Below are 72,089 nucleotides of genomic sequence, written 5' to 3' on the forward strand. Positions count from 1 at the left end.
TTTCGGGAGATTGTTTTAGATCCCTGTAAGCCCCCTTGCGATAATGTGGAACCAATACCGGCTTTGAAATGCCCCCATCGAGATATCAAGCGCTGTCACGTTGAACTGGCAAGGGACAAACCAGTAGTTGCCCTTCCATATCATGACGTTAATGCTGATCGGAACCTAAACTTCGGATTTTCAGTCGAAGGTACGTAAGCCAATGTCCTACTGACGGCACCATTGTGGCCCCAAGAGTTTTGGTTTTGTTTATTTCTTCACCTTCTATTTTGTTAAACGCTGATAATGAGGGCTAATGTAAGCCCTTATCTTACCTGTGTGTTGGTCATCAACCTCATATCATTATATCGATAAGTCTGAAAGGGCAGAAGGGCCAACAGTGCGATTTTGTTAATATATCTCTACATATGAATGAAAAGATCTTAATTCTTGAATTAATCAGCGATCTAGGATTGTCTGTAATTGTAGTAGGAAAATTGTATCTTCCAATAAAGCTGTGCGTATATAATTTTACAACACTTATAGACATGTTATTTGGCGTACATCACGATCCCTTTATCCTCGCATTCACGAAATGAAATTACTAATCAATGAGGTTGTATCATTTCTACATCAATTATAACGTCATCAAAAGAGGTCTACCTGATGCTAGCATCGCCGAAGCAAATATATCTCGCTGTTGGTAATTAAAAGTTCTATAATAATTTCGGGCAATGACCAGAGTTATAAAAAAAGAAAAGATTTCTTCGAGAGATAAGGAGTGGTGATTACAGAAACTATGTCGGAGTAAATTTAATCATCAATACGGCATTTTACACGCACTATCTACTTATTTTACCTATTGTACCACGCATCAGTATTGTGCTAAAACAGCAGCTAAATATCGACAATGCACGACAATACAACGAAGGCAAAATGTGAACAAAAGAAATATTAATACGGAAAATCTTGAAAACACAAAAGGAAAATATGATCAGAAAGTCCGGAGTGACAATCGTCTTTCTGGGCGACAACCTCGATTGCCATTAAACGCATTAAATTTCATAACCTAGAATTCCTCATGAAATAACGTTTGCGACTCCAAAGCTCCCCCATAAATTCTTCATTAATCTTAATCACCCACATACCCTGTCCTTTAAGTATATCAACCGTAATCATCAATGCTTGAAATTATATGATTGAGGACAAGTCCTAAGGTACTGTTTTGGTTTCATATTGCGTAAAGTTCTACCAATAGGGGTAATAAGTTAAGGATAACTTACAGGTGTATGCAGGATGCTAGGAAAAGTGTTTTTTCGGAGGCAGCGATATTTATATATAACTTTCATTGCAATATTGCAGAACGGAGTCGGACTTTATAGTATTACCTATCTAGAGCATACTGCCGAAGACCCAAAGCAGGACACTCCATCCTACCATAATCTTGAACATTAAGCATGGAATAGTAACTACTATTTTTAAAGGTTCTGGTATGTCTCTAGCAGGTGAAAAAGTCTTCGACACCAAGGGGTAAGGATGAGGATAACAGAATAAATTTTCATACCATCACACTGCTATCTGATGGCAATAATTCCAACTTAGACATAAAGAAATTAGGGCAAAATGTGAATAAAAGAAAGATATACACGGAGACTCATGAAAAGCAAAAGGAGAATAGAACCAGGTATTTCGGAAGAGTAAGCGTCTTCTGTTTTATCGACGACACCCGCAATGTAAATATTCGGTCAACCCAAGTAAGTAATGTCACGTTCTCAAATGAGAACAAGGTATGCAGCAAATGAACCTAAATGGTGATATTGGGATCAGGCCCTTGAATATCGAACCAACTGCGACATGGAAATACCATAGGTATTCAAAAATGGAAAAGTTACAATAGTTAAAATCGCAATCGTTCCGCTTATCATACAGGTTGGTGGAAGGCTGTACACACTGGTTCGTTGACAGAACAGATCGAAATAAGCAGCTGATGTAGAAGAGTATGTCCTGTCGTGTATTTACGATAGATGTGATTGGTTAATATCGTACTGCATTACGTCATCAAATATCTGAACGTGAAATAGAAGGACATGTCGTTGTGACACTTAACATAGCAAAAAGGTATTCAATGACATATAAACTCATTACAAATTTTGATAAAACGCAACCTTTCTGTCCATCTAGTGGTTTTTTAATCGGCAGTGTAAAAATTGCGAGAAGATTTTTTAAAATCTTAACTAAATTCTCCTTTTAGCCCAGCTCATCAGACCACAGGGGTTTGTTCCGCAATGTGATTTCCTATATAAACTACGGCAAATTTTGCTCCTTCCATAGAAGAAAACGAGGGTTATGATATTCAGAATTTCGATAAAGCCTCACGAGAACTGCCCTTTCACTGTAAATTAATTATTCTACAGTGTCTTGCTCTGCAGAATGTATCCGAAATATAACTGAATCCTCCGTTGGGACTACTTTAAATATTCACATTTTAGTTTGTCATTGTTCTAGGAACTTTTTTTCTTCACTGTAAATGAAACCATTTCAGAAGTTAGAAATTAAGAACGAGTGACGGAAGACGAAAACGGACCTGGAAAAAAGGTCAAATAAAAGTCAACTGCAATGCAGTGGTCATGTTACCCATGTTTTCATATGACCGGGGTTGTTGCGAGAGTCAAGTTTTACAGTTACCAAGAAGTGATAATGTTTTTCAGCTGTCTCTTCACACAAAGCAGTTACTGCACAATGTTAAGGCGAGACTTTCGTCATAAATATATTACGATATTAAATTTCGTATCCTTTGTGCTAATACATTCGTTACATTTTAACCAATAGCTGATACGGATAAGAATAAAACTACTTCCAATCAAAATGTCACTGGTGAACGATCTTCGACAAAGAAATAATGGCATATAACATTTAAATTTCATGGAAATAGTGACGATGTTTAACGTATTCGCGCCAGCCAGAGTAATACAAGAACGGTTGACGAGAGAGATACCAAAGTTCAGGAGAGATCACAGAAAACAAAAGCAAGAAAGGAAATTGAAAGTATAACATTTAGATCCCAGGTATTGAACAGGAGAAAGCAGATCTGTTTTGGTTCCTACAATTTTCTCCTCGTTACCATTTCCTCTTGGGCGGAATAACCAGTTTTTTTTTGGCTCAATATAAGTTGTCTCATACGATTATGCAGTGAAATGAAGCAGGTAATATTCTTTGTCTTCTTCCCCTGTAACGAAAACAGTGACAAAGCCATCCTTGATGTGCAAAGCATGCTTCAAAGCTTATTTACTACACGAAGCAAGCTGCGAGATAAAGGAGGTATAATCACGTACATGCATGGTGCACGGGTGTGGACAGGAAAGTAAAGAAGGAGAAGGGTGGTTTTGCTGTTAACTTGGACAGACTAAGATGTCAATGGCGGCTGTCGTCGATGAAGACTCTTACCCTTCCTGAACACCTGATCTTATTCCAATTTCTTTATCTATCAAAGTATGTAATGTCGCGTTCCCAAAAAGCAGTAAATAGAGCAATTGTAGTTTGGTCTCGGCAGTACAGGTTATCTTGTATAAAATGAAAAGGAAACCAGCATTATCGAAGAAATAAACACATGGCAACAATACTTAAAGGAACTTATACAAACACACATTTTTTTTCTAGCATCACCCCCCCCCCCCCACACACACACACATGCATCGACCCCCCCATACATGGAAGACCATCCTGAAATGATCGGACCTCTTGATGTTAGGCAATATATAAGACCAAATACTATGCTTTCAGAAATATCTAACGATTGTCACACAACTTTGACATCAACATAATTATTGTAAAAGTGGAGAAGAAAATTGCAAAGCACCGCAGCAACACGTTCAATTATTTCGCTGTTAAGTTAGGGACATTTCCAAGCATTTTACAAGCCTTCAGTTGTGCACTTTGGCGATTAATACTTACTTGTTGATAAATTATAAAAAACAAAAACTGTGTGTTTACGATCAAATAAGGTAAGTATATAGTTTTTTTTTTAATTGTAATTTGGTACCCATCAGGTGATGATTTGTTATCACAAGATAACATTATGTTCTTGTACGGTATTCGTAAATGGCCATATTCTGAAAAAGAGTTATGATATATATAATGTATCCAGCAACAAACACATACTCAGCTCACTCATAAGCTTTTTCCAAATCTTAAAATTATTTTTTCTCTCCTTGAAACCTATACCATAGCAATACACTCACCCCTATTTTATACACTTAAACCCTACATACATATTGTGATACTCCACGCCTACGTTAAGCTTTCACTTCAAGTAGGGATGTAACCCCTCTCTTCAAATCGCCAGAATACTGAAGTCCATCGGCGAGACGATACCCGGAAAACCTGCCAACCAACCAACAGTCGACAGAACACTGACGTTCGTCGGTGAGACGATACCCGGACACGGGAGGAGTCACGGAGACGAAAAACCCGTTAACCTACCAAATTCCTATTCAAATGGTAATAACCCCTTTTATGCGGTGTGTTGGCTTGTTTGAAACGTTAAAAACTCTGCACCGCCTTGACGGTATGCGGTGTATATGGAGGTTATCCTAAAACACAATTTTAGTCAGGAGAAGGCTTTAAGGGTTTGCTAAACCTACATTAAAGTAATTTAGATTAATACTCATGAATGTTAATTTTTTTTACTTGATAACGTACGAAAAAGATAAATGTTGAAAATGAAGTTTATATAGAATATTTCTGATACCGTGTTGCTGTTATCATTGCTTAAGCAACATACACCAGGTCCAAAGCAGCTATTGAGAGGTGTGGAGCAGCGTATCTGTATCAAGTCTGTCACATGAGACTAAATTAAGACTAGATCGCTATATACTGAAAACTTACCCCATCATCAATATTTTTCGACATTAAAATTGATGAAAAGTTAATGCACTTATGTCAAGATTTCAGTGTGATTATGACGCAGTAAAACCCATTACGGCGATGTTTCGACTATACTGGAGCAGTTTTTGGGTGAAAAATTTCTCTGTTTGTCTGTCAATATTGGAAGTCTTCGGAGTTTTCAACATCACAACGCCGTTGGAAACATCAAACAAATATAATATAGATATTGATGCACTGTACTTTTCTTTTATTTATTTACCCAGATTTCTTATGCAGACGTGTAATAAAGTGTTAATACTTTCCTCAATGTTGTCATCAAAGCGACCACATGCGGCTTCGATCAACAGGAAGCTGCCGACTGTGAGTTTTCCGAGGTCGTCGGTACATTTATCAAATAAAAAATATAAGTTTTGATATGAGGTACAGAAGCTCTAGTATTACAAAATTGGTAATTTTGATAAAAAGCAACCTTTCCATCCACTTAGCGGCTTTTACATCTGCAGTGTTAAAGTCGCGAGAAAATTTCTGAAATATTAACCAATTTCTCCTATTAGACCCGCTCATCAGACCACAAGGGTAGGGTCCACTAAGTGATTTTTCTATATAGACTACGGCAAAATTTGCTCCTCCCATAGAAGAAAACTGGGGTAATGATATTCAGAATTTCAATAAAGCCTCTTTGGAACTGCCCTTTCACTGGGAATTAATTATTCTACAGTGTCTTGCTCTGCGGAATGTATCTTTTTAAGTCTACTTTAAACATTTATGTTTTTGTCTGTCAATGTTCTAGGAACTTTTCTTCACTGTTAATGAAATCATTTCAGAAGTTAGAAATTTATAAAGGACGACGGAAGACGAAAACGGACCAGGAAAATGGCCACTGATCCGATAAAACCCAACTGCAATGCAGTGGTCTTATCATCCATGGTATTCTTATGACCGGGGTTATTGCGATAATAATATGATATTCTTTTATGATAGCGTAACAACTGGTTAGCCATTCGTTTAGTCGGGTGGTGTGATCTTCCAACAGACGGTTGGCTTACCTGTGGAAAGTAACTGTGCCGTTCTGTTGGCTGACTCGTTTTTATTCATACGCAGTTTAAATTCTCGAGGAGCTTGTTAAAACAGGTCTTTGAAACACCTCCATCGTACATTGGAAAGAAAATGCATCAGCTGTTTCACTCGATTTACCTATAACGAACCTAACATCGACAGCTTTCAATTACCTTATTGTGAATTTACCATTTCTAAAAAGCAACACCTCTACATCCCAAACATATTGTGATTACATGCCAGAGTTACCAGCCTGTCATCATTATCATGATTTTCGAGCATGAAGTCGTTAACTGACAAACAAACGCATAACACAGGGTTTCAAAAGATGCAGGTTGATAATAGTTATAGTATCTTAAGACTTTGTTATACTTTGATGAAAGATTCTCATATAAAATTGAGCCGATACTCTTTAACTGTAAGGTGGTCGCTCAAAGCAGAAACAAAGGAGGGATTAATGGGTGACATCCATACAAATTATAAGAAAGATATATCAAGTACTTCTTAGGACATACCGAGAGCAAACTTGATTCGGCAAAATCCAAGATGGCCAGCTGTCAGCCATTTTGTTTTTCTGATTGGTCAAAAAAAGAGGAACATTTGGAATATATAAAAAAATTGATAAAGATCAGTCTTGGACTTCCTAAGAAATAATCGCTTTTGCTTTTTCTGATCAGTCCCAAGGTCTAACGGCCCATCTCAGGTCCAAGTGGAACTTTCGCAGGAGAACATTTGAAAAATCTGAGAAGTATTTCTAAACCTGCTGCTTGCGTTTTGATAATTAAAAGTCATTATCACTATCCGTGGGTAACTGCTTGACTTTCATATAACCTTCTGAAGACATTTGGCATTTAAAGACTGTAACTGTTATTCTAAGCCTACCTCATCATGTTGATTAAACTCGAGTTGTGAAAAATATATCTCTTTGGTCAATGATAAGGGTCAATATCCTGATAGGGTGAGACTGGCCAATCGACAGCTCTTTAAGTCTTTAATACATTTTATACACTGCTGGTATTTGTTCTTAACTTCGTATTATATATATATCTATATATAAACTACGTTTTTCTATCAATAATGTATCATCACTTGAAACAGTTGAAGTTTCAAGTACCGTGCCTTGAGATATGTGAACAGTGAAGGTTTATGTCAACAAAGTCGTCTCAATTGTAAATGTTGATGATTTAATTTTCGGTCAAATATATACCAAAAATCTCACAATCGCTGAAAGGTCCATGCATCTAAGCACCTTATCAAACCATTCACTAAAATATCTGCGATATTTTTTACTGTGATACAGCATCTTACTTGTTTTTGTTTTAAATTCTAATATTGATAAGCAGCAAAAATGTTTTTATAATTTGATGCGCATTCATCTATTGATGTTATAGCTTTAAGTTTTTTCAATTAAAAAATTTCTTCATTTATGGTAATCAGGCTTGCCCACATTATGTCTTTTTGACCATCTTTGATAATCTTGTCTGAAGACTTCATAAACATTTTTACTGTCTGCTGAACGCTCAGTATTGCGATAACACCTGAGTTGCCCGGTGTGATCGTTAAACGTGTCTTGAGGAGACAGTTGACAGTATCCTCTAGTACACTTAAACTACAAACTCGACTTCAGTCCCACTTTGTCAACAGGAAACTTACACACACATATATATATATATCACAGCCTCCCACGAATATGCATTCAACTCACACGCATGGGGAGGCCTATATTAAATTACTATAGCTGTTTATGGTCGTAAAACTTAGTAAAACGTTCTTGTAGCAAATGTTCCGTAGATTCAAAATCTTTGGTCCTAAGTTTCATTTTAGTTAAAACACATTTTGATTTTTTATATGCATTTTGTATCATTAACTATGCAATCAATAGGATCATTTGTGTAGGATTTCATTTATTAACACGATATTAACAATAAAATATTTTGATAGGGAAAATATCATTTCATAACTCTTAACCCCACGCAGGTGAATATGGAGTGATGACGTTATTAAATTCTCTTTACGATCCTGGAACGGGGACAACCAGGTTGGTATATCACCAGAAGAAATGCCCTTCCTTTTTCACTGCCATGGGCGCGAAAGTCGTATTTAAGTGTCTCGTGGTGACAATATGTATCGCACCAAAAACAGACAAACATCTGTATCATGATGGAAATTATGTTTCTCTAGACTACATGCAAACAGACACGTCTCATCCACTTTCAGAAAGTTAAACAAGTGTTCCATAGGACCTGTATCGCTCTCCTGATTTAGAATGCTGAAATTTATAGATTAAAGCTAAAAGAAAAGTATCTAAACCAATTGCATCTTATCCCGTCGTAGACCCCGCTCCCTCGCCCCCTAGTAGGCCCCACCCCTCCTTTCCAAGGGGGCTTGATGCCCCTTATATACAAAATCGATTCCCCTTCAATCTGGAATGTTTCAACTTAATGGAGACAACATCCAAACATTCCTATAGAAGAAGCAGAATTTAAAAGAATTTGTTCAATTTCCCCTGTTTGGCGCCGCCCTCCTGCTTACGGGGGCTTATACATACCACCTATACAAAATTGATTTCCTTTCATACAAGAATTCTTTTGACAAAAATGGAAAAACATCCAGGTATTATAACAGAAGAAAAAAATATTTCTTTAAGCATTTTGCTTTATTTCTTCTGTGTTGATCCGACCTTACCAGACCCGGAGGCAAAGACCCACCATCCATTGGTTCTACTCTACCAAAGATTACTTCAAACTAAATGTAGGAACATTCTAATAATTCTTGCAGAAACAGTAGAAATTTAAAAAAAAAACTTCCTGTTCAGAACAGGTGAGCTTAGAAAAAAGCCTATTTATGTAATATATCCTTTACTGTATATTAGGTGTCATATCGTTTGCGTCAAATCAAAGCAGTTTCTCAACATTTCTGTTTTGTTGTATATTGATTTCTTTGTAGACCATCTTTAACTAATTGAATGTAGTATTACCTCTTACAATTATATCCATTCAATGTTTTGGTTATATTCGGATTTTTTAGCATGTTGATATGTTTGGCCCCTGAAGATGCCCTCGATGCTAGTAATAATTTACTATACCAACACAAACACTAATAAGCACGATATTCACTACACTAAAATTTTTCAATGCATTATGAATATTTAATCAAGTTTAACTTATAATCCTGATCATTACTTTTGTTTGTGGAAACCTTGTTAATCGCATTACAATATTGTTGAAGCGTTCTGTATCCGTCTCTATTCACGTATACATCTCTATTCACGTATATAAAGGGAAACAACTGTGAGTCACATAGCCAAAACCGTATTACAGTTGGATTTACCTCCCTTTGATTGTGACATTCTTCAGTGTTTAGAGATAGATAACTTCAGTGAAAATTTCTGAAATATTCATAACGTTTCGATTTTTCTTTCACCCTCTGCATTTATGGACTTTCAATAAACTACTTCATTTGCTGAAATTATGACAAATGCAAGTTTCACTTTTAGCGAATAATTTAATTTATTAAATGGACAACACGATGCAAAATATGTAACATTAAAAGGTGACAGATATGTAAAAACTGAATTAAGCATATTAGTCATGAAGAGATTTGTTTACTATTTTGTTTGTTAAACATTTTCGTCAGTACTTGACGAACTTGTTGGGCTGAACTGCGTCTCCGTGGTTTACTCTCGATCATCTTCCGTCGTTTTACCTCACGATGTAGCTCACAAAAAAGTTCACAAATTTCTTCCCCACCGTCACTGGCAGAGGTTTCAAAAAATGCACATGCCATGTCCTGAGCTAGCTTCTGTCCTTCAGATGTGCTAATTTTCCGCTCGTGAAGAAGATCAGTTTTATTTCCCACAAGTATGCACTGCACGTTTGTCCGCTTGATGTCATCAAGGTACTGTTTTATGGTATAGATATCTTCAAAGCTCTGTCTGTCGTTAATTGCATACACCAAAACAAATCCATCAGCCCAGCGAACGTGGCCCTCCCTGTGGATAGTCTCGTCCTAGAATGAGATAATAAATGTTAATTAAGATACACTATCTGTAAACCAGGTGTTATCTTTTTATACAGAACTTTTATTTACAATAAAATGTTTGGACATCTCGTATGACAGGAACTCATCGTGAGGAAATTTCAAAATAAGGATGAAATGAGTATTTTATACATCGAGTTATATAATTGAGTAGTCAATCAACAGACCTGGCCTGCTGTGTCCAGAATCTCGATGACAACTGGCTCGTCGTCCACAATAGTATGGTGCTTGTATGTACATTCTGACAAAAAAATAAAAAGAAAAAATCAATTAAATAAAACTAAAAATAGAATAGAATTAAATAAAATAAGATGAATGCTTATAAAAATCGTATTTATTACAACTCAATGCTTTTTAATTTCACAAATGAAATTAACCACAGGCCTGAAATATCTAACGAAGTTTTAAGAATTCTTTTTGCTGTTCCAAGACTTTTTGTGTTTCGTTTTAAGTTGATTAATTCTGCCATGACTGGCGTCCGTTGAAGCAGCATTCCTTCGGAAATAGCTGTTTTCTTATGTTGGTGAATGAGTGTTTGACATGTAGAACTCCTGTTTGTCTTCACGTTTGCATCTTACCTAACGTCGGGTCGTATTCCCAGATAAAGCGTTTGGTTAAATACCTCACCACTAGAGCTGAAAGAAACAAAAATACTATTAACCTTTCATACAAAAACTTCAGCCGACATTAAAACACGGCAACTTCGTTTAAAGATCAAAAACATGTTATCTTCAATAAAACACATAATTAGAACTCAACTCATTTTATTTCCGGAAGATTCAAGTGAATTTATAGATAAATTAATAAAATGTAACAAAAAGATAGTAAAAATCAACAAGTAAATTATATATAAAAAAAAAACAAAACAAAACAAAAAAAAAAAAAACAAAAAAAAAAAAAAAAAAAAAAAAAACAAAAACACTACAATAAATAAATAAAAGTGCTTGATAAGAAAACTGTTTAAGCAATTTCTAATACATTTTTGTCCAACGACTCGACACAAAAACACAAAACATCGATTATTGGCATGTTTGAAAGTACAATAGTCACATTTATTGGGAATGTTGTTGGCATTCTTAACGTTGTTGATTGTCAATTAAACACAAATGTGACTTGATGTTGGTCATACTCCTTTCATAGTGATTATAGTTGATTACAGTTCATGCGTGTTAAATTTTCAATATTTGTTGGGAATTTTTTTATGTTGCAATATCACAAAATATTTGCAAGATAACAGGACTTCTGAATGAACATCTGTATGTGATGTCCATATCTTGTAGTCAGCTGCTTAAAGTGACGTTGAGCTATATTGACCATTGGATGACGCGTATGTTAAGGAATTGTACTTTTTAAGAAGGCTTCAGTTTTAATTGGCAGTTTCAATGCCTAAACTATCTACTGTTTGTCGGTAAATCATGAATGTACCGTTTGTCGGCAAAACATGAATGTACCGTTTGTCGGGTAAAAAATGAATCTACCGTTCGTCGGGTAAAACATGAATATACCGTTTGTCGGGTAAAACATGAATGTATCGTTTGTCGGTAAAACATGAGTCTACAGTTTGTCGGTAAAACATGAATGTACCGTTTGTCGGTAAAACATGAATGTACCGTTTGTCGGTAAAGTATGAATCTACCGTTTGTTGGGTAAAAAATGAATGTACCGTTTGTCGGTTAAAAAATGAATGTACCGTTTGTCGGTAAAACATGAATCTACCGTTTGTCGGGTAAAACATGAATCTGCCGTTTGTCGGTAAAACATGAAACTACCGTTTGTCGGTAAAACATAAATGTACCGTTTGTCGGTAAAACATGAATGTACCGCTTGTCAGTAAAACATGAATAACAATTTGTCATATGTAAGAAATCATATTTGGCTCTCCTCATTTCCGCCAAACTTCCAGTATGTGTATTTGAGAATTCAGAAACAATAAGTATAAATATATTTATATAAAGTAAATCCTCAGCAGAATTAAATGTTTACCATATATCTGATGTTGCTACCATGGTACGGTACTACAGAAAAACACAGAATTGCACAAGATATATAGCAAAATAATGACTTTTAAATATTGTTGCTAAGCTGTTCCGTCCATCTAGGACCGGTCAATGGTGCTAGGGCACTAAAATATGGAAACCTATAAAGCTGGTTGAGAAAATAACAGTAGCTATAACTAAATATTCAGTTAATTTATTGAATTGTAAATAAAGAATGATTTAAAAGCAATTCACACCAATTAGTTACCCTGGTAAATACTAGTTTCAGTATTCCACTCAGCTAACGAGGAGTTCTCTTTAGCTCGATCGTTTGAGCGTTAGACTAGTAAGCCAGGTGTTACGGGTTCGAATCCTGGCAGAGGCATTGTAAAGATGTGTATGTACACATGTATATTCTTGATGGTGTCCGTGTGCATATTATAAAAAAAATACAGTCCACCAGAAATGTCTACCCTTGCAATATCAAAAATATGTTTAAGAATATATTTGATTATGTGCATAATACGGACTATTCCAAGCATAATTTTGAAAGACACAAACATGATTAAAATGTTGTCAAGTTCTTTCTTGTAAAGTTATTCATTTAACGCGCACAAATATTCTGAGGTTAAACGACACACAAGAATATCTCTGCAAATTTAATCTCAACTCTTATTCAATAAGACTTGGGTAAAATATGACAAAAAGAAAGGTTTACATGGAGTCTCCTGAAAAGTACAAGGAAAATAAGACCACGTGTTTCTGGTGGGTGAGCGTCTTCTGCTTCATCCACGACACCGGCCAAGTAGGTGACGTCAGTTTTACAGATGTGAACAAAAAAAAACAGCAATGGAACCAACAGGCAAACTAACAAGCATCATACACACACAGCTTCATTTCGCACAATGAAATATAATATTTATTCATGAGATCACTATGGCAACAAGAAAACGTCTCCTTCGTTTTCTTCAAACCCATCTCCTAACTCAGTCTATCCGTATTCATCATTCTCCGAAAGGTGAAAAAAATATAAATACAAAGCTTCGTTATTTTTGTATTTCGTTTTTAACCAAATTATTTCTATATTCAATATTTCAAATATTGCTATGTTATTACGATATTAATGAACGCTGTATTTTACAACAATTCGAATTTAAACTTTATTTAACGTTTTTTTATGTTATTTTTTATGATTTTTCACAAAATTGTAATTCTAAACTGTAATTATGATTCTAATTTACAAATATTAAAAAAAAAAACTGCTGCGGATGGATAAGGTTTCTTTGAACATGAATGTAAAGCTACGACAGGAATTTTAAAGTAATTGACGGTATGTGTCTGAATGTATAATATAATATCATTGCTGTATGTATGTAATCTGTTTACAGTGTTCTTATCTCAACTTTTTTAGAATCTGCATTATTTTTGTTAAACCACAGCCTCGAAAATTGTGTTTCTGTTTAACAAAACATATACTAGTTACGCAGAATATCTTGTTTTTGTACAATAAACACAGGTGGTTGAGAATATCGTTTTCGCCCGACACTTTTATCAAAAGCAGATATTCTGGTCGTACATCGTAATGGTTTACAGCGATGGACTGCAGAATTTTATTACGGAAATAATCGTTTGAGTTAATAAAGCGTACTGGAGATGTTGTCTGAGAGATTTAACTGACAGCATGGTCGTTTTTATATCTGTCATACAACCTTCAACATAATTTATCGCTAGTTTGGCCTTGAGTGGATATCTTTATGCTAGTTATCTACAATTACTTACAGCATGTCACAGTGTACATTTGACATATGTAGTAATTGAAAAGAAACCAAAGCATGGAATGTCACCTTCACGACAAAGTAGAAACGTAACAATGTAGTGACGTCACACAAGTTCTACTACATCACTATATATACAAATCATACATTAAAAAAATGTAAAGTTTGTAAAATTATGAATTTGTCAAAAAAATGAAATCTTCTTTCTTAAATACCTTGTTATCGAGTATATTGACACATAATATGAAGCACCGAAATACATGCTTATCATAGAATATGTATTGGAATCATAACTTTGAAAACATGTTTTAAACAAGAGGCCCAAGAGGCCTTAACGGTCAAATGAGGAATATATGTCAATAATCTGGGCATTTTAAAATGTGGCAAAAATGTAGCAACACTTGTGCAGGACCATGTGTAAAACATCTGTACCAAGTTTGAACATGACCCACCCAATGGTTCTTGAGAGGAAGTCAATAATGTCTTAGCCAAACAGAGGCCAGGGTGGCCATCTTGGATTTTGAATCGCCCCAAAAAGTTAAAACACTTGCCAGGACCTTGTGTAGAACATTCGTATCAAGTTTCCCCTTTCCCCCATCCTGGGGCCCCTATTAGGGCCACGCCCTTTTTCTTCGCAAACTTGAAGCGGCTTCCCATGGGGATGCTTTGTGCCAAGTTTGGTCAAAATCCATCCAATGGTTCTTGAGAAGAAGTCATTTAAAGAAGGTTTTTAAATATGGCCCCTTTTACACCCCTAATGGGCTCCAAAGGGGACATAATCACTTTTTTCAACATGATTTCATATGTTCTTCACTAAGGGATGCTTTCTACCAAATTTGGTTGAAATCGGTCAAAGTTGAATTTTTGACACTTTTGAGTGCCCCTAGTGGGGGCAATTTTTTTTCATTCGCAAACTTTGTAGACCTTGCCATAAGGACCCTAAATATCAAATATGAATTTAATCTGACTGTTGGTTCATGAGAAGAAGATTTTTAAAGATTTACCCAATTTTACCCCCCTTTTCCTCTTCCTGGGGCCCCTTTTGGGGCCACATCCTTTTTCTTCGCAAACTTGAAGCAGCTTTGTGCCAAGTTTGGTCAAAATCCATTCAGTGGTTCTTGAGAAGAAGTCGAATATGTGAAAAGTTAACGACGCACGCACGGCTCAGGCGACCTAAAAAACATCATGCGTAGATGTCATTTCAAGAATTCCCATCAATGATCCATGAAATGATAACCCTCTCCCATTGATAACCCATGAAATGATAACCCTCTCCCATCAATAACCCATGAAATGATAACCCTCGCCCATTAATAACCCATGAAATGATAACCCTCTCCAATTAATTTCCCATGAAATGATAACCATCTCCCTTTAACAACCCATGAAATGATAACCCTCGCCCTTTAATAACCCATGAAATGATAACCCTCGCCCATTAATAATCCATAAAATGATAACCATCTCCCTTTAATAACCCATGAAATGATAACCCTCTCCCATTAATAACCCATTAAATGATAACCCTCTCCCATCAATAACCCATGAAATGATAACCCTCTCCCATTAATAACCCATAAAATGATAACCCTCTCCAATTAATATCCCATGAAATGATAACCATCTCCCATCAATAACCCATGAAACGATAACCCTCTCCCATCAATAACCCATGAAATGATAACCCTCTCCCATTAATAACCCATGAAATGACAACCATCTCCCTTTAATAACCCATGAAATGATAACCCTCGCCCATTAATAACCCATGAAATGATAACCCTCGCCCTTTAATAACCAATCAAATGATAACCCTCGCCCATTAGGAACCTATGAAATGATAACCCTATCCCATCAATAACCCATGAAATGATAACCATCTCCCTTTAATAACCCATGAAATGATAACCCTCTCCCATTAATAACCCATAAAATGATAACCCTCTCCAATTAATATCCCATGAAATGATAACCATCTCCCATTAATAACCCATGAAATGACAACCATCTCCCTTTAATAACCCATGAAATGATAACCCTCGCCCATTAATAAGCCATGAAATGATAACCCTATCCCATCAATAACCCATGAAATGATAACCATCTCCCTTTAATTACCCACGAAATGATAACCCTTGCCCATCAATAACCCATGAAATAATAACCCTCTCCCAATAATAACCCACGAAATGATAACCCTCTCCCTTTAATAACCCATGAAATGATAACCCTCTACCATTAATAACCCATGAAATGATCAGGATCATCAACAATTCAATGCCAATGAAGTATTTCACTATTTGGAAATCCATTATAAAACTTTATAAGAATGGAAGTCATTACAAAAATGCTGGTTTCCTTCGTCATCATTTGTCTATCTCTGGAGCCAACAAATGTACTTCTACTGATCTTGCAGTGGAGATTGATAGAACACAGGGGCTTTAACGTAACCCGACGAACATCTGCTCATCTACCTTGCCTGTGTCAATATCCGCAAACAAAACAAAAACTGGCCTTCCTATCACCGCCGTGTACTTCTCGGAAGGGCTATGATAGAAAATTTAAGTGTTAACGCTGTGATGTACGGAATGACTTTGGTTTATTGCGATGTTCAAAAGTACATTTTTGCTGTTTATACCCGTACATAATTTTAGAAATGTACGGATTTGAGTCTCTTAATTTCTTTTGCCAGAATAAAACGTTATACCTCTACAATTCGGTTTGTAAAATGTAATTTTACTGATATGTTATAGGGAACAGACAATCTCAATTATCCCTCTCAGACTTTGACCCCATCAGTACCATATGTACAAATAATGTGTCGATGACAAACCGTTATCTTACTTAGAAATATTCTAGTTCTTTGTGCGATATGAGATGGACGTGTTTAATGCTCGTTAGTTTGCCCGATGATTCCGTTGTTGTATATTGTGTTTCCTTTAAAGAACGTGACATTACTTACTTGGATTGACCAAGGTTTACATGGCGGGTGTCGTCGATGAAGCAGAAGACGCTTACTCTTCCGGTACACCTGTCCTAATCTTTTGTACTTTTTCAGGAGTCTTCTTAGTTCTATTGCTTTTGAGTTTGGACTATGAGTATGTGGACTAGTTAGAATATTGATGGCCTTTCTTTTAGCAAGGAATACAAGGTGTTATTTCTTGAAAAGCCATGTCTTTTTAAATCCTCATCAAATCAGGTTAGGCTTGTCTTGGGGGCCAATAATACACCTTGAAATTGAATATTCCGATCCTCCATGAAATTCATATATGCTATTAATGAATGGGTAAGATAGTTGGATATCTCGGCTAGGATCGATGTGCTGTATTTTAACATAATTGTAAACTGATGTGTCCAGCTTTGTCAACATAATGGACAGTGCTGACCACGATTTTTTAAGAGAAGGTTAGGTTGCAATATTGTTCTTATGGGAGTAAGGGGTGAAGGAGTGTTACGTTAATCAGTTTATGGCATTCATAGTATATATAAATACACATTTAAAAAAGAACGGTTTCAGATAAGTAATTTTTGTCCGAATCGTTTGAAGTTTTGGATTGCATTGATTCTAGAACACACTGGAAAGGAAATAAAATAGAAGAGTATATTTGGTTCGGAACAAAGAGTGGAGCTCAGTGAAGACTTAATATTGGACCAGCCAGCGACAGAAGTTATACTGTTTGATTCGTTACATTTCATAATGAACAAAAATGAACCAAAGAAACGGCAATACTGACCACGCAAATCATGATCTTCCCAAGTTAGTAACGTTCCCGAACATTAGCAAGGCAAACGTGACGGCCAGGCACATTCTCCTAGATGTTGATCACATCAATGTGAAATGCGTGGGGTTTTTATAATCAAGTGAAAAAGTACGATGGTCATCATTTACTTCAGTATGCGATTGTAAGGAAAAGAGAACAAAATAATACGTCATCATTGTAGAGAATATGTCGCCATCAAAAGAACAGTGAGGTATAATGATGTATTTGCAGTAAACATACCAGTGCAAATGTTGTAAACATGACTGTTTACATGTTGTATAAACGTGTGGTATCATGAATGCATTTACCTCAACAAAGGAACGGTTTTCAAATTAGTTACATCCGTAAAATACATATCCTGTGTCTGACGGCACATATATGCATTTACCTATGGACGAAAAACGAAAACTTTAGCATGAATTGTAAATTTCTTTAGATTTTTCCCTTTTTTCCATAAATGAAAAATATTTTGTTTTATAAATATAAGGGGCAAATTGTGTTTTTGTTATTTGTTGTGTTTGTTCCTGTAGAAATGTTGGGTCATCAACAATATACATGAAAATGTCGATATTATCCACCACGAATACCTCGAAGTCTCGATGTATCGAAGTTTTTTGCTAGTCCCTTGAACTTCGAGACATCAAAGTTTGACTCTATTATTAAAAGCTATCAAATCTAAATTCTTTTAATATTGTTCGGATTCTAACCAATGTTTGGAGCAAACTGCATAGGAGGGAGTGGCTTTTCGTGCTCGACAAACACTCAAAGTTCGGTTCTACAATACCACGGTCACGAAATATGGCTGCGAAGAACCACCCATGGGTACAATAAGTCGTTTATTAGGACACGTCTTTCTCCGCTTCTACAAGCGAGGAAGATTATAAATTACCTCACAGTGTCATTAGAATTGTATAATTAATTGACGTTCAGTAGTAAATAGGGGGCGACGGATAAAAACTGGATAGCTTATTGTCAGTATGTGATCAGGTGGCAGCTATACTGTTTTCTATCGGTTTCTAAATTTGCGTAAAATGACTCATGTTTTTATCGCTTCATTCGAACACATCGTTTTTGAGCTTTTTAAATTCAATCTAAAATTAAAATTTCTTAAATGCATTTTCATAAAAAGAATTTCATAGAATGAAAACCGAGACAAAGAAGAAACGGATTTTAGAGCGTGACACAGCTTAACTGTATTTGGTTATGTCGGCGCTGTGGTTCTGATCTGTACCACGTACGTGTTGTAAGACAAACAAAAACAGTAAATAAACAAATAACTATTGTAAGAGAAACACAGGTCTTTGGCCAAACAATCCCATTATTTATTTATAAAAACAACCTGCTGGCGCCAACAGAAGAATCTCTTACTCGGGACATGAACTCAGTGGATATCTATACACTTATCTCCTTTAGACAAGATGATGACCGGAAGTTACGGCACGCGACCGGTATTTATCCTATTCACCGCTCGTAACAGTAATGACGGCTGTTGTTAAAAAGTGACAGGCAACCTATTGTGGTATATATATAGCAGTGAAGCACAGTCACTGATTCAAGGTGGTGGTAAGAATATTTTCAATGTTTCATTGTTTTCTATTTTATTTTAAATAAAAAAAAAACATTTCTTTCTTCTTTATTCGACATCAGTTTTGATGGAGTGAGAATAGTTATGTCAATGACCATGAAATGCTGTCGTTATTTCTTCAAGCATATCATTGTACCACACGTGAGAAGTTGCTGTCTATAAATTTAATATTAATACCGCGGCACACCATACTGTATTAAAATGGATTTATTCGCAGAGACCAAATTTAGGGACGAATTTGGGAAGCAAACATCAGCACAATGTCCATTCACCAATCTATAATACTTCAAAACTTGCTGTACGGTTGTACGGTTGTACGGATGCAGAATATCTTGCAAATGTTGTCCTTAAAACCAAAGCTATAAATAGCTGTTACGAAGGTACCTAGATCTAACACAAGCATTCAAATTACTTACAATACCGCAGTCCGTCATCTATCTGATCTATTGTCATTTATCTGCGATATAAACCGCAACGATAGCAAGGCGGTAAGTCATTATTATTGAGTTACTAAGAGACGGCAAATTCGTAGCAAGAAACCTACAAGAACGTGTGTGAATGCTTTATTTGTATTTTTACTCCTCTTAAATCTGTTGTTTTTCCTGTCATATATAATCGAACCAATAAAACTTAAAGATAACACATGTTACATGTATTATAATGATTAATCGTAAAAAGATGGTCGACAACAAAGTCCGTACATTGTTAAAGGGTAGCTCAACGCCACCATATCGAGTTTCATTTCCATAATGGATTTTAAACATCGTAATCACCAGATCATCCATCCCATTTGTATGCAATAAACCCGATGCTAAACTATTTGTTGTACAGATGGGAAAAGTAGATTGAAGCAGGGGCTGCTATGTAACGTCACCTGAGGTTTGCTGTGTTTGGTAGCAATGAACACATTTAAGAACTTCCACCACAGAAAACAAACTTTACTTTTATAAATTGATGCAAATTATGTACAACGTGAACCTATGTCTTTTAAGTAATGTATTGTGTAGATGGTACATTTCTCATACAAATCTAAATAAGACACAATTGAGTTAAACAATGAATTAAACTGCATCATGCAGTTATTTGTCTTTCGAGGGCTCATCACTGATGGGTCTAAAGGGCCTGAAGGACCTAAATGAAAAAAAAAATTCAGGAACGATGAAAAATATCTGTAAATTCTACAATTTTAAAGTACTATTTGGAATCACGGCCTTTTTAGCGTCCGAAGGGGGAGCAGCATATCTTTGATTTAGCAACAGAGGTACCCTGTCGAGTATCGTTGCATGGCTTTCCCATTCATCCTCGAGATATTGAAACTCTACATCAAATCACATGTTTTTCTACTTGACATTTAACGCATCAGTGGTTTTATTACGCGTGGATGATCGAGATGTGGTAAAGGCGAAAGAGCAAATTGTCATATGATGAAACTATTACAGATTTAAGCCTGCTGTTGTATAGCGTTACTTGAATGATTTTGTTGTGAGAATCACATCGACATTACACACCAATATACCCGGTCAGAAAAAGGAATGCTACACGGTGAATCACTTCCAACTGAACACGGTTCAACTTTTTGAATTTCATGTCTTATTTACCACACAGCTACAACAAGATCATTTTTTCTGTGGACATAACACTTTATATTCTTAAGATGGAAACCAATTACATATCTCTATTGATTTCTTACTATAAACTTAAATTTGCATCTTACAGCTGCTATTTCAAGCTTATTGTATATTCGGACACGCTTATGGCAAATGTAGCCATCCTAACTGTAAGAATGTTCAAACTCTGTTCTAATCGGATGTGTTGGACGTCTGATCACAATTAATTTAGCCTAACGAGATACCCTTTATTAACATTTCATGTTTGTTGTTTTCGGTATAAGAGGGGTCATGGATTCGACTCTTGCGAGTCAACAGCATGTTTTAATATTTTCCACTTGAAGCTTATGTAAATGGCAGGCAAATGGTTATTTATTATTGTTATCATTATTATTATTTGCGATGAATTGAGACTCTTACTTAAGCCCGGCGTCTGCATATTTCATGTTTCAAGTACCTCTCGGAACTCCTCTTCTAGTTCGTGTGTGTTGATGTATACTGTGGTGAGTTCCGAATAAAGGTTAGAGCATCCATTGATGGTGCTTGTTGTGAGATGTTAGGCTTGATGTTCGGGCCAATGTATTACATTATTATTATTTTATTATCATTATTTTGCAAACAACTGCGAAATTGAAAGTTAAGAGACCACGATTTCTTTTCTACAATACCCGTTATGTTTGAAAATTGGAAATATTTCCTTTCAAAAAGATTTGGGAATTTGTTTTTACAAAAATGGGTGTCAGGGGAACGCCAATACAGGAAAATAAAGCACATAATGAAAGAGCAGACATGAAAGAAAAAGATAAAATTCCGACGTGCTATATTGTGACAGCAGATTGAACATTATACAAAACACCTACAAAGGAATAGAACATTTCAATATTTCAGTAATGGAAAAAATAGCATCCATCTGATTACCCAAAATCATTAAATGACACAGGTTGTTTTTGTGAAACTACGTTAAAAAAGAAAAGGAGTTAGATATATTTGATGTTCGATATTATGTCAATTTGGTGTCAAAGTTATAAATCTGGCGATGAACCGATTCTGTGATATCACCAGAATTTGTCTACATTATTAGTATATAACACCTCTGCAAACTGTTGACCCTTCCATAAAACACCGTGGGACTGTACCAAACACATTATACTACACTTTATCGCGAGAACAATATTCTTTTTTAATGCACTTTACACATTAATAGTCTGTATTCTGTGTATTCTATTTAACATTTATCGTGTTTATATATTCATTTTATCTACTTTGATGAATAAACCGTGGGTGTTTCCCTTGAACGTTATTGCACGTTTGGGTGATAACCGTTAGCATCAGTGCGTCTCTGATATTAAGGATTGGGGATTTTTTTACTGGGATAGAGCATGTCTGAATGTCTAGCTGATAAAACTTGATTAATAAATACTAAAAGATGAGATATGCACTACACAAGTATGTTTTTTTGTTTTTATTATTATTATTGAAGAGAACGGCTGAACTTCTAAACCTAAGAACTAACAATCAAGGATTCGGGGAACATTTACAGCACAATCATTGCAGAAAAAAACCCTTAGATTTCCACATGTTAAGTCAATTTACAAATGTATGATAAGGAGCTATGATCAGGAAGATGAATGTATATGTAGGCATGATGGTCCCTGAAGTCTTACACATTTCCTACTAAGGCAAGCATGGTAACCAGTTCATGTTTATTTGATTTATGCGTCTCTGAATGATCATAGGAGGCGACTTAAATTAATATTTTGTCTTTTTTTATCTTTCCTTCTGACTTTCGTTTCCTGTTTTCTCTCTGGACACTACTGTTTATCTCACTTTGTACTGAGTGCTTGTCTTTAAAGTTGTGACATTTCAATTTTATAAAAAGAAATGATACTTCTTGTTCTCTTCTTACACCAATCAGTATTAAATGAGATGCATAATGACTTTTTCCGGTCATGACATTCTGTGTGATAGCACTATAAAAGTGTAACTGTGTTTCAAATGGCCATGGCTGTGGAAAAGACGGAAAACCCTCGAACAAACATCAATAAAAAGAACATGTTTTGTGCTTTATAAACTTTCAAGCATTTTCGCAAACCTAAATGTAAAGAAAGCCTTAAATTTACAACGTAATGTACTAGTTTTTGAAAATTCATGTTTAAGGACAGTCCCTATCATCCTTCTCGTATGGGCGGACAACAAATTCGAAGGCCAAATCTGCGAAAGTTGCATGGGAGTTAAATGGGAGAGAAAATTGATGAGTAACAGTGAATCCGTACATACTGCTGGTTATAAGGGCAGCACATATCATTCGTAAGTCTTACTAGAAGAATAGCGAGTGACATTGACTAGATACAATTAATATCTACATACCCCCTCTCTCTCCCCGTCTCTCTAACTCTCTCTCTACCTTTCCCTGTCTCTACCTCTCTATCTCTCCCTCCCTCCCTTCACCCCCCTTTCACTCTCAAACCACACTAGTTAACATAGCATTAAAAGTGCACCAAAAAGAGCGAAGGAAATCTAAAATCTCGCAGGTCCTGCAAATAGTTAAGATATTCGTACCAAGCATTGATAGAGACACTTTTTAAGAGGCAGAGTGTTAGAAGTACATTGTATATGAAGGTATACCATTTGGTGTATTTAATTTTTTTTTAAATATTGTGCATTTAATTACTATAGTATTAATAAGCCTTGTTTATCAGAATTTTAAGATCAGTGTAATGTAAAGAAGGCAGAATGTCGGGAACAATTTTGTAGAAAACAAATTAAAATCTACAAAACCCAAAATCAGTATCTTTCCTACATGGAAAAGCACAGAGATGAGATTGTTAGAGCCCATCTCCGGATTAACGGGTCATATTTAAAACACTCTTACTTATTAAAGCAGGATGGCCAACCCAAACGCCTAGAACCAAAACATTCACAACAGATCCGTTCAAAATTTGTGTAATTTAACAAAAAACATCAAAATGTGCGTTCAGTATGAAGTAAAAAGTATAAAGAAGACTGGAATGCGTATAAAACCTGTTCGTATGTGTCTATTGTAACTGCACTGCCTTTGATGGTGAGGCTTACAATTAGATTACGATGCCCGCGAAGATACCCGACATCAAATGATTTAACACTGTGATATCACTATCACACGAGAACATCTTCAGAAAACTGCATTTTTACATTCATATCTACTGAATGACATTTTTACTTTGAACCATTTTATATAATGGGTGTATACGTTAAAGCATTGTATAGATTTAAGTAAGTGTGTGTATATGTGGGGGGTACATCTTGGATTACATCAATAGAACGAACCATGAGAGATAGGGCAGCGATGAAGGATACTAAGTGACTAGACGAATCAGACGAAAGAAAGCGTGTTGATACAAAAATGCTGCTTGAAATTTCATTTAGACGCTTCAACTAAGTTAGTCTTGCCAGCTTTTATTCAGAGTGACATCAGCGTTTGACATTTGCTTGAAACAGAATTAAAACAATTCACACGTGTTGATTTAATCACAACGCATGCGTCGTGTCATGTGTGCAGTGCATCATCACATTCTTGTGTTTACGAATGTGTTCGCCGATATGATAAAAGTCGCGACCGATTTCAATTCAGCGTACGGAATAAAAATGTTTCTTGTTCATTTAAATTATGCATACGATTTGCTAATGTTCAGTAAATTTATAAAAATCATAGATCGGTGTTCAATGACAATAGATATATCACAATTGTTCAATTTCAACCAGGAATGTTAGGAATTTCTGCAATGTTGTTTTCTATCTGTCTCTGATTTAGAAGATTGTAAAACGTTCTAATTGACTGACCAGGCCATGGGCTGTTAGCGGTCATAAAACGGCCATGAACGTACCTATATTTGTCCGCCTGTGTCATAATTCTCGACTCAGCGTGGAAGCTGATACATAAACCCTCGGTGCGTCTCCATATTTTCGCCCAATTACAGCCGTGTTTATCGTGTATTTAGTAGGTGTTAAGCCGAGTAATAGCCGCTATCAGGAGGGAGCACGGGGCAGGATTAAACACATTTTAACATTCTTTTGCCATACAATTTTCCTTTCGATGTTACAAAATTACACTGCGTCCAATACAAGAGGCAGAGTCAGGATTTCTTACTTCGAGATAGCTTATATCACATCGACACAATACATGTAATAAGCCTTAATTCCAGAGAAAATAAATATACAGTATAGTGCATACGTATTAAACCCTACTCGATATAAAACAATATTTCGCTTGTGGACGGAACTACAGTCGAATCACGTTATAACGAACTGGGCAGGACCACGAGAAAACTTCGAGATAACGGAGTATTCGATTTAAGTGAGTTCGAACGTTTTGTGCAGTTATACAGGGCCCGACGAAACACTTCGAAATGGGGTTTTCGAGTTATCTGAGCTCGGAATAACGAGGTTCGACAGTGTACATTTTTCATTGCCTACTTTACATAATTCATGTTTCTTTGAAGAATACTAATTTACTGATGTTTTAATTATCTCTCATTTGGTATATTTATGACATGCTATGAGCATTTGAACAGGTGTGTTACATGAGTTATATAAACATATTTCTAGAAATAAATGAAGAAAGAAAGAAAGAAAGACAGGAACGAAAGAAACAAACAAAAAAAGAAACACCACCGTTGGAAGCGTTATAATAAGTATTGAGAAATATATAGCTATGATTGTTGTGAATTAACGTAACATAGAGATATTGTATACAAGGAACTTTCAAAAAGACGATGTATTCGTTTCAAACGAAAAAAAACATAAATTTATAAAAGTATTTCGTTGATTGACTGAAAATGTACAATCTATGGAAAAGTCCTGGAGGAGCAAACATACAATATAGGTTAGTGCAGTGTTTCTACACTGACTGGAAGTGATTTCGGTAAGGCGGGATAGGGAAGGGAGGGGTGACTGTTAGGCAAACATACACACCAACATAATGAGTATGTAGGATGTATGGTAACACTGCCACAGCTGGTCCGGATCAGGTAAACAACCTATGTGTTTATCATGCAGTACAGACAATAACAGCCAATTAGAGCGAGGCTATCCGTCGATCGTTCTCATTTACTATATATACATGTCGTTAATTTTAATGTTGCCATTATGACGTATAAGCCATTATAATATATGGAACTTTAATGAACGGCTCTAAAAAGTGGGTATTACACGCCCGACCTGCAAACAGTGAAAGTTGTGATTAGTGTTCGCTAGACGAAGATGTTACACCTGTCTATCATAGAGTACAAGCGATCTCTTCCTAGATTTTCTTTTTTTATTATGACTTAGTATTGTGATAAATCGGCGGTTATCCTGTGTTTTTGGCGAGGTGGGGTTGCGGGGGTGTTTGGGATGGGGATTTTGACATAAAATCGTGTTATTATAACAAGCCTGCGGTCGTAAAACTGAGACTGCATCTTTTGATACTGTACTTAGCGTAACGGGTCATTTCCAAATTATACAAGATTTCTTTTGAATGTAATATTTTGCAATTATATTTATTTATGTTTTAGAATTTGGCTTGTTTTAATAACGACAAACATGTTTTCCCTAAAACGATATAAACACATTTAACAAGCGCGGAAATTAGCAAAAAGTGATGCGTGATTATAACATATACCGATCTAAGACTCGTCTGTTATGAAAGAAACACGTGTCGGATTGATCAAGTACACTGGATTTTAAACACTAGTATCCGGAACATGTCCAGGTCCCTATTCCGAAACAAAACACGCGCATCAGATAAGAATAATGCAGTGGATCTCTATCGCCAGACTCATCTACCAACTTAAAATAGATGTTATTATGACTCAAATAGTGGGGATATTTGAGGGTTTTGATGAGACGAAACACTGACCACATTTAACTGGTTACAGATTGTAGTGACGCCTGTTTAAGTGCGGAATGCGATAATGAATTAGAACTTGCATAGTGCGTGTAATAAGAAGTGGCTTCACGGCGTAAGGATTTGTCTTCAGACCACAGCAATGCAGTGACGATCCTGGTGCCATCAAACCAGTAGTCACACACAAGGCTTATAACACTAAACAACACAACATATTACATTGATTTTTCTCTACAACTTTAATTATTGTTTATAATCTTATCTGACCAGGAAGTCGTGTAAGAATGTAATTTGGACAATGGAATGGAAGACCAAATGGCTAACTGAATTGATATGACGTATGAAACAGAAGAGACCAAGCTTAAGGCCACATCCCTTATACAAACAAAAAGGTTTAGGCCCGTCTCGGTCCAATTTTTCATATCACAAATACATTAAATATTTTTCATCGAATTCAGCCTTGTTGGTTTTTCACATTCTCGGCTAGTCCATTTATCCTAGAACCAGTGTCTCGCAAAAATTTGAACTAAACAAGTCGGGCCTCGTTATCTCGATGTCGGCGGGACCGTAGGGAAATTTCGAATTATTCGAGTATTCAATTTGAGCAAATGTCAGATGCTTAGTGTGAAGTATGGCGGACCGACAAAATATTTCGCGTTATACCGGGCCTCAGAGTTATAAGAGTTCAATATAATGAGGTTCATTTCTATAAGTTTTTTTCGATCTTTATTTTTTATATATTTTCACATTCATTATAAAGACTTTTGACTACAACTGTCAGTTATATCGAAATCTATTAATTTATATGGCACTATTTAAAAAACAACAAAAGAACGTAAAAAAGGGTGAATGCTTTTCCGGCCAAGAGCTAAACAGGGTATATCTTTCGGACAATTACGAGCAATTGGATTAAATTATTTGTTTTTTTTTATCCCAAACTGAAGTTATAAAACGGCGAAAAATCTTATTCAAGAAGATTGCTGAAAACAAATCGAGCAACGGTTAAATAGGTTTTCAACATACATGCTATAGTCAAATATTGAGGTGATATAACTGTTATTTAACAATTCAAGTAGGAACCTACATGGGCTGAAAATAAACGGTATTGAAATATCAAACCAACATATTGTATAACCGGTACTTCCGGTCGACATGTAATATATATAACGCCCTAATCGTCGATGGAGAGGCGAGGTGATTTCGCTACTTCACCTTTAAATCTGCCGTCAGGGGAGAACATGAGGTATCATTATACAGCTATTGCGTACATGTCGACCAAATGATAGATGGGAGACGAAAGCGTTACTCCTTCCTTGCCGTTTAAATGATCAGCCACTTCTAACAAGTTTGTGAAGAATACGCACCTGCTCTGCTTTGTCAGTTTGCAGTTAGAAGACTTGTAGTAGCGTTTATACGTAGACGAGCAGAAAAAAAATATACATTTATGCCGAACAAAGCAACGACAGACGCCTTGCCGTCACATTAACATCAAACTTCGAAATCGTCAGCGACCAAATTGACAGTTATACCTTAAATGTTAACAAACTACCCGCTTATTGCTTCACTTTATGCAATAAGCAATGACAGCGACGTCTTGACGAATCTTACTCTTTAGAAACCACCTTGCCATCAACACATATCTATTCTATCATCCTATAATTAATACCAAAAGTGTTCCATGTTCCAGTGAGTGAGAAACGATTTATACATATGATATTAATTTAATCTCGGTCATCGAATTTCGGCAAAACAAGATAGTCTAACGCAAGCCTCTGTATAGATGGTTGCAAAACCAGATATTTTTTTCTAACTAACAGACGCCCGTGGAGGTAACGTCACGTCGTCAGAACACTGGCATTCGTCGGTAAGACAATGCCTAGAGGTAGGAGTCATGGAGACGGAAAACATGTAACCAACAACCAACCAACCAACCAATCAAACAACCAACCAACCAACCAACCAACCCCACCAACCCAACCAAACAATTGTGCTAACTTAGCCGGCGATACAATTTGGTGAATAAATTGTTGAAAATATGGTTTCAAACAAAAACATGTCTTCGCGAAAAACATTTTGATGTCGTGATAAAATGAAGCAATGACCTCATAATAAATTGTCATATCTAAATCTAAGGTCGTCTTCGGTTCTTGCTGTCGCAGCTTGAAGATCCGTGCTTCGTTGGAATGTTTAGTGGACGCAAGTTCTCCGACGTCGTTGCCTGGAGTTGTATAGTATTGTCCACTTTTCGACGTCGTAATTGATAAGGGTAATACACTTTCTTAAACTGTAGAATACATTTCATATCATCCATATATCATTACGTGAAAGAAAACGAAGAAAAGTGAATCACACCACTGTCCAGTCAGCATGATGTTTACAATTACTTTATGCTGCAATTACTTTACTGTTAGGAAATTCTCAGTGTTTATATTACGTTCCAATGTGTGACATATGTTCTGCGCTATGAACTAACTGTCTGGGCTATTTAACTTCAATTTATATAAAAATGCACTGAAGGAATTCATTTTGAATTACAACATTCCACTTTAGACATATGCCAAACTGTGTAAACATTCCAAGTTTCATCGTTAAAAAGTGACAGGTTTCTGGTATGTTTTAGGGATAAAAAAATCCAAGTTCCTTTATAAGTCTTCTTATAAGATACGAAATATACACGTGATATGAAAACCTGCAAAGGCTGTAAGCAATTTCCAGATGGTTTAAACTAAAGAAAAAATCGTTAATTTTCATATCACTGAGTCCCAGGTCGTTAGGTCAAACATCCGAGACGGACACCGTAGCTTTACCATGTACAATTTGCCTTTACTTTAGTTGATGTCTTGATAGATGCGTAAGGATACACCATCCTTTCAATATTTGAATATAATAATGTTTGTAGGACTTTGTTAATTATATAAACTGATATGAGATAGGGAGCCCAAACCGACAGAGGTTGATAATGTCGAAATTTTAAATGGTAATTTTATCTTAACATGCAAGATGGCAGTTGCTGGAAACCCGTTGTTGAACCTAATTCTTAAAGGAATTAGATCCTCATGACCCGACCGGAATATAACTTTTCGTTGAAACATATATGTGCCAACATTTTAATGTAAAGTCATAAAGGATTCCTATTTAAATAAATGTGTTGCTAGTGAACGTGGAGATCGATTACCATCTTCAAAGCTCCAATAAATTCTACACCAAGACATGCATCATGTATAATACACATTACACAAACACAATATAATCTTTAGTGCTTTAGTGGTGTTGTTAGTTATACATCAAATACATTCACTGAGGTGATACTTTACTATAACGACAGGTCGGGACAATGTAAAATAAAATGGTTTACCTGCTTGCCTTTGTGTTATCTGCAAAGCTCTAGTTTCATAACTATAGACGTATCTTAATGTGTTACTTCGTCTCCAACAAAACATTCAAATTACACTGCCCAATTATTCGAGCCTCATAAACTTAACGAACCAACCATTTACTGTAATGTCACAAATTTTCATGGAGGATTTATTTTCCGTTAAATCGTGGTTACTTTAAATTTGCCAATCTATATGTGAACAATATTATACACGAAATCAAGTGCCAACGATAAGGTATACGTTTTAGAGAGCCACAATATTTGAACTCCGCGGAAATGTCTACTTTTACAGTTTTAGGTGTTAAATGATTTCAAATGAATATTGACAATATACAGCCTAAAGATAATGTCAGTTTTATGCATGTCTTTATTAAACAAAATTGCTAGTTATATTTGTAAAAAGCTATTTCGAGAGAGTTAAAAACAGACGTTACATTGTTCACACAACAAACAAAAGTCACAGATAAAGATGTAGAATACTTGGACGCAACAATATTTACACATGTAATGTATGATGATGTTTCAATCGACGGTATAGGGCTTGAAATTTAGCAGTATATTAGCGTAGCTTACTTGCTAAGTCTAGCACATCTGCTAAGTTTAGCTTATCTGATAAGTCTAGCCTATCTGATAAGTCTAGCCTATCTGCTAAGTCTAGCACATCTGCTAAGTTTAGCCTATCTGCTAAGTCTAGCTTATCTGCTAAGTCTAGCACATCTGCTAAGTCTAGCACATCTGCTAAGTTTAGCTTATCTGCTAAGTCTAGCACATCTGCTAAGTCTAGCCTATCTGCTAAGTCTAGCCTATCTGCTAAGTCTAGCCTATCTGCTAAGTCTAGCACATCTGCTAAGTTTAGCTTATCTGCTAAGTTTAGCCTATCTGCTAAGTCTAGCACATCTGCTAAGTCTAGCACATCTGCAAATTTTTACACATCTGCTAAGTCTAGCACATCTGCTAAGTCTAGCTTATCTGCTAAGTCTAGCACATCTGATAAGTCTAGCACATCTGCTATGTCTGGCACATCTGCTAAGTTTAGCTTATCTGATAAGTCTAGCCTATCTGCTAAGTCTAGCACATCTGCTAAGTTTAGCTTATTTGCTAAGTCTAGCACACCTGCTAAGTTTAGTCTATCTGCTAAGTCTAGCACATCTGCTAAGTTTAGCCTATCTGCTTAGTCTAGCACATCTGCTAAGTTTAGCTTATCTGATAAGTCTAGCACATCTGCTAAGTCTAGCCTATCTGCTAAGTCTAGCACATCTGCTAAGTCTAGCCTATCTGCTATGTCTAGCTTATCTGATAAGTTTAGCACATCTGATAACTTTAGCACATAGATTTAACATTACGAAAGTTTATCAGGAAATAATCATGTTATTGAATTCTTGAATTGTTACATGGTCTGTGAGCTCTCTTTTGAAAATAGAAACATGATGCTATTGAAATGTTTGCTGATATCTGTTTCCGTCTGATTTATAAGTCTGTTAATTTTTATTCACCTCCATACATCAGTAAACGATTTCAGTTTTTAAAGGGAGCATAGAGGTCAAATGAACGTGTCCACAGTATTGTTGGTATCACTTATAACCAGTCAAGTGTACTCTATATCCTGAGGTTATCACCCAGTGAACTGCAATAGTACTTTTGAAATGGGGTCTCCTTATAGTAGTTGGCAGCTCACCCACTGAACAACAATCGGGAGGCCCGTCGCATGCCGTCCAGAGCAATAAGGGCCACACCCAAGAGCATGACAAAACCACAGTCATAATCAAATATAGGGAATTTTGTATAATCTTGAACAATTATCAAGAAAATACCTGTTTAATCATTTTTTTTTCAAGTATGTTATACTCATGGCGATCAAACAAAACATAGCATATCTAGGGTGTCATGTCGTTTTGGTTGTCACCTGAGCGCTTCCCAAACCTGACTACAGCTGTATTTAAGGTGACAAGTTTATGATGTATACGTATCCTGAAAAAATCCTACCCATGAGTTTCAGGTCTACCCGACGAATGTTCTTATAAATACTATGTTTCTCTGTCATAGTAAGATCTCTTTTTTAGCATTTCAACACTGTTGAAGTCTGCAAGCTCACCTCGTTGGTTACGAAGGATATTGATATAGGGACAGGTTTATTTAGTCTCATCAACACTAATTATGTAGTATATAACGTGAAACATATGACCTTTTCATTAATCTCCGCAAAGTTAGATCATTAATAGTGGAACATATCCTTTGTTTTCTCTTATTTAATGTTTCGGCTAGACCTGTGTACGGTCAAATTTGATGTGGTCGAGTGGGTGGTGTTCAATGTATCTTATTACAATAAATTAGGTATAAAAAGCTAATTCTGACATAAAAATGTCTGTATTTGTGTGAAAACTTTAAATTTTGTTATACGATATCTCATACTGTCGCGAGACAGCCCCCTGACAGTCAACAATGAACCCCGCCAGTGTCCCTAGAATACCAGTGTGTTTGGGGTTTAGTGTGTATAGCTTACACCGCGGTCACTCATTAATAGTCCTCAATTCACGGTTGATAGACACCAGATATTGCGGCCCCAGCGTGGTCAAACAAAAAAACATAAACAAGCAAGTTCTAGTCGTCTGTCTCTGATCACATTATAATCCACATGTCCTGTGGAGACACAGATTTGTGCCCGTGGAGACATAGTTCTTTGGTATGAAGCAATATAATATTCTGATCTCTACTAAAACTGTTGTGTTGAGTGTTTTATAACTGTTCACTGTATATTTCTTATAAGAATAGATATTGTATTTAAGACAACTATACATGTCATTGATATATACCTTTCGAAAAAAGGCTGCAAAACCTTGTTATGATAAATTACAACAGTTATACTGTAGACCAAATATCTTGCATTCAAACGACATTAATGTTTTTCATATATGTCAGGAATTATTGCCTGTCCATATGATTTTCTACTTTTCTGTAACCACAAGCAGTCCGAATTGTGTAATTTTGATTTCATGTCAGGTTGTTAAGCATGGCAGTTGTATAATTTGATTTCTCAGTGTCGTCAGAAAATACATATTATTTAAAAAATATCTAATTATATATGTACTTCTTAATTTTTGGAAGACATATTTGATTTTTTTTGTCGCGAACCAATTGCAACATTAATTGACGATCGAGTCAGACAAACTTTTTAGTGAAATTTGATCTTTAACATTACATCATACTTTGACAAATCAATGTTGGGGTATATATCTCTCTGGATTAATTATACTGGGTATATACAAGGCTTCTTACCTGATTTTCCGACACAAGGACGACCAAGTACCACGATCCTGGTGTCCACGGATTTGGATTTCCCGTTGGTTGTCATTACTCCAGATTTATTGGAAAACAGAAGATGGATACCACAACAAAATCAATAATCCGAAGAGTATTCCGTATAAAGAGAACTGCAATTCATAATGTTGTTTACATTTGAGGCACCTCCATCATGGTTGATGTAAACACTAACAATGAACAAATAAATAATTTTGCACACACAGCAACAGGAAATTCCCGGTGTAGCTTAAGTAGCCCGATACGAGTGGGTCCGTTTGGGATCTTAACACTGTTATGCTAAGAGTTAAAGTACGAGGCAAACTCCATAGTATTGTTGGATATGTAAGAATGGAGATTCATTCAAAAATCACTAGTGAGGCTTTACTGCTAAAAATACATATGTCCCGTGTTAAAGATAGGACGGCATGTGTATCTAGTACAAACCTCTTACTCTCTAGTGTTGACGGGAGGGTGCAGACGACACTCGCATCCGAGGCCGTTTGGTACGCTATTCATGATTGGCTCATATGGTGTTGTATAAACACGTGACTCATCCAAAACGATTTAACATGGACACCTCATGAGTGCATGTTGGGTCGTTTTCGTGGCGTATCTCTGTAACTAACAACGCCTCGTTTGTCACTCGGGAGGTAGTGAGGGTTAAGTCCCAGTGACATGCCCTGTATAACATTTAAACACGTCCCCGTTCAGTGTATACCACGGCAGTAAATTACTATATATCTAACGATGGGAAACTGGAATGCCATATCACATTGAATTCTCATCAACAATCCTTTCAAGCATTCAGAATAATGATTCTTTGCGATATATAAAGAAAAAATGAAATTATTCATGAAAGAAAGAAAGAATAACACAGACAAAAATCTACACGTCATAATAGTTCAAGCAAATAATTAAAGATGTGTTCGAATTCATTTTTAAAACTCTAGATTTGCCGTTCCATGGTCATGTATGCAGATGTTTTTGAAAGTTTCTGAAACCGATTTTTAACATTTTTTTTTCTGAGAATATGGCTGATGATGCCTTATGACTAATGCGCTTGACGTTTGCGCGAAAAAGTCATTCATACATCAACCGCGACTTCACAGTGTCAACAATATGAGTCTGTGCAACACAATTTCTGGCCATCTATTTCTTACACAAATGTTATATCATTTTTGTTAGATGTCGTTTATGACCTCTTTTGTCCTCATGATGGCATTTCCTGTGCTGTTGGGCTATTGAGGACATAACAATGATAGAAATGATACATGAGAGGTAAGTGTTTATACACACAAATTTAATTTAGTCTACAGCATATACGACATCTACTGCCTTCTGTGTTTCTCTGGATTAGCATCAAGTATTGCTACTGGTACGTAAGGCATAAAAATGTAATTGAAAAATAAATCTGATTATTTATGCTGATACACTGAATGAAAAGATATCGAAATGAACGGTATCATTGAATATAACACAAAGGTCTTGCTGCATTCATCGGTGGGAGGTCGCTCGAGAACCTCAAAAGAATCATGCCTGGTTAAAACCTTTATAATGCGAGGTTCTGACGGAACGGCAATACGGCCTCGTCAGCAATAATCACTCATTTACATTACAATGAGAGAAGCATTCATGACTTACTCTATTTACTTTCATTGGGAATGTATATTATGCTATTCTTTACATGTGTACAAACCTCTCTCTAACAAGATCAAATGAAGAGTTTCGTCTCGCCGTGCCGTATATAGTTTTACAGGTAGAGTTCCGTCAGCTTGCATCGGAAAAATGCCTTTTTGAATCTTTGAAATATTTCCATGTCTTTCATTTTGCTGAGAATAGATCAAAATCAAGACTGATAGCAATAAAAGATTTCTAGGAATAAAGGTATCTTTGGGCTTAACACGGATTTCCTACATATCACAAACAATTTGATAGTCTGTAGATAATTTGTGCGTTGATGAAAATATTGTGGTCGGAAGTGTCTATTTGCATCTTATTCCTTTAATGTAACGTCGGATATTATGTCTTTATCAAACAAGATGATATTAACAGAGGATAAGATTATGCCAGCTATTGATAAATAAGATATTATAATATTTTAAGTGGGCTGTAAGCGTTAATGCTAACAAGACTGATGTCATGGGTGAGCGATTTTTAAAAGAAACATACCAAATCAAATACTCAGAAAATAATATGATACAATCTAGATGTTGTATAACTACAAGACGGAATATACGAACAAAGACATGTTTAACACTATCTGTAGCGATAAGTACAACTTTAAAGAAGGTGAGAGAATTTGTACATAAAAGTTATTTATTTTGATATCAAGTCGGATTTCGTTTAAATGTTCTATGCGTGTAATACGAAATAATAAGCAGGTTTTACGATATCTTGATAGAACAGGGAATGTTTCTCACATAAAAGCATCATAACATTTTGTAGATAAATCAACTTTGATGTATCAACCTGTTACATACTGGTAGAGAAAGGCATTTGTATAATGTTTTTCACGTACACGTACTCTCTGCATCAATATAAGTGTACAATTCGCCCTCGAATATTTCATCTGGATTATAAAAATCTTTGTACCAAAATATTTTTTCTATTGACTATTTAATTATTTATCGAATCGCTGGATATCCATATAACCCACCAGTGTTAGTATTAAGGACCAACGGAGGCGCTGCTGCTACGCCAGTAACATGTTCTGATACAAACACAAGAAAACAAAATCTTTGACCGATCTACTTCAATCAGATAGAACACCAATAATCAAGATTCAATGTACAGGTTTAGTCCATATTAATGTATTAGAATTACAAAACAGCCATTTTATCGTTCTCGAAAGTATTAAGACATACAACCCTGGTATGAGATGGTGAAGTTATTTAATTCACTTAGCCTAGGAAGTACAACCACCCTGCGTCAGTTTTCTCTAATCGTTCAATGTCTTGAAAGGTCGTTGCCGTGCTTTCGAAGTCAGGGAAGAGAATGTAGGAGTTTACGGAAGGCGGGTAGTGTTTTGTTTGACTGGTTACTTAATCATAAAGAGAAGACTATGTACAGAAATCGTTCGTTTTAATTTCCGGTGAAATTTCCAACTACGTCTGGTCGTGTTCAGATTTAATTGAATGTAACATCTGAAGAGAAATTCTCTGACAGATCTTTTCTCGCACATACGCATGCATATAAGCAGAACCGAGTCTCAAAGAACTTAACCGGACAGACTATCTTCAAACGTTACAGTGTTTAAATACAAATTTCACAGTAGCCAGAAATGCGTTTGATAAACAGACAATTAAACAAACAAATTTTGGTATCAGCATTTAACACAGTTGTAGTCATGTGGAAACATTTCCCTACGCGTACTATTAACACAGAACGTATGTGACCGCGACATACAACAGTTCGGAAACAACGGCCCACTGACCTATTCTCAAAGCCTAACTGACCGATTAAGATGGTCAGTGACTTGTGATGATAAAACTTCCCTGTCTGCTTTCTATCGGAAAGCAAAGCAAGGGACATTTACAAGATAAGCCCATGACGTGAGAGTATCAATCTTGAGGAAATTAAAATATACTGGGTTCGAGATTAAAACGAAATATTTATTCACACAGAAAATGGTTTTGTGAGAAAACCTTGGGTTATTAGATTTTATCCCATTGAATGAATATTTATATCCGTTATTGCAACACAGGCGTGCTATTCCCTAGCTACGCTTAACGATAGAGAGTAATTAAGATTTACAACACACCATAAACAAAAATCGTTCCTCCTTGGGAAGTTATATCTAAATTTAGTCCACATTACGATAAAGCCTAGATTTCTGAAACCGTTAAACAAGAATAGAAACATTCGAAACAAGTTCTCCAAAAGTAGAGAATAAAACTTAACCGGTTCACCTGCCTTCTATTCAAATAGTGTTTGTCTTACGTGATCACATCACATGCAATACCGCGCTGACGACCAGCTGTCCAGCTCTTGTTCCCTGGGATTCTTAACTACCAAATAGTGTCTGGGCTATCCATGATTCTATACTCTAATGATACAAAGGGTATTGGCAGTTACGAAGTCACTAGTATTGACTCCTAAGAAAGTGGTCGACTCACACTAAGAAACATTTCCTAATGGTGCAATATCACCGGGTAGTAACATATCTATAGAACACGTACATAATTGATGAGGAACGAAAGCTCACATGATACCACAATAAAGCGAAGATTATCTAAGGTTTATGGGCGGCGCACATGTTAAGGGAACGGTACGTCACACGTAGAGGGTCTGTGGCGGCCTGTGCGTGTCCTTATCTCCGGCCTGGGCGGACATATTCAGAGATATAGCGAAGATTTACAAACTAACTGGGCGCCTAGTAAATATGATTCAATATTCAACAGGTGTAGTTTTTGAAAACACCTATTACATACACTGAATAATTAATGGACCTTTACTGACAACGTGATTTGTGGCTAGCTTTCCTAATTTTTATTCACTTCTTTATCTTTATTTATTTTACGTTTTAAGACATAATGGACATACACAAAGAGAAATCTGATCTGATTAACCGATTTCCAGTGACGGATTATTTTTTTTTATTTATTTTTGTCTCGGAAAGGTACAGTTTTTTGCCTTTATTCAAAACTCGTTGCGTCTATGTTTTCAATATCCTATCATGATTTGAAAGTCATCTGAAGATACATTTTCTATGGGATGTTGTTTGTGTGTTTGTACAATCCTGTCACTAGTTTTCAACAACTGTCTTCGTTCATATCTTGTGACCTTGATAATACACGATACTAATGACGCAGTACTGTGTATCAGACTGGTGACCACGGTGGTATGTATTAGCCGTAATATCGTGTTTCATACTACAACAACGTGCGCCAGTAGCGGACGTGCGCATGTCATTTTAAGTTCAAACTAACGCTCAGGTCGTTGATAAATGTTTTTCATTCATATTTTGTTTGTTTTACTTAACCCAGGTTGATCTTAACGTACCCGAACACAAGGTTACCAAGATAAGGCAGCACAACATATATATCTTATAGTTTTATCTGGTGAGATTTTGTTTGATAAGATATAATTTTAAACGTGTTCTATTTACCTAAACCTGATTCATCACCTTTATATCTTGACACAGTACAGGTAAATTAGCAATTATGTCATGCGTGCAATTAAGTGGCGATTTCATAGACACGTCTTGATCATGATGTCATATTTTTTACATGAACTTTATACATAAATTAGTGAAAAATCATACTGTTATAAAACTTGATTTGCAAAAAGTTTATTTAAAAATATGTATACTTCCTACCACACTCAAAAAATTGTTATATTCTGTTTATTCATTCATTTTATTTATTTATTTTTATCAATTTTTTTTTATATTTATTTATTTATTTATTTATTTATTTATTTATCAAAGAACATTTTATGAATTAGTTTACAGTGAACATCGGAAAATAGTTTACTAGCTGAAAGTAAAGAACAATGATTTTTTTTAAATACATACATTTTGTATATACTTAGTAGATCTACAAAGCGAAGCAATACGATAACTGTACATTGAGGCTTATCTATAACACATGTACTTGGTAGGGGGTGAGATGGGATGGTGAAAATGTATCAAATTGTATGGCATTTGAAACAGTATACATTCCTTTGAAAATTAAATCAGAATGGCTCATCCGAAATGTAGAAAATCAAATTGAAAACATGCGTAACGGTATATGTATTGATATGTTTAATATATAGAAAGTATGCAATCTTACTGCTATCGATATCCAACATTCTAGTAATTGTAATTCTAACAACAGCAAAAAGCGTGTTTGCCAAACAAAAACAGAAGCCTTGGTGTCTAAAATAAGACACAACCGTGCAATGCAATTGTATACACGTCATAGGTGAACGAGTACATGGTGATTCTGGCACCTCGCTGTGTTCTATTCTGTCAGCTTCCCTGCAGATGTGCCACTGTTTTCTAGTACATTTAGATTCACAAATAGTCGGAATCATGGCCTTCTCCCAGTTTGGTATTTCGAAGGGTACTTAGATATCTCTAAAGTACCCCAATCACACCCCTCAACCCCACTTCAGACCGTCAGAGATAGTGGACATGTTTACACGAGATGAATACCGTCAATAACAGATCCAATTGCTATACACATTACTGCTTAAGAAGGTGCCAAACCTAACTTGAAAAAGAGAGCACATGAATTTCTTTCTCTCTGATAAATAGGTACTATTTTTTCTGCGTGCTAATTTTGGTGCTGATAACAATTTTGACATATCTTAAGTGCTCAATATTATTTATCGGGAGATCAGAGACTTCAATATCTGACAAGTGCTTCAAGATAACGTAACAACTTCGAAAAACCAAGAAACACACTCCACACAGTTTGTTGTATGCACTTTACAGAGTGTCGTAAGTCATCACTAGTAGAACACATTGACATGAGTAAAAAAGAGAGGCAATGTTTCGAGCCAAATATTTGGGTCATATCCCCTTATTTTTTGGTGATTCTTTCCAATTCTTATTGTTCTTACCTATGCTCAAGGACGACATGTTTACGTAGTATAACTGACATCCCTTATTTCCAATCGCACGTGGTTGCATAATGTATCTTACACACGACATTTGTGTGTGTGTATTTCTTTTACTTCAGATTAATATAATAATATTTGTTTATTATACATTATTTCGTCGAATGCAGCGATCATAAACAATGTCAAAATATGTAGGTAATATTCTGGGAAATTTAGCTGAAATTTCGGAATTTGGTCACAGTAACATTGTACCGATCCCCTCGTTTTAACATGGTCCAGAAACAAATTGTAGCCTATATCGGTGTGATGGACAGTGCCAAGATTCTACCCCGAAAGGCGTCAGAACAGGGAGTAGGCGACTAGAGCGATAAATTATAATCATCTCTGGTGCTGTATTTGGTGCATATCATTCTGTGGTAGTTACATCAATGCTCCGTTATTGGCACAGTCTGCTACTTCCGATCTGTTTGGTGATTCCTGTGTAACCAGTATGTCACTGTGTACAAATAGGCAAGAACATTTCTTAAAGAAGCAAAGCGAGAGTATGACTTGATAATATCATTCTTGAAGTGTAATATGAACGCTATGAAAATACCGAAAACCACTTGGCGTCCGCCAATGTAATCAAGCTATCATTGTCCCGTCTTATAGGAACACTTGTACCACCCAACCGATAATGAGAAACTTACTTATATCAATATGTGTAATTAACGGTCGAAAGGATAACAAGGCAGAAGGTACACACTGCCTCGCCGTGGTAAATTATTATGAATAGTCGTGAGAGCTAGCTCTATGTTCCGGAGATCGACCACAAAGCACTGATTTCTGGTTACTTGAGAAAGTGCTTAGAGATAATAGTTGCCACAATATTTGGTACATATGTTTATGATAACGCTGATTAAGATAGGTTTATAAAATAAACAAGACATCGCGTCAGAAAGTAACCGGAAATACAAACATGTTTTACAGATTGTACAAAAGACTCACAAATAATTACAAATTAACAGTGAGACGCAGTAGAGCCAAACAATTCATTAAACTGCATCATACAGCTGTTTCGTCGTTCCAGGACTCGTTAGTAATGCTAAAGGCCTATACGTTGAAGCCTAAGAGGCGACTTAGAAAATCAAAATTGATCGAAAGAAATAATAAAACTAGATTAGGAGATGCATTAGCCCTATTACTCAATAAATGTCGTAATGTTCTGATATCTTATGATGTTTGGAGAACGTATGTGTGCAAGTGTATGTTTTCAACCTTGCCACAAATCAAATGAATTGAAATGTAACACGAAGGTTAATGTTGTCGACTTCGAGAAAGTCAGAGGATAGAAAGAAATAGTTCGTATTTACGGTTATTGATACGTAAACTGAAACCGGAGGTGATTTCTGTGAGCAAGGCAGTTGGTAGACAAGGATTTGAGTTGTCACTTATTGCATATAAACATCTGTGTAGCGAGAACATTGAAAATCTATACCGTTGAAGTAACACTTTGACGTCACTCGTGACGTCACTTCGTTTCGCATCCAATTTATGCATCTTAACCAGGCTATGTCTGTTTGCGGGGAAAAGCGGTATACCGCGAACTACACAAACTATTGCCTTATTTTAGGCTGAAATATGGCATTATGAAAACTCGGGGCCAAAACCGTTTAATCTAGGCCTAAGGTGGATGAAGTTTAATACGTGTTTAACATTAAATGGAGATAAAAGATCTAGAGCTATTGTGCTGCGGATCTATTCATGGTAAATAGTGATAACAGACTCGTAGTTGTAATGATTGCTATCAGAAATTCTTTGAATTTTCAGGGTATTCGGGAAATGAATGAATTCGGGGGATCGAGCGAGAGGAAATCAACATATAGTGCATGGAACGGTGACCTCCATTTTGACCACAGGTGGAGGAGACGTGAACTCAAACGAGAAGAACTTTGTGAAAAAGTGTATGAACCTCCATTTTGATAACCTTTATTTAGACGAGGCCAAGACGGAAATTCGGACACGACATGATAGTTGTCAATAAATATATGAATTTTCATAAAAGAAAGAGTAAATAGATTAGAAACATCGATGACGTCAAAAATATCTATAACAACGGTGACCTTGATCCTTGATATTGAAACGGGATTTCAGGGTCAGGGTCCCAGTTATCAAGAGGGAGACCTGATTACTAAACTTTTAATGATTTTGTAGTGATTGAATACACACCACATGCAAATTAAAGTGAATTCTTTGAAAAATAACGTGAAGCCACTGAGAGGATCTATTTTTAGATTTTTTTCATGCTCACTTTTGATGAAACACATTGTTGTATTAATATGTGATATCTCGGTAAGGTTAGTTTATCTAGTATATGTATTAAAATTCCCATAATTGTCGTCCTGAAACATCACCTTTCGGAAAGTATAAATATATTCAAAACAAAGTACAGAAGCCGAGAGCACGCATAGGCCAATGTCTTACAAGGTCTGGTGACTTTTGAACCCTGAACAGATTCTGTAGTAGAAAAACCTTGACCACGAACAAAGAAGGCAGTTCATCATTCCAGAAAAAATACTACAAGCTTGTGAAAGTAGACGTTTTATATAGGTTACACAAAGTCATTGTTATGGGTCATTACACATGAAGTACTTTATATTATGTTGTTTGTATATTGTGTTTACAGATATACAGATATGCATGTACACCTCGCGCTAGCGGAATAACGAATACCCATCATAGACTGACTCCTCTTTGTAAGAAGTATAACCAGCTTTTGTGAAACATGTTTGTAGCTTTTCGTGTTAGCTTTTACTATGTATACGTAAAAACTAAGGCAAGTATTTCCGACTCCTCCCCCCCCCCCCATAAAGATGAAGATAGGACTTATGGACTTATACATTCTAGGAATGATAAGCGTAGGGACCCCTCCCCCGTTACCGGAAATAGAACCCTTCCACATCTCTATCCCTCATCCCAATACCTATCGGCCCTCCTCTCCTACTCCCTTTACTATCACCCCTACCCCTTAACACTCGGCATCAAAATTATACCGAAACATTCATTCGGTCAACAGATAACCCCATAACAAGTATATTTTCATTAATCACTTAGATAACACTTCCATCCCCTCCAAATACTAACCGCCCAATCACAAATCATAAATATGTAAATGTCAGAATGCAAACAGTTACGTGATTCCAGGAACAGTGTAGAAATGGACATTGATAAAGCGGACGATTTACCTTGTGGCAGATAGATTGGCTTAGCTGAGTGATAGGGACTACTTATTAAGTAATTTTGACAGACTAACAAAGTATTATAAAAATAAAGAGGGTTCCCTTCTTCCTTTTATCTCCTCTGCTTCTTCCTCTTCCTTTTCTCCGCTTCTTCCTCCTCCTCCTCCTTTTCTCCGCCTCTTCCTCCTCCTCCTCTCCGCCTCTTCCTCCTCCTCGTCCTCCTCCTCTCCGTCTCTTCCTCCTCCTCTCCTCTTCCTCTTCCTCCTCCTCTCCTCCTCTCCGCCTCTCCGCCTCTTCCTCCTCTCTGCCTCTTCCTCCTCCTCCTCCTAGTCCTCCTCCTCGCCGTCTCTTCCTCCTCTCCTCTTCCTCTCCTCTTCCTCCTCCTCTCCACCTCTTCCTCCTCTCCGCCTCTTCCTCCTCGTCCTCCTCCTCTCCGTGTCGTCCTCCTCTCCTCCTCCTCTTCCTTCTCTCCTCTTCCTCATCCTCTCCGCCTCTTCCTTCTCTCCTCCTCTTCTCCTCCTCTTCCTCCTCCTTCCCCTCTCCTTTCCGCCTCTCCGCCTTTTCCTCCTCTCCGTCTCGTCCTCCTCTCCTCTTCCTCTTCCTTCTCTCCTCTTCCTCCTCCTCTCCGCCTCTTCCTTCTCTCCTCCTCTTCTTCTCCTCTTCTTCTTCTCCTCCTCCTCCTCCTCCTCCTCCTCCTCCTCTCTGTCCTGTTGCTGTGACGTGCCCAGCTAGTGTTAAGTGAAATCTATAATTAGACATAAACGGTCGTCTTCAAAATTATGTTTTAATGAAACACTATGCCCTCCATGGCAACAAAATTTTGAAGCGGGAAAATTATACTGTGTTACACACGTGCTAATTGCATGCACACTTTGTGAAACACTTATGTCTTCATTGTGGTAATAATGTTGTTTTTTCTTTCAAAGTTAGGTCAAAGGTCACGGTCAAGGTCACATAGTCAAAAAAGTTATTACCACCAAACATGTCTTGTCACTAGGAACATACATGACATATATGAAAGCCCTAACTCGTACGGTGCCATAGTTATGGATAAGGTTAAAGTTGACAACAGACACAGCACAAAAACAATATGCCCCGATCTTTCTATCCAGGGGCATGCAATGTCTGACAGTATCGACAACCAATCTCTACATTATTTCTCTATCCCATTCTCTCCAATGGCTTCACACTATTTCCACTCTGCTCGTTTTCATATCTTTCCTCGTCCGCTGAAAGGCTTTACGAGTGGACGCAAAACCCGTTAAATAAATAAAGTGAAAGTGCTCTCATCACCGGAGTTCTGGATAACAACCCTCATCACAATATCTAGAAAATGCCACTCATTCGCTAGGACTGAAATAGTCCCGTTCGATGAAAAAAAAACCCATCAATTAAAGGATCGTAATTTTTTGTCGGTTAAATTTTGTTTGATTACATAATACACCCATGTTTTTCATACATCTTTTAGGATAAAAAAGGGCAGGGGGTGGGGGAACTCAACCCGAGGGAGATAATAAGATGATAAAGTTTCTAACACGAGGCTTGTCGAATGCTTAACAGCTTGATAATCTTATCCCGAGGGTTGAGACCCCCTATCTCATCATAATGGAAGTGAATGATTATTTTTCTCTTACCCTTGTCCGAGTGCAAGATGAAGTGTATTATGTGTAAACAAAAACACGTGGACGGCGTACATATAGCGACGAAGCTCACGCCTCACACGCTTCTCTCACTGTGATTTAATTTAATTCTAGTTTACAAGCCAATAAAACGTGAAATAAAACCATACTCTTGATATTCTATATATAATTACATCAATAAGGATTAAGAGTGGTTTCAATCTCGATGATAACACCGGGTTTTCAGTTTTGAGGATAACACAAGATTTCAGTAACAGACTAGTGTATGTGTGTAGTTCCACTTCCGGGTTACGTCAGTGACGTCACTGAAAATGTTTTTTGAATGTGCAAAGAGCACGTGTTGCTTGTAGGTTGAGACAAGGATATCTCACATTGGAGGAAAGCGTGGATTATCTGTCCCAGGTAAGAGAAAATAGATTTTTCGTCCAATATTTATGATATAACAATTCTGTTGTTTTCATGGTTTTTTTTTAATTCATGCATTCATGCAGTACGTCAATATGTCATCATGATCTTAATCCAAACTCATATTCAATAGAATTTGGATAAAATGTGAACAAAAGAAAAAAAAGGTATGAAGACTACTGAAAAAATACAAGGAAAATCAGACCGAGTGTTCCGGAAGAGAAAGCGTCTCTTGCTTCAACTACGAAACCAACGGATAAACTGTGCATTTATCGCACTTGTTAAACACCACTGTTCATGGAATATCCAGCAATGATACACACAGTATGTCGGATTGTTTCGTGTTTGTGGATGCAGTATTCACTTGAAAGCGTTACACATCACACATAATTTTAATTGACTAACATTTACATAATTAAAAAGCCTTAATATGAAGGAAAAAACCATTATTGTATTGTATTTTCAAGGGTCTCGGACTAAATCTCTCCTATGTTTATATGTTGGTCCGTTGTCAGTATAATACGACCGTGATGCGGTGTCCAGCTGCGGACATTCCACATTCTACACACGCATGGTAACATTATCGAGCCGGCTCCAGTCATCATTATCTCAAGGATACTTACACGGACATATCGCTCCGGGATAGCGTCCTTCAAGGACCCCGCTTGTCGATAAGAAGTTAAAAACGTAACCAAAACAGCACTGCAGTTTCATTCATCTCTTAGCAGTGGTGCATGAATTATTCGAACAAAACTGTTGTCAGTTATACTAAATCAAACAATTCAGAATCTAAAGTCAAACTCGGATTCGACGGAACTTAGGCATATGATTTGAACAAAGAAAGCATTGCAAGGAATCTGAAAAAAATACATGGATAATAAGTATGACCATGTGTTCCGGAAGAGTAAACGTCAGTTAGGATGTGTGAATCTTCGTCTATCCAACCAAGACACGCCGCGTTCCCAAATGTGAACAAAGTTTTCAGACAATTGAATCACAAGGTATACTATGACCATAAAACATGTCTAATTTAAATTGTCACAATAAAATTGAATTTTCATTTTAACAACCATGAAACGTCACCAAAATCTTTATCAATCTGCACCTCTCGAAACTCCGTCGAAAATAAGAGAAAAAGTTCGACATTATTCATACAAGATTTTTTGTTTTTGTTTTTGGTTTTATTTTTGTTTGTTTGTATCAAATTATTTTTCATTACACTGCATTTATTTACAACTTAGAGTTTCATGTCACAAAACATTTTTCGGACATGTGGAATGAACGATATAAAATCTTAGAAGTGTTTGAATGCTTAAATTAAAAAGAGAAAAAAAAATTACCCACTTTAGGGGAGTGTGGTTGAAGCAATTAGCTGTGTATTGTATCATAGAACCTAGTTGCCAAATATAAATTGAATGAAACATTAATTAACTAGAATAAACGTTTAGAATACTGGGGAAGTCGGGCGTTAAATCTAAACCTGGATTCTCAATCATTTTTAGGAACAATACCATACCGTTAGCCTGTCTAGTGTTAATCAATGGTGCTGGAAATGTCTAGCACAAGTTGTAGTTGCCGAGATAAAAAGTCGGAACTATAATGGGAGATGTAGACAATGACAAAAACAGACAAACAATCTAATTAGTTCCCGTGATGTGCCATTCTCATAGACAGAACGAGCAACGCAATACAACGCTCGAACGAAACCACACAGAGAGTATACCTTCGTAGAAAATACCGAACACACATCATTGATATTTCCAGGGTAATTCATTTTGCGTAATGTTCAATTTTAAATGTGTCCACAGTCATACATATATCATTCATTCAGCTAGTACAAAATTAGGCTGTAATTAGAGCAGTTAATCTTCATAGCATGGCATTAACGCTATACAGATTAATTGTCGGAGTTCATCATTGTCTTCCTGTTAAAAAAATGAAAGAAGAAGAAGAAGAAGAAGAAGAAGAAGAAGAAGAAGAAGAAGAAGAAGAAGAAGAAGTTGAAGAAGAAGATGACGACGATGATGAAGATGATGATGATGATGATGATGATGATGATGATGATGATGATGATGATGATGATGAAGAAGAAGAAGAAGAAGAAGAAGAAGAAGAAGATGATGATGATGAAGAAGAAGATGACGACGATGATGATGATGAAGATGAAGAAGAAGATGATGAAGAAGAAGAAAAATGCAGTTCATCAAAATTGACACGGAAAGAGATATTTCACAATTGGTAAATCATATATATTGATTATCAAATGATCGATAAGGACCAGCGAGTCAGGTTTTAATCACTTTACACAAAACGATAAGAACCATTTTAACGTGATGTGAATACATAACTTTTCCGGTCGTAGTATGAGCCTGTCGCCATCTGGATTGTTTCATATTTAACGCGATTTCACACTGCTTTGTACGCGATATGAAAGATAACTGCCATGGAAAACAACTTATCAATAAAAAAAATCAGCAGGCATTGAAAGACGAATGTGATTTATATGAACGCATGTGTTATTTACAACAAAAGGTTATCGGGTACTTCCTGTGAAGATCAGTTACGTCTGTATAGGATATCAGTAATAAGACTGTTTCTACACCCATATTTCATCGAATAACGAGGAAACAAAATGTTCTACTTACACGGTTGGAAATTCTTACATAGATAGATTGTGAAACACAATTTACGGTCATTTTTTTAACATCCGACGGAGTATTCCGCCGTCGATAAGACTGTAGGAGTTGTTTCCCTTCTATCGCAAAAGCCAATGCCTACAAGAACTTGTATTTCGATGACATTGCGATTACATAATTGATCTTAAGTTTCAGGCGTTATTCAATAAAGTATTATTATAAACTAAACTAAACAAACAAACAAACAAGCAAACAAGCAAGCAAACAAACAAACAAACAAACAAACAAAATCGTATCATATCAAATGGATTACATGTGATATGATTTTAAACTTGGTTTCTCAGATTTAACAAATTTGTTGTAGGCTATTCAAATTATCTATATATAGAAAAGAAGGGAAAGTTGAGTACATTGAAATATAAAAAAGTATGTCGTAGTCTAGGAACTGTCACAATATTTGTTACCTTTTATCATTTCTTTATTGTTGTAGTCACGGACAGTCTGAGTCGATTACATCTTAAAAAAAAACAAAAAAAAACAAAGGTTATCCTCATTTGTAAACGGAAAAAGTAGATATACAATTAAACATAGGGAAATTGAAACCATTGATACGGTTTAGCTACGAACTATCATTAAGTTGTTGATTCAAATTCAAAACATTAACGAAGTCGTGTCCAATGAACTCGCATAGACGAAACAAAAATATGTTAAGACTGTAAAGGTAAATTTTATAACATTTGAATTCTATCGTGTAATAAAAATATCTTTAACAAATTATGTCTACTTGTTCCGTCGTAGTAAGTCTACGAACAACTGTAGCACTAGGTCGTAGGAGTTATCTCCCTTCGTCCGAGTTTCATACGCAGCTATTGAGGACAAACAATTTAACAACCTGCGCATTCGCGGATTTCTCTCTCCAGGTGAACGATGTTTCTACTATGACCTACTTAAAAAAACCCAAAAAACATATATCCATTTTTCTAAATTAAAGATCTAAAACGCACGCCTCTGATCCGTAACTTGAATATTTATTTTCTCATTAAAAATAAAATATCGAAATATTGATTTCAAGATGAAAATTTGTCACGTCATTTTTAGTTAAAACTTCCTCTAAACCTTTAATTTGACAACTTCAGGATGAAATTAAAAGAACTATTATGCTCAAATCTAAAAATGTATGCCTCTGGCTATCAAGTATATTAATTTTCCAACACATTGTCACTTTGACAAGTATTAGATAAAAATAGTTGTGATAGATGGAAATGATACATACTTTCAGGTAACAGATTAAAAAAAAAAAGTCAAACTGCTGTATAGGGAAACTCGCCTTCCATGCTAATGTATTCATGGGTCATTAAAACGGACAGAAAGTTTAGTTAAAATAGTTTGATTAATGATATAATATATCATTTTATGATACACAAAGTAAATTTAATGATTTCAAAATAACGAATTTTATATGTAATTAATGAAATAATTGATTAAATTTAAATGAAATTTCAAAATGGTTATAACCAAACCATTGTTTACAGCATGTACAAACATGTATGAACAATAGTTGGAATTCGGTTCATTTTTCTCTTCTGTTTTTAATAATCTTGTCACTATATATATTCGTTCACATTTAACTCAATATAAAAGGCATGTGCTGTTTACGATTGATATTTGTCACTATCAATGTGAATACATACTTACTTCGCTCCCATTCAGTCATTTATTTTCAACAGTAAATAAAACAATGATGTTGAATTAAAGACGTAGCTACTTTGTGGACGTGGATACTTACAACTACAATCATTTTAGTGAGAAGTGTACGATGATTAAAGTTTTAAGCAGACAAATTCATTCTTGGATTCTTTTTGAACCTTTCTGCCCGAGTTAAGAAGATAATTTCACAAATGATTTATAAGGAGAAAGGACAAGATGCCCTTTAAGTATAATGATATATCAATCACATTTTAAAAAAATCATCAAATTAAAAACATTTCGAGGAGATTTTCAGAAAAAAAAAAACACGAGTAGACAGCGCATTCATTCAATTTGCAAATATGGTTTTCTTGTCATACCATCATGAATGTATAGCATATTCCTATGAAAAAACTTATGATCAATTATTTAGATAAAACGAAAATAACACAATAATAATAATTTAATGAGCAATTATTTTATACAAATCACTACACAAAGCCTGCTTTTCATGAAGTGACGTCACTGACGGTTTTTTTCGCGCCAGTTCCAGTCATTTGAAATTCTTGAGTGGACCTGGAATGGAATTGTATAGTGTCAGACAGTAGACAGAGGGGTGCCGACAGCACACACATGACAGGTTGTTTGTTTACATACATATGCAGTTAGCCAGAAAGATTGTTTGGGGATTATAAGCAGCATACGGATTTGTGTCAGTGGTGTGTGAGAGTAGAGCAACTTGACTAGCAATCGACGCTGACCCCGATACAGCAAATAGGATGTAGCTAGATCCTGATCTACTTCATCATTCCAAAAGTCCAGATCTTTGTAGTGAAACGTCGCATTCCAAAAATATATCTTTATTTTAGTGTTATCTTTCAATTTACTATTATATTGTTTTATTTTGGATCTCGATACCCAGGTTTACTAAACAGCGTTTAACTTTTCACATAAATGACATTATTGCCATCAAACCTACGGTGCGGACAATCTGCTCCTCAGAATCATTGGAAACTAGTGCTGAACTCTATAGATTGTGATTTTTAAGGGGCTTTATCGTTTAAACTTCTTTTTCGCCTTGCCAAACAACTTCTGGAAATAAAATCTGCTGCAATTTCCGTAAGGTAATGCCCGTTCACAATATGTAAGGTCAAGATATTCTTAACGTCGAAACGACCTCTGATTATTAAAGAGCCAGACCCACTCCTCGACCGATATTATTTTATATAAAAAAATTGATGATTTTCTATTTTTCTCCGGTAGCAAATGTTTTTACTTACCCTGTAATACCACGATTTTAAAATAAATCGCTACCAATCAAGCGTAATAAAGAGTTTTAAAAAAGAATTCGTAACGACTCAGTGCTAATTTATAATTATGCGGGAAGTCCTGCCCTCTGACGCATGTGTTTTGACAGGCTCTGAGGCGAAGAGAAGGAAGATGCCGTAGGAACGTGATATATCAATGGCAAAGATTTATATTGGCGAGCATACGGAAAGATGGAATGCTGTGAAGACCGAACTGAATTCAAAAACAAATTACGAAGTAGCGGGTATTTTGCTCGACAGATACGAACACAGTCCACAAATATAAAAGTGATTAAAGTATGTTTGTTGCTTTTTGTGGCATATGATGACCTGACAGATAAAGAAACGAAGACAAATACGGTGTTCTGCATGCAGCTGATGTCTCTTTTCTCGGGCGTAGGCCTACCGCGTGCTTGCCTAGAACATCGAGGTCGTCCTCTCCCTGCCTCTGCCTCTCCCTTGGGTTCTTCCTCTCGCTCCGCGCCCTCGACCTTCTGGTTCATACTCTGTATCGCTCTCTCTTTGGCTCTCTCCTGGAGTATCACTCTAAAATCATATTCATATAAACTCTTCTCATCGAATAGTCGCTTTAGATAGAACAATTTCGCGATGTTCTATATGTTCGTTACCGTATCGCAGCCCACATCTGAGGGCCTCTTTGCAATTAATCATAGTTTTTCTCGTAATCTGCACGTATTTGTGTCATATCTAAGCATTGAAAGATGTGATCAAAACATACGTTAGATCATTTCCATACCGGATATATAGAGTATTGATTGCATTTATCGGTAAAATCTCTTTACAAGCGATGTCACATGGACGTACTACTCACCTCTACCTCCATTTTTGTATTGGTTCTGACCGCGTCTGAATCTATCACGTGACTTTTCCTCATCAATATTCATATCCTGGTGTTGATTAATGAGACTAATTCCGGCACCGATATCTCCTGTACCCTTTCAATTTCAAGTTCGAAACTTTACACAAGTCTTTATTTATATATTATCAATTAGTATACAACATCATTTCCAGTCAATAAAATGTGTAAAAAATATCTATAACGGAGTGGGTCTGGCTCTTTAAATAAAGGGCCTGTCTAATTTAGCTTAAATATTTCTGGAACAAAATACAAGGTTTGCATAAAGAGGTAATCATGCAACATATACAAGGTCAAAGGGGCTGGCTTTGATAAAACACTGAAAAGAAATGGAATTGACCGTAACGCCCAGAATCATGATATGGGATAAAGCATAGTCCGAGAAAAGGGATGACCTTGACCTATCATGAAAGTCACAGAGACTGACTTTGCTAAAGCGGTCAAATGTGGGCATTAGGAATTGATCCTGTATTGATGTTGGAGTAAAATTTTGCTGTAAGTATTTAATGCCTAAATTCCCTTCAGCATTTTTTTTTCGACGTGTTAGCGTCTTCACTGTCTATTCGACCCATTAATAATCTTACGTTGATCAACAAGACATCAAAGAAACCACCCTCTACCTGCCAGGGTTGGTGCATTGCTGTTTTACGTCCTATTAACAGCCAGGGCCATTTGAGGACGTGCCAAATTGGGTGGTGGAGGAAAGCCAGAGTTCACGGAGAAAAAACACATACTTTCGGCCAGTATTTGGAGGCTGCCTTAGGTCTCGAAGCCACGACCCAGAGTAGGAGAGCTAGTGAAAAAGACGCGAGGCACCTTACCCATCCGATCATGGCACACCCTACCTGAAAGGGATTTTCTTCCATCTGTTGTGTTTACGGCATTCAGTGGAATATTATTCCTTCCTATCCTGCCTGGGTCTCACCTAGTTTAAAAATACAATTCTGAAAATAATTAAATTAGGGGTTCAGTCTAATGGTAATGAAGATGATATAGATATAAGAATTATCCAAGAACCGCTTACGGTTATTCACGTCTGACCTGCAGAGATTTTGTTTTTAAAAGTTGACTTTGTCGTCCTTCCGCCGCTGTGAATGCTCATAAGATACAAAAACAGTTTAAATGGAACCTCTGGTACCAACGCAAACAATTTGTGGATGAAAAACGATGAATACAATTGTATGAGGGTAACAGCGTTCTAGATGTCTGTACAGAAAGACTTCTAGACATGTAGGAAGGATTAAATATACTGGGAATTCGGTAAATGAAATTGTTAAGCATGTGTTTCAGTTTGTGTGTTAAAGAATGACCCGATTCTAAACAAGAGCCTACCTGTCGACTTAAGGTCCCCGACCTAATGCAGGAATATAACACCGATTTGTATCTATTTCTTATGGTTATTTAGGTTTAATTATTCCTGTTTAGAAATCGCAAAAACTATCAAATATTGAACTTAATAACACAAATACTGATACAGTATAAACCATTAAACATAAAAATATCAGATTTTTCTAGATTTATTGAAGAGGACATTCGACAGGACTCATTCCGTGAATTCAATCGATATTTTTAATCTCACTCTACAATGCTCATACAATTTAAATTCTTGGATAAAACATTATTTCGTTCGTGTTAATTTGCGTGCTCTTTTAATATTTTTTTTCGGCTGAAGTCATTAGTCTAAACTGGAACTTGCTTGGAACATCTGGTCTTGATCCAAAGGTTATGTGAGAATGTGTCTAGTTTTGTTTGAGGAGCGAAAATCACGAAAGAGAAAGATATGAAGAAAAAGATTTCTTGTGTTTAAAGAGTCATGTGGTTGATATGAATCTAAAAAGTGAAGTTGGTCTCGAGTGATATGTCACATGAAAAGGCTTGCCATGAAATCCCAATAACAGCATCATGAGACTGTACAGACATTGATACAGTATACCTGACGAACAAGTGTTAACGGATCAAGGTTTTTATTTGATCTTTCAGACTTGTGCCTCATTAAGGGAGTTTACGTGTACAGTAGGAAGCAATGCAAACAAAACATTTGATGACCACAAAACAGGCTTTGTAATGAAAATGAGAAGAAACTCAATATCAAAATTGACTGAATCTTTCCTTGATGAATTAACTGTAAAGTTGAGATAAACTTAACACATAATACAAACTGAACTAGATGCAAAATAAAACTTGTGACAAAGTTGCTCAGAACAAGGACTGATGTATGTTGTGTCACTTAGAAATGCAAACAAACGATTCAAAGCGATATGGTGTGCAAGTTAATGCTTTATTTTTTTTGGAAAATACAGGATGTACGTATCAGGAGAAGAGATGAAAACTTGAAAACAGAATCGGAAGAGAACTTAGTTTTTTCTCGAATGGTCTTAAATGTTTGATTTTTATTTTGAATGATTATTTGCAGACGGATTCTAAAACAGATCCTAAAGCATTTGCAATATAAAATGTCGATGTTGCTAATTTTCTGTTTGTTTTCAGATGTCCCGTTGTTTTGAATGATGTTTTACCGCTGATTCTTTTAATCATATCCCATACCTTTTTGATGGATGATTTAACTTGGACACATAAGATCTCCAAGACAATTGTTGTGTAAGTGTATAGATCGACGGGCTCTTGACTAATTCCAGAGTTGTTTAAGTTTTCGCTAGTGAGGTTGTCTTTGAATTGCCTCAAACCGGTTTTCCTATTTCTCATACCTTTATCACAATCTTCATTAATCCGAGAAATTTTTGTTGTGTTTTCTTTTCGACTTTGGCATACATTCTCAAGGAGTTCGGCAGTAAAGGATTCTATAAGATCTAGATTCAGGAAATCAATGGTGTTTAGAATTTCGATATCAAGATGTTCAAATGTACTGCAATCTGCTTTATATAATTTCCAGTGGGGAACAAAATCGCTTTCTGTGGATCAAGCATTCCTTAGAAATATTGGAAAGTGATCGCTTCCACAGAGATCGCCATGCACCGTCCATTCGAAACCGACTACAACCGATGGTTGACATAAAGTTAAATCAAGGTGCGAGAATGTTTCGGAAGTTCTAATGAGTTGGCAATTTATTATTGTAAAGACAAAGTTATTTTCCGATATGAATTTTTCATTTTTTTTCCTCTGTCATTAGTGTCGGAGGAACCCCAAAGGTTGTTATTGCCATTTAAGTCACTCAAAATTATTAATGGAGGAGGCAGGCGCGATAGGATAGTCATTATTTGGTTGTTCGTAAAATCAGTTTGGAGGGAAATAGCGCATACAGTAAGCGTTCTTTGGAGCGTAACGCTAACAACAATTGACTGAAGGTCCGAATGTAATGGTATATTTCTGTGAGGATAGCAACTCCATCTTTGTTTGCTAACAAGACCGAAGAAATTAAACAATGAATATTTTCTGAAATTGACATTTGTTTCGTGGCGACGGATTACACTAGGGTAATATCATTGAGACAGTCAAAGAATTTCATCAATCTACAAAGTCTTTAGAGGTAAGTAGAGAACCATTGATAATTAGCTAGACTACTTGTTAAACCTGTGGTGGTTTGACAGCTTTAATAGAGATCTTGGAGGAGTTGGATAGGTATAATCTTTTTCGTGTTGTTTTTTTGATTGGGTGGTGGGTTTGATGGGGGTTGGGGCTGCTGAGTTTGTTTCGAAGGTAATGGTGACTGTGTTGAAGAAGGATTTGATGCAGGAAACCGAAGACTAGAAGGACTGTCGCATGACATGCCTGTGTAGCAGCATCACTGGACTGTAAGTTTGTAATACCAGGTTTTGTACGATTAGAGAGAGAAAGAGAGAGAGAGTGATATATATATATAGATAGAGAGAGAGAGAGAGAGAGAGAGAGAGAGAGAGAGAGAGAGAGAGAGAGAGAGAGAGAGAGAGAGAGAGAGAGAGAGAGTATTTTTAAAGTTTTACATCCGAGCCATTGCCAACACTTTTAAGAATTTCAAGATGATGATTTTCGATGTTCAAAATATATATAAACTGTGAAAACAGGAAGTGAATCGATGTTAATATACTGTAATACTTAAAATCGAGAGACAGCGAAAATTTTCAGGCAATTTTGAAAAGGTACCATTCGAAAACTACTGGACCAAGTTAGAGAAGTAAAATACTTCTGAAAAAGTATTTCGATGTTTTATGATTTTTTTGCTGATGGAATGACTGAGTTTAGATGTACCACTAGTTATGGTATTTCCCCTTTCATCTTTAAATTATTTAGTGGTGACATTTGGTTGGCCACTTTGCCGCTTAATTTCATTACTCTGTTTATATTACAGTATTTTATGGCGTTATTAGGGGCACTATCATGTTTGGAAACAGTCTTCGCACTGCATTCTGTGTTGCAAGGGCAAACATTACAAACACCTAATTGAAGACATATTTTCCAATATCGAACGAAAAAAATCTGTACACCAAGAAAAAAAAATAAAAAAAATATGATACGGATGGTAAGGACAGCTATATCGGACAGAACACGATTTATTTGTTTGTTCAATGTCTGACGTCCGATATGTCAAGATGCAATCGTCAGATCAACTTTCATTATAAGACGCGATTCTTTCGATTCCCAAACAACCTTTATTTAATCGCTATGTTTTATCAAGTTTTAAGACATAAGAGGAACTATGACTAGTCCTGTATTCGACAGGCCAATTAATTGCCTTCTCGCCATACATAGCGATGTAGAAGACATGCCGTTTTCCTACAGGACACGGAAAGTAAGTATCATATTCAAATGAAAATATTTGCTTGTATGATTTGGCCATTTCAAAGATCGAATCAAATCTAAAGTTTTTTTTGGCTTTGTACTTATCTATTAACAATTAATTGAAAACACTTCCAATTTTGTAAACAAGGCGATGCCCAGCGAACCAAAAGCTTTACATAAGTTGTCGTGTTGCCCAAGTTATTGTTTATTCAAATTTAGATAAAGCCGTTGAAGAATCCTTTGACAACTGAAATTATTCTTATCATCTCGATGCCCTTTGAAAGGTTTCCTAATAAATATTTTACTCGTTCATATTTTGCCATGGTGAGTTTGAATTAGGTGTTTGCTAACATTATACATTTTCGGTTATTGTAACCAACGCATTATCAGAAAGAAAGAAGTAAGGAAAATAACAAATGGCCACGTTCCCGAATGGTCTTTATGCATACAGATGTGTTAGATTGGTTGCGCAGGTTAACCAAGGCTTTCGTCATAATGCAATTGAAATGAGTACGTAGGCAGTACAATTGTTCTAATTTTTCATTTAATATGTCGGTTATGTTAACTTGAACATTTCAGCAATATCAAAAATTAGGTAGTTAGATGTCGAATTGATAGCAAATATGAAGAATTAAATTTTTTAACTCAATTCTTTATTGACTTGAGTACCTAATAAACGCCAATTTAATCTACCTTCAATGCCTTAAATTACAGGCTTCTCTTTTATCCCCTCTTTTACATCGATACAACGATGCATTTTCTTGACATTAACTGTAATAAGAAAACGAGAGCAACTATCCTTGATAATAACGGCTATACATTATTTCTGCAAGAGATGATACTGCACGTGCCAGTAGACTATAAAACAATCACAATGAGAACGAACACGACCTTTTGGTTACACCATATGACGAGTTAATGATAGAGTGTTATCCACGGCACACGCAAACGCCTCGATTTTGACTCCGACATACAAACGGCGAATTTTATAGACGGTAACAATTAAATGCTTCCTCCGATATAGGGAAAATCAATTCAGACGTTATAAAAATTGACAAAAGACGGCAATCAAATTTGCGATGATCAAATACCGTGACAGAATATAGTAATGGCGCTAATATCATACAAGTATTATTTCATACGTGGACACTTTTAAAATGTGACGATGCCAATGTGAAGCATGGTCATGACAACCATAATAGATATATACCCATTCAGCCAGATAAGTACAGAAAATACAAGACGTAATACACTATGTACTGTTAGTACGTGTGACAGATAAGTAACCTCCTTTTGGTGTTGTTTTACGGTCCCAGCGAGAGACATTTAGAATTAAACGTCACTTAAACCACGCTCACAGTGAACACGTCATTAAATATAAAAAGGAAAATGTTAAAACAAAAAAACTATGTACAGACATGATATAACACTTCTTTTAAAAAACAATGCAGTTTGTATTATGTACATATTACGCCTGGGAACTACAGATATAGCAGATAACAATTGTAAAGTTGATATGTTTGTAAAACACGATACAATAGTAGATGATACACTATCGGTCGATGTGTCCTACATAAAGAACACATGCATTATGGATAAGCCAAGGTGTAGCATTTAACAATTTTCTGGACGCCATTTATCAACACTTACTGCCGACTTGTCAAGATGTCGACACCCCAGTGGGAAATCATTACGGTACGATAATAGAAATTGATGTTTTAACTGATCAATTTGATGACGCTGAGTTTGTTTTATGCCTGAATATTACATAACCCGTTGTTCATTATAATTATTCAAAAGTTATATCTTGCTTTGAACAGAATATATATTTCATAATAGTATAGATTGTTAGTGTGAGCATACATGACTTCTAAGACTAAACTAGGAAATACGAATTTCATGAAGAAATAATCTTACTCCGATAAGATAAGATATCATTAAGAGTAGGACAGCTTCGTGTATGTTAATAGTTTGAAGGATGCTCTGGAAACCAATCTCGATAAATATATCATCAACTAAAATATATGCATTTCGTGTGATATCGTCCTCAGTATACTTCTTTGATTTGGTGCACAGAGTTGAAAAATATCTTTTAATAGAAGAAATGTCTTTAGAAGAGGATGCTTAAGATTGGTCGAGCGCTCCTTTGAGTGCTTTCAAATCTACAAACCGGAAGTCCGCCTCCTGAATTCACAATAAAAAGAATGCTATAAAGTATTTTTCAAAGATTTTAACAACTAAAACGATTCGGCGATGAAACCCCGTTCCGATCGGTTTTTGTGAAGTTTAGGGTTGAGAGAAATCCACATCCTAATCCCTATACGCAATCAAAATGACCGTAATACCGAAACGCGATAAACAAGGTAGTCTTTGGAAAGATATGAGGATGTGCAAGTAGGGCGTTCTACCTTATCAAGTAGATGGAGATCTTCATGGTCATGTTAACACCAGGATCAAGGAATACAGGCTCGTTGTTCTCATGTCTGTTGGTTGACATTTTTTATACGAGGCTGAATTTGACAAAGAACGTATCAATACAGGTCAAAAGGACCTTGCAAAGTCGTTTAATTTCACGTTCAGCAGATTAATTATTGACGTCTTGTCTTTAAATAACAGGAAATCCATCGTACATACCATTAAGAATAGGAAATCAAATACTCGATAGACTCTCCCACATTAATTGTTGATCTCTATCTTTTCAATAAAACCAGAATGGGTATCTTTCCACCAAGTCGTATGTCAAGCCAGATGATTTCAATTTTACTACTGTGATATTTTTCATGTCTTAAAGCAAACAACCCTGCATCCCTAACCTATGGTATTTAAATGTCGCACTTGTGTCGATAGTCAGAGGTCTTTTCCATTTACCACGATCTTCGTACTTTTGTTTATATTTTACCTATTTTTATCGAATGTCAGTATGGATTATGATGCTGTTGACATGTTGGTATTTTCTTGTTATATTAACCGAATTTAGTCAGTTCTTCGGCCGCGTGGTAAGACCGAATTGCCGGACTTTGAATTGTACCAGCATTTCACATTTTGGGATGCCGATAACATAGAACTTAGTTAAAGTTTGAAGTCATTTGAAGCAACAACAATTCAATATGACTGTCAGTATATTACATGTATGTTTGTACAATATAAAAAAACTCTTCGGCGTTGCGTGGCACGGTATCATAATGCCATACATCAGCTATCTTGTCAGCAGTATTTTTTAGCGCTGGAAATCCCAACCGGAAGCCAAATAGCAAAATCGAACAAGTGAAGTGCGACAGTGACAATCACATCCGTCCACATGTTGGTAATTGTGAAAACAGATACTCGTACACGAGCTGGCCGTTAGGCGACGCTAGGCAACAGTTAATGGTTTCTGATGCACGTACGTAATATATATATAATTCTAGAAATTTCAAATCACATTTCGTTGTGTGACATGTGCAAAATAATTATTAAAACTTTAATTTTGACGTAAAGTACTTTGAATGCTATTTCGTCATTGTGAATTGTGTACACCAGGGCCTGTATTCATGAAACCATTCTCATGCTCAAGCATAGATTTTGTGCTCAAGCAAACTTTTTTTCATAAATCACCTAAATCATATAAAATAATACAAATGTCAAATATAAACATGGAATATAGCTTTGACTTGAAGTCCTTTCAAATTTATTTTTAAATCTTTTGCAAAATCAGCCTTATAGATTATTTTTAAATTTAAACAAGACATAAGGCTTGAACACAAAATTCATGCTTGAGCATGAGAACGGTTTCTTTAATACAGGCCCTGCTGTTCTGCTGTTATTGTATGGGTTTGATTCATTTGTAAAATATTGTCAAAAAAACTATATAATTTGACTGATCAGACGGTCACGATCCATACGGTAATATTGACAATGGCGGAAGTCAAGAGCGTTCTCGTGGACAAAGACAGTGATGACTTGGAGTATGAAGGCTTTGAAAGTAATGATGTAGACGATGAAGAACCCCACAGTTTGTTTGACGTGGAGAGCTGAGTCCTAGGAGGCATATCCCGTATGCCAGAACCTTTCTTGGAGATCCTGAGTGAGACATTCGAGGTGGAACCAGTGTCTGATCTCAACTACTCGGAAAAGAGATGTGATTGCCCAGGAAACCAAGAGAGTATGTTCTTTCGTATTTGGTCACCCACCAGGGCCTCACTCAACACTCAAGGCAACTACTTTGGGCAAGATGAAGGCATTCGTGGTCATGGTGATAGTTATGGACCTAGACAGGTAGCATGACATCCCGGATTACCTGACAAATGAATATCAGTGTACTATTTGTCGTGTCTAAATCCGACGTCCTTCTTTCATCTATCTAACAACGAAGATGAGGACTTGATGGTTAATTCTACTTTGTAGAAAACAGGACCTCCTTACAAGGATATATTGTACAACTTTCAGATGAGTTACAACTCTGGCCAGAATATTGCTATTGATGAGGATATCAAGGATAGAAAAGTTGACCTGTCGTGTGTACAGACCAGACAAGTCAAGTAAAAATGAATGTGTACTTGTGTGATTCTGGTAATGGGTATTGTAGTTGACTGGAGCTGTACACAGGTCGTGGGGGTCTATAGCCAGACGCCAGCGGAAATAGGATAACATATGATGTGATGCGTTGTTCCAGGCATAATAAGGTAAAGGGTATCATCTGTTAGCTAAAACCTACTACAGCAGCCCGCAAGCATTCTTAGACCTTTAGATGAATGCAACATTGGTATGAGATGCAACAGTAGAGGAGTTCAACAGACATTGAATGATATACATCCCACCAAGGAAGAGCTGAATACTTGAATGATTACTTAAGTATTCAAAATGACATGTCATTTAGCATTACTCATTTGTGAATCTTTTTTATCTCGTAAACACGAGATATTCAAATTGTTCTTATATCCTGATTTCATCAATTTCAGAAGGGAAGTTATCTTGTCATCTTGTGATGGAGACAGAGATGGCAGGTGTAACGTTTCGCTTTCCGTAGTAATCCTTGAGTTCGTCTCTATACCACACTTAACCAAAAGAACAAATGACAAAGGGTTGAAATACAGTTCAACAATTCAATAAATTTGACAATATACTCAACAAAAAAAGACAGGTTTACATGTTTCCTTGGCGAATACCTGTAAATGAGTGAAAACAAAATGACGTTTGTGCAATATTAGAAAATGGTAATGTTTTACATTACAAAATCCAAGGGGGTTACCAAAATCATTCAAGCGTGAAAGTCTGTATTAGCGAAAGAGCTGCATGAGGTTTACTGCGACTAACTTGTATCTTCGCTTGAACATTCAAATTGACAACTGTTCCTTAGATCCTTAGGACTTAGAAATCACCGAATCTTGCTATCTATCAACTTTATCATTATGCCCCGGCTGTCACAAGTACAGAGAGAAACGGCTGTAGGCATGATCCAGGCTGGAGAGTCTCGCCGTCGAGTTGCACGGCATTTTGGTTGCAGTGTTAAGACAATTTGCCAGTTTGTAAGTCGTTTAAACCAAACTGGGTCAACATCCGATCTTCCCCGAAGCGGCCGACCCCGTAAAACGACCGCAAGGGATGACTGTCGTATACGATTGATACACATGCGCAATCGATTCGTAACCGCAGCAGAAACTACAAGGACATTGTTTGGGTGTCGTGTGTCGCCCCAAACTGTCCGCAACAGGTTGAGGGCCTACCAATTGAAAGCGCGGCGTCCCTACACTGGACCCAATTTGTTGCGACGTCACCGTAATAATCGGCGTAACTGGACCAGTGTTCACCGTTGTTGGGCCTTACGACAATGGAACAAGGTTCTGTTTTCAGATAAGTCCGGGTTTTGTCTGCAACACGGTGACGGAAGGCGCAGAGTGTGGAGGCGACGAGGGGAGCGTTTTGCGAACTGCTGCGTAGCAGAACGGGACCGCTTTGGCAGCGGAAGTGTAATGGTTTGGGTTTTGGTATTTGTGGGGGGACTCGTACCAGGCTTGTTGTGTTCAATGGCAATTTAACCGGCATTCGATATCGGGACGAAATTTTAAGACCAGTGCTTCTGCCATTCTTAAGACGCCATGGCGTTGGCGCCATTTTTCAACAGGATAACGCACCAGCGCACACCAGTCGCGTCAGCAGAGCTTTCTTGCAGCAGAATAACGTACATGTGTTAGATTGGCCATCTAAATCACCTGATGTGTCACCGATTGAGCAAGTCTGGGACGTTCTTGGGCGACGCGTGAGAGAACGTCAAAATCAGCCGTCAAACTTGCAGGACCTGGCCCAAACCTTGATCGCTGAATGGAATAACATCTCTCCTCGAATTATCCGCCGGTTTACGAGTTCCATGCGACGACGCTGCAATGTTGTTTACTTCGCAAACGGTGCCCATACCCGTTACTAATGGTGTTACCTTTGAAATTGACCCCAACGTCCTTTACAGTCGAATAAAATCAACTGAACGCAAAGTTTATAATGAACTATGACTGCAGTTTTATCAGAATTGATCAATTACTTTATTCGTACATGATTGGTAAGGATTTATGAAGGGGTTAATTAATTAATCACAGAATAAAGTAGTGTTGCCTTTCTTTTTTTGTTTAGCATAGTGGATTTTTCCAGTGAAACCATATGATAGAATATATAGCACTTGCACATCTGAACATTAAAAGAGGAATGAAAAATGTCCCGGACAGTCTTAAAGATACGTAAACTACTCTTTCTGAGAGTTAAGAGACTACAATATTAATTAACACAGTAACGTGGTACGTAATTATCCCACCACCGAATTTATACCATATTTGTTGCACCGTTCCTTAAATAATAATGGGCCAGAACAAAAACAGGTAAAGATTAGCTGCGGATGCCTTCCAACGCCCGTCAGCACGGCATTTCTTTGACTTCTGCCTCCAGCTGGAACCAAGACAGTGGCCTGGTGAGATGGGGAACTTGTTTTCAGTGCAAGCAATGATGTGTGGTTTTGTGTGTAGACACTTGTTTAGAACTTATCATACCAAGGCAGAGTTTGTCCTAGCATATAAACGTATTATACTTGGTACCTAACACACCCAGGAAGAATAGACATGATCTTCATGAATCATATTATGACATCGGAATTAGGCATTTTCCAGCGAACTTAACATTTTTAGTGATGTAAGTTTCATATAAAACAGCGTAATCTGGAATTATTTGAGAGATTCTGACCCATGGTCAGCTGAAATTATGATAAAAAGTTTGTTTAATTTAAATCTCATGAAATATCATTAGTTACGATATGTTATGAAATGAATATTTGTAATAACGTTTTCTCGTTTTATTGCAGTTTGCCCTCATTTTTACTAAAAAAAACTACCTCCCTTTAATGAATTATCCTGTTTTTGCTGAATTTGTTTGCGTATAGTGCTTGTGTCCAGGTGTGTGGATGTTAATAATTGAAATATGTTGATTTGATATATGTTCAATAAAAAACGACGTGTCTACGAAACACGGTTGCAACAAGATTCTGAAGTGGGACATTAAAACTGTACTGTGTCATGTGCTCATTGCATGCACACTTTGTGAAACACTCATGTCTTCGTTTTAAAAAAATGATTTGACAGTTTTAGTTACAAATCTATGGCCAATATTAATTAATGTAGGTCAAAGGTCACGGCCAATGTCACATAGTAAAAAAATACCTTTTTGAGCCCTTTATGAACAGCTTTCGTATCTTGACATTTTGAATAATGATTAAAGAGCCTCTCCAAATTTCACCGACATGCTGTGACGTTTGTTTGTGGTTGAACAGTGTGGATGCATTTGGCTTGGAGTATCTGTTAAAAAATGACAGGATATTTCTAAATAAAAGTATGGTGTTACGTTAAAATCACTGATGTTTATGGTATCGACTAACATTTTGCAACCTTCATAAGCGGGCGGTTTATTGTAGAATCGGGGCTATCCGTGCGGACGAGTTTTTAAAAACTTCAAAATTGTGCCAAACGATCAAAATTTAATGAGTTCTCAAATGTCTAGCCGAAACCACATGAAGTTTTCGTAACAAGGAAATATGTAGCGAATATCACTTTGCTTGAATATAAGGGACACCTAAGAGTTTCTCCACAAGGTCGTCAAACTTGAAAGCGTGTTTGAAAGATTGATGACGGTGTCCGTTGATACGCCTTTGAGGAATGAATAAGGCCATTATAACGCCAATGTTACTTCATCCAGGATTATACACATTTCCAGACAGAAACGTATCACGAAGCACACATGAAAGCACCCATTTGCCCTGTCATCTTTGGACAATGTCTTCAGGGGATCCTCGCAGTTGCGAGGGGTCATAAAACCATAAACAAAACCAATCACCGGTGTTGATATAATCCTAGTCCTCATAAAGACCTCATGCTCTGCAGGTATGAAGAGTTATAAGAGGCAACTAAATTCTTGATCTGACACACTCCATGTGAAACTTCAGAGTTCCCGTCAATAAAAGCATATGCTGTTACAGAATACCAATGTGACGATGTCGTTCATTCTATTTCTTAGATAGCAATGTATGTCTGTATAAAATCAATAAATATATCACCGATTGGCGAGACAATAAAGTTATTGTTTTATGTTGAATATAATATCTGTGGTATGGGAAAAATTGCTGAGTATTTCTTGTCAAATAACAGGAATATTTATTGCCATTTTATCCACAGAAAAGGGTATAAAATTGAAGTATATTGAATTGTAAATATTCTTCTAGATCCTATCCTATTTTCGTGACGTGAGAAAGGTTCAAGCACCAGCACTATTTGTTTCCTGTCAATGGTACACTGACACAAAGTCAAACATGGAATCGTTGTACAATATATGCTTAAGATAGCGTTAAAACAATACAAACAACATTAAATGTATCAAATAGGGATTTTCCACGTGAGCGGTCGTCATTTTCACATTTGATAATAACTTGAAGTTCACCCATTTTAAACAAATCTGTTGTGTTGAGTATAACCCGATGTCCAAACGTGACAGGAAAAATGACTGCAAGTATAAAGATGTAGAATGAATGGTGGAGGCATCGAAAATGGTAAGAATTCCTTTTTTCTTTTTCGCTCACATTCGTGACGTTAGCTATTATAACACCACAGGAATTGCCATCAAAACAGATTTACGCTGCACAGTCCCTCATGAATGATAATTGTAATATATTCGGAACTGACTTTCGGATCCTTTTAGTCTTTTCCCATTCGTTTACGATCACATCATTGTCGAAGGTAATATTTTGACGCAACAGATTGCTGACGTGTCTGTTAGATATTTTATCACTGACGTCATCACAAAAATCGTCGGCATCGGAAAAATACTGGAGGAAGAGGACATTGAAAACTCGTTTGTTGAATTACCTCATTTCGAATCCTAGACTTCTGTTAGTTTTATAATTAGCACAGCACAGCATGATAAGAACAAAAAAGTGACAGAAGAAGCTGACTTTGGTAAAATTCCATGTCACAAGTAAAACAACGCAAATTGTATCAGTAGACAATGACTCCTGTACAAGGAAATAATGAATATGAATTTGAAGATGTAAATATAGAATACACAAATAAATTAAAAAAAAAATTATATCTTTTTTGCAAAATAGAATCATTTTTATTTCCTTAACACATCCACACTGCAATATGACAGGGAATGTATCCGATTGTTATAAATACAGGTCTCCGTTTGTGTTAATGGAGAAACTTGCATAATCATAGTTAAGGGCATTTTTCATTATTTTCATCCAGTGCAGCATTACCAAGATATCGTCAAGCAAGATCTTATGAAATCGATTGGCAGACAACCAGAGAAACTCTTAATCTTCAGTGATGGATGTAGTTAAAGGGATCATTCAAATAACTGGCCGAAATCCAATCAAAAGTACAATGTAATCACTTTAGAAGACACGACTGATGGACATGCAGTCAATCGGATATGCCTTAACCTGCCAAATTTCAATTGATGCGAAGTAATGTACGATTAAGAATAAAGAACTGTAATTGACGTCCTTCTGAAATAAGTTGTTCTCGAAATTTATTGAACTTTAGGGCTAGTGCACCTTCCAATCGATATTTTTGATATTTTTTCTAGATTAATTTGGCTATTTCGATTTGCCTCTTATATTTCAAATTTCAGGCCCTTAGCATCACTGAAAAGTCCTTGAAGGATTAATCAGCAATATGATAAAGATGTTTGATTCTTTTTGATCTTAATATAGATTTGTGTGATATTCACTCGTCTTTTTAGAGTTTTTGACTCATAATACGGAAACCGAGAATACGGCGTGGACATATGTGTTGTTAGGAAAAATATCAGTGCTTAACAGTGCATAGTTCAACTAATGTACACGATACGCTAAATCGGAGAGTGCACCAGATCACAAATAACTCCGGACAGAATTGATTAACAAAAGGGGACCGTCCGTTTTCCTGAGAAGTCATTCAGAAGTCTCGTCGTCGTGGGAGGAACTATTTGTAGAACCGTCACTGATCTTGGATATGAATTGGGTATTGTTTATCTGTATGGACAGATTTTCTCTGTCAGCTGTAGCTGATATGAAAGACTGATAATATTTGTCACTTAAGTATGTTTTGCCGATATCTAGCCCCTTCATTCTGTTGACCTGAAACATCTTTGTGTTATCTGAACGTTCTCCCATTTTACTTATCGCGTGTGCATTCCAGTGGCTTGATTCATGAGGGTTGACACTCTTGACCTCTCTCTTTCATGGCAGGTGTTGTCTGTGCCTTCTTAACCAGAACCAGCTTCTGTGACTTTCAGATGTGTCATGAGCATTAATAGTTTCATTTCTCATGTTTTTACATCTAGTTATAAAACTTCAGGAGTAGTCCCTGCCGCCGGTGTTTTGTACAAAGTGCATATACCATTCCGCCGTAGTTTGCTATGCCGACTGAGAAGCTTGAACAAATAATAAGATAACGAATTATTTAACAGAATTAATGATCTTTCCGAATTGATTACAACTGTTGTAAAGGAAGATTGCAAGATCACAACACATACTCTTATAAATTTGATATGCATTATGTAGCATACAAAGAATAAGAAAGAGTCGATTGACCAAATACAAGAAGACCAGCAAACCTTGTGAGTGGAGAGAACTAACCTGTTTGATGAGTTCGTAGGACCAGGTGCCTGGAAAGACAAGATAATCAAAATGTGCTTTCAAAATATAATTCATATAATTCAATCTGTATACGCTGGTAAATAGCAGTATATAGAGGTTGCCCATGGACTAGAATGTTGCCGGCTGTTGCTAATAAAAATGCAAAGTTCCGATATTATTTCATTTTAACCGTAATTGTAGTAGATTTATCAAAAACTAAATTCGCTGTACTGACAGTGGTTTTAAATGTATTTTTCCGCCGTTTAATTTCCGTCGCCACACGCCTTTTCATTTGTTTGTTAATTAACAGTAGAATGAAATGGATATGTTCTAATCGCAGTACACAAAGAGTACTACTCCCATGACAGGAAAACATTATTCAATTTACTTTTCCTAAATTTGGTTTATATGACTAACGACGAATCGAAAAATTTCATTGTTAAATTGAATCCATTTGAATATCCCCCGCCAAACAAAGATGGCGGGATATATTCAAATGGGTTCCGTCCCTCCGGATGTTGCTTTCCGCTTATCTTTTGAGAGTCTGGTCGGATTTTGATGAAACTTGGTTGGTACATTTGTTACCTTAATCCCTTGCCCAATTTCTATTAACGGCAATTCCACACATATTTAAAGAGGCTGTTGTGACCTAATTGTTCCGAGGGAGTAAGCGTCTTTTGCTTCATCGCCTTCAACCCAGCGGTCAAACTAATGGAACCGTGAACCTGTGTCTGCAATTACAGATTTATTGCCCTTTGTTGATCTTTTTTGTCCAATAAAGTTTTGTGAGCATTCGTCCAACAGGCGGCAATTGTGCATTGCAAAAGGTTGTGGATAGCAACAACCCAGGGAGTTTTACGGTCGTCATAACTATCTAATTGAGAAATATTTTATTTCTTTGTGCGAAATGAAGCTGGACGTGTTTGATGCTCGGTAGTTTGCCTGTTGGTTCCGTTGTTGTATACCTTGTTCTCATTTGAGAACGTGACATTACTTACTTCGATCGAACAAGAAGCAAAGACGCTTACTCTTCTGGAACACACGATCTCATTCGCCTATTGCCTCAGTTTTGATTAAGATTACGTTGTGACGCTAATTTTTCTTATTGTTATATGTTCTTGATTGCTTTCTTTGGCTGTGTAATATTAATTGAAAATTTGGTTGCATTCCAGGGGGCAATTGATAAACGTATGGTCAATGTGAAATAAAGATTTATCAATAATGCAAACCGATAATTGTAAAATGAATCACTGGCATGCTGAAATCTGCCCAAGATTTGTAAGGCATGTGTCTGGGGCGAAGAGGAAGCATACCTCTCCAGGATACTTGGTCTTATTCATCTACTTTTGAAATTTTTCTCAGTATATTATTCAATTTTTCATATTTTGTAATACTTTAATCTTCTTTGAGTTTCATTTCGGATACTTTTGAAATGTTGATATTTGATATGTTGATATATGGGATGTCAACTCAATTGTTACTTGTAGGGAGAAAAGTTCAGTACTGATATATTTCAGTTTCATTGTTTAATATCAAAATACAACTTTGGATATCTAATTATCTCAACATGATATGAAATGCGTTTATACAGTTTAAATTGATACCACTTTTCATGTAGACACCACTTCAGGTGTAGAAAGATTACCAAATAATTACAAATACACTACACGATAGACAGCAATGGTTCAGGGAAATAGACACACTGATAGGAAAATGATTGATTTGGATTAAATGTACATACTTCTGAACCAAGAATCCAATATTAAAATAACATTTCATTACACTTACGTGACTTGTAAACCCCCGAGGAAACGAATCGCTATAACGCAACTTTCAAAATAATCATCTGTTATCAGAACAAATAGCATGTAGTTTAAATTATAAACGGAACACGTGGAATATAGCTTCCATACGCTTCAGATTAATTTCTTTTGGTAAATAAATTACATTGGTACAATCTCAAATTTGTTATATCAGCTGAGGTATTGAAACTCCAACCAGTAATTGAAATAAAACACCAAATTATTCATTTAGGTGACATTATCCCTTCCATGTAATATGTTCAAATTGAAATGTTGTTACATTTAATAAAACTTAAAATTTCCTTCCTCTTAAAATAAATTGCCAAGACATGGCTTACAATTAATCGAGGACTGACACGATAGATGAAGTTTACGACAAACCTGTCGTTTAAGTAAAATAGTCCCATAAGATCGGAGGGCACCTGTTTTTCTAAAGTTTAAAGCAGATTGTCCGGGATGTTGAGAAATGAACTTAATCAAGGAAAACTTTAAAATGAAACTATTTCATTCTACCTTTCCCTCCTATGTTTTTACTAACCCCTTACTTTGTAATTCACCACTAAAAATATTGAACCCTCCCATCGCTCCCAATTTTAGGATGTCCCCTCCCTCCCACTTGGGGGGCTGTTATGTAACATGAAGTCCAACTTTTTGCTAACCCTTTGTCATAATGATGTCACCTGATAGGACGACTCGCTACCATATCTTTCTTAATATTTCCAATTTGAATTGATTGTGCTCATGATAGGCTCCTATATTCGAGGACAAAGTTTGCCTGGAGCTAAAACCACGTCAATATCAGGCGAACAAAATGATATTTATTATACCAGTAAAAATTAAAGAAAAAAGTAATGGTATTTATCTACAACATTTACAAGCTTTTTCATGCTTTTGCTGATTGATGGCACGAATAATCAGATGAAAAATTACTGGTCATAAAACAAACATTCTTCAAGATAAATCCTGCCGTGTTTGCATGTTTAATTGCCAAGAATTGAACCTTAACGGGATTTTTTTTTCATTATGAAAATGAATACGACTGAGTTTTGATATTTTTCCCCTTTTGAAAGATTTCTAATTTACAAATTTCGTGTGTGGTTTTGTTGATATGTTGCATCGATTTTAATTCAGAACATTAAGATAGAATCACAATGTTATATATTTTGCCCTGGGCAATGACGTTCTCAAGAGAAATTCTACATATGATAAATTATCATGTCTTTTTAAGTCGCCGAAACAGAAATTTTAACATTAACAATAGCATTTGAAACGTCGTAATTAAACACGATTAAGCGTATCTGTTTGGTTGTGTGTTCTCGTGTAACAAACGTGTCCAAAGGTCATTCACGGACGCGCGCAATCACACTGAAACGTGATCACCTGACTAGTTAACGATATGCTTAATCGTCTAAACCTACAAAGTGAATGTCATTCTGGCACATTGCAAATATTTTTAGCATCTAATCACGGAATAGCTTGTTAAAGTCATTGTTTAGTTCATTTAAAGACGGTGTCATTAAAAGGTAATTATTTTTACAGACCCATCATACTAACATATCCTAACATTATGAATTGACAGCCCATAATTTCATGTCAGACAGGCAACTATTTATTTCTTTTATACTTTTGGATTTAATGTCCTCGCAACAGCAACGGTCATCAGGACGGATGTCTACGGCAACAATTTTGATTTGTGACTGCATAGAATGTATGGAAGATGGCATTTGATGTTTCTTTTTTATGTCCCTTCATTTTGGCGTCAAGGAGGAAGGTACTGCTAAAGACAAGTCTGTGACGCGATATCTAATTGACTTTAGGAATTTAACGCAGATTCAGAAGGCATCGGCTTCATATGATCCCAAGATATTAATTGGACGTGAAATAGATAAACAAACAAAGCTCATTTTCATTCTGAAATGTTGCACACATAGACAATGAAATATTTGGTAAATTTTATACCTCAGGGTATACGATATTAAGTATCCTTCGAGAAGATAGCACATTCTCTCGGTCACTGCCGTAAATTCTAACGCTAAGCTGTAGAACCCCAAGTTGTACTTTGTGTTAATCATACAAAATACAACAGCTAGCAGAGAATTACAATCAGCACCAAACCTACGTCGTTAGTTAATCATGTACAAGCGTCTTTACTATGCCCAGGAGGAACAATCAAATTAGTGAGCTGGTCCCACCACAAATATGGAGGCTTACAATTGAAACATCTATCGCATACCTTGCTGGACTAGCGTGAGTGACTAGTTACTACGAAACATCCAACGTTAGCTCTTTTTCATTGTTGCTGATTTAAAATACACTCTCAAATGGCATATACGACTCCCAGATGGCTCAAAACGTTGTGATCTGTGACGAAATTGGATGTTCGAAAAGCTGTGAGACCCGGATGAGCATGAACGGATGCTTTTAACCCATTTTTATGTTCCCCTCGACTGTGATAGTTGTGAGTGATCACACTGTTTAAACAAGGAGTTCGCGTAAATAACATGATTATATCATAATAAAACAACACTTTCGTGCAAAGGGTTTGATAAGTGTGCTAGATATCCGAATTATTCTACCTACGCTACAAGCGTGACACTTGACGGACCTGTAAATACAAATTTTATAAAAACAAAGTTTATGTTTTCATCAAACAGAAAAAATCGACTCATTTATAGGTTATATTCCCGAATGAGGACATTGAAAACAATTATAGAAATTTGTATGTAGATTGTTAAGTGATATACATCCTCACTACTTAAAGTCATTGGAAGGTAGTGTCGACGTATGATAGTTTACTGAACGAAATAGTTTATGACGCTATTACAGTAGCACATCATAGAGCCACTCTATACAATATTAATACAAGATAAAGCATATGATAAATTATAAAATGACCTCATCCTACAGCAGTCATTTCACCTCTTGAAATCGTCA

The 72,089-nt window shown here is 36.3% G+C and overlaps 2 protein-coding genes across 2 annotated transcripts; both read right to left on the minus strand.

Moving 5' to 3' along the window:
• Positions 1-9,411: 9,411 nt before the first annotated feature.
• On the minus strand, positions 9,412-33,668 carry LOC132554185 (ras-related and estrogen-regulated growth inhibitor-like). Its single transcript, XM_060218484.1, has 4 exons — positions 33,174-33,668; positions 10,536-10,592; positions 10,125-10,198; positions 9,412-9,927 (listed from the first exon to the last, which is right to left on the minus strand). The coding sequence occupies exons 1-4, from the start codon at positions 33,247-33,249 to the stop codon at positions 9,508-9,510; spliced, it is 627 nt and encodes a 208-aa protein (XP_060074467.1). The 5' UTR covers positions 33,250-33,668; the 3' UTR covers positions 9,412-9,507.
• A 9,365-nt stretch (positions 33,669-43,033) lies between these two features.
• LOC132554145 (octapeptide-repeat protein T2-like) lies at positions 43,034-51,482 on the minus strand. The gene is made up of 3 exons (XM_060218447.1): positions 51,471-51,482; positions 51,045-51,171; positions 43,034-43,641 (listed from the first exon to the last, which is right to left on the minus strand). Exons 1-3 carry the CDS (start codon positions 51,480-51,482, stop codon positions 43,034-43,036), a joined length of 747 nt encoding a protein of 248 aa, XP_060074430.1.
• Between the last annotated feature and the right edge of the window lie 20,607 nt (positions 51,483-72,089).

Source organism: Ylistrum balloti, unplaced genomic scaffold, assembly GCF_031769215.1.
Source record: "Ylistrum balloti isolate Yb309-2 unplaced genomic scaffold, AGI_CSIRO_Ybal_v1 Utg370386, whole genome shotgun sequence".
Classification (NCBI taxonomy): Eukaryota; Metazoa; Mollusca; class Bivalvia; order Pectinida; family Pectinidae; genus Ylistrum; species Ylistrum balloti.

Coding starts and splice junctions, on each gene's coding strand:
- LOC132554185 (XM_060218484.1), bottom strand. CDS start 33,249: ATGACAACCAACGGGAAATCCAAATCCGTGGACACCAGGATCGTGGTA. Junction 10,593..33,173: donor TCCTTGTGTCGGAAAATCAG/GTAAGAAGCCTT, acceptor TGTTTCTTTCAG/CTCTAGTGGTGAGGTATTTA. Junction 10,199..10,535: donor GGAATACGACCCGACGTTAG/GTAAGATGCAAA, acceptor TTTTTTTGTCAG/AATGTACATACAAGCACCAT.
- LOC132554145 (XM_060218447.1), bottom strand. Junction 43,642..51,044: donor ATGTTCTAGGCAAGCACGCG/GTAGGCCTACGC, acceptor GAGGAGGAGGAG/GAGGAGGAGAAGAAGAAGAG.